The 72,089-nt window shown below is 43.1% G+C and overlaps 2 protein-coding genes across 2 annotated transcripts; one reads left to right on the top strand and one right to left on the bottom strand.

Annotated features, from left to right (window-relative positions):
- The first annotated feature begins 12,474 nt into the window (after positions 1-12,474).
- On the top strand, positions 12,475-56,236 carry LOC124152974 (coiled-coil domain-containing protein 1-like). Its single transcript, XM_046526065.2, has 2 exons — positions 12,475-13,324; positions 53,436-56,236. Exons 1-2 carry the CDS (start codon positions 12,838-12,840, stop codon positions 53,525-53,527), a joined length of 579 nt encoding a protein of 192 aa, XP_046382021.2. The 5' UTR covers positions 12,475-12,837; the 3' UTR covers positions 53,528-56,236.
- A 2,772-nt stretch (positions 56,237-59,008) lies between these two features.
- Positions 59,009-64,618, bottom strand: LOC124152972. The gene is made up of 3 exons (XM_046526064.2): positions 64,398-64,618; positions 63,071-63,248; positions 59,009-60,625 (listed from the first exon to the last, which is right to left on the bottom strand). Exons 1-3 carry the CDS (start codon positions 64,543-64,545, stop codon positions 60,157-60,159), a joined length of 795 nt encoding a protein of 264 aa, XP_046382020.2. The 5' UTR covers positions 64,546-64,618; the 3' UTR covers positions 59,009-60,156.
- Between the last annotated feature and the right edge of the window lie 7,471 nt (positions 64,619-72,089).

Raw genomic sequence — 72,089 nt, 5'->3', positions numbered from 1 at the left:
GACCGACAAATTTAAGCCCAACGTTTCTGCTCGTTTGACCCAGCAAGATTCGTTCAACACCACTCATTCTCTATGCTGAAACGTTTGTGTGATCTAACCCTATACGCAATAATCTATCTTCGAAAATAGCAAATGGGTTTTGTGAAAACATTTTACGTTGCAATAAATTTTCGAGTAGATTCAACGCAGGGAGTCTTTTGTTTCCATCTCGGCGACGTGGCTCGCCTTCAGCGAAAGGTCGATATGCAGAATAATTTTCTCAACGTGTATATTGTAATCCTCAACAATGCTGCTTAAGTCTCATTCACCGAGCACGTGTCTGCACAATGCCTTTTACATGTATGCGTGTATTCGCCTATTTTACAACTGTAATGTACTGTGTGTTTATTCTAATTTCATTTTAAAGTATCTTTTAAAGGCCGATCTTTGCCCCCTTCATACGTGAGAATATGTTTGATTTCGCGCCTCACAAAACCCCTATCAGACTTACATGGGCAAGTTTAGAATGCTTGATACTGGGTTGAACACGGCGTTCCTGTATAATGTGACAATGTCGCCTTAACATACAGTAACCTGTTACACTGAGTGAGTGAGTGAGTGGATATATTACCGCTGTTAAATTTTTAGTCAGCCACAAAACGACAGGTACGTGGCTTTTCACATGGTTAAAAAGATACAGTGAGAGACCTATTTGGCGACAAAGCTTATACAAATACCTTGTTTTCTATAGTGGGTAAACGTGTAGCAATAAAACAATTGTCCACATACGCATAAAGCTGCTGGATATAATATTTTATAACCTATTGTGTATATTCTAAATTCGATGTCACCCTGCACAGATCTTCATTTGCGACTTTGACAACGGCGATAGGAAGCACCAACTCCGACAGACGCCACGTTGTAGAGCGTTACAGCTTCCACCCTGCTCATGCTTAAACACGTGCAGTACAAAACACAAACCCCACAAACAACTTTAAATGTATAGTTTATACACGTTATGCCACGTAAGAACCCGACCAGAGCTGTTGTGTTGACGGCGGGCTGTTATCGGTGCCACAGCTGCCGAAAGCATCTATGAGTATGGTAAACCTGCAACGCAAGGCCCACTAAGTTTAATTGTGATTACCGGAGGCTGATAAGATTGGCGATGCCAAGTTAGCTATTCAATGAATGAATAATGAACTCTAATTACACGGGGTTACATGGAGGGAGGTTAAGGTGTGGATGCGGGCACAGATAAACAACGGGGCACCGGTGTAGCTTGAAGGGTTCTCGACACCACGAGTTTAGACGCCATGTTACACCAATATTACAGGTTGAGGTTAGTGAAACAAATACATAAGTGTTAAATGTACCGTCCTGTCTAATATGTACCTTATTACCGAGCAGTGATCACCGGCGCCGCAAATGGCGATGCGGGGTTGCATTATTAAGCATGCAAGGATCCGCTGTGAGCGGGTTCGGATCCCAGATTGGCCTGATTATGTCCCCTGGCATGTCAGCGCGCCCCGTGCTCACCATGAAACACTAATGTCACTCTGAATATGGACGCGATGTTGTCCGCGAACATTTAGGCAGGGTCGACGTTATTCGTTGTCTGTGAAATCACCGCATAGGATAGTTTCAGATAAAAGATCAGTTAGCTTCACCGACCTCGTGAACGTCTAAATCGACGTCACTTAGGACATTCTACCCACGTTAAACAAACACTACGCGCTGTGACTGAAATACAGCAACAGCGGCTATATACGCAACTATGTGGTTGTATATTGTCGATGGGCTGTTTTCAAACATGTGGATACCTGAAGCTCCACTGCAGTACTATCATAAAGATATATCTGGCCATGTCTACATGTGTATCTCCAGAAATTGAAGGTAATTCACTCGTGAGTTTCTTGTTCCCGAAGAGACATTAAGTCGTATGATGTTTCCAGAGACTCACGAAACAGCGCCAGGAAGCGACATACTCACCATCTACTTGTTCTGTCGGCGGGTCGGTCGGGTAGCCTTGTGGATAAAGCGTTGGCTCATCATGCCGAAGATCCGGGTTCGATTCCCGACATGGGTACAAAGTGTGAAGCCCATTTCTGGTGTCCCCCGAAGTGATATTGCTGGAATATTGCTAAAACGGCGTAAAATCAAACTCACTCATTCACTGTTCTGTCAGCGGGGAGACACTGCCAAATGTTTGTATCTGTACTCTCTGACAGAATAACGACACTCTACACACAAAACAACAACAGTCGTCAGTAGTAAGAGAGTAACGCGAGATGTACGAAGTGTATTAGCAGTTTAAGTTTCCTTAATAAGTTTACAAGAGATGGATAAACATTGAAATCAGGTGACAGGTTTTGTTTCTCCCTCAATCGTATGCCGTAGGAGAACTAAGTGTTCGGCCAAGCGCCCATCCCCGTCTGTAGTGCAATACTATGAGTGAGTGAGTGAGTGAGTTAAAATTTAAAGTCACATCGGTAATATGTCAGCCATATCATGACTTGTAGGACTATGAATACACAATGCTATTTAGAAAGTGGTCAAATGTAACAAATGTCATATTTGGGATAACAATTTCTTAGCAAAGTATAGATTCTTGTACTTTGTTTGGGTTGAGTCCCGACCAAATGGCATTGTGTGTTCATAGCTTGCGGCCATGGGAGCGGTGCCAATTTACACTTGTCAGAGGGGTACACAAAGTACGTGATCTAGACTACCAGTTGTCAGACTTTCATTTTTGTGGATGTCTCGGTGGCCTAGTGGGCTAGATCGCTGACTTTGTGTGCTGGCGATAAGATGCCTCACTCTGGCAGTGAGGGTTCGAATCCCGGGTGGGACTCAACCCTAAAAGTACTAGAATCTGTACTTTACTCAGAAAGTGTTATCCCAAATACAACATTTGTTGCAGTAATGGGCTGTATCGTAGCACCACCGTCTCATGCTGTCGGCGATATTCCTTGGGATATAAGAACACAAGACGTGGATAAAACAAGTACTCGTTATTAACAGCTGTCAAGATCATCTACTTATAATAAGTTACCTTTAAGGTTAAGGTAATATGATATTTTATAACCGCAATACAACATAAATAATTTTGCTGAGTTTCTTTTCAAGGATGTAAACATAGGCGTTGGGATCATGTCTCGCTGACGCACCAGAGAGTGCCGATAGAAAGGCATGGTCTAAATATGCAGCCCGTCTGTCAATACACACACGGTATAGAGGGGTAGGTTAGCCTAATGGTTAAGGTGTTTGCTGAGGACCCGGGTTCGATTTCCACCGTGGGAGGCATGTGAAAAGCCACGCACCTGTCGTGTAATGACTGACTATAAACTAAACAGCGGCGTAACAATTCACTCCCTCACTCACCCATTCACTGACTCACTCAGTGTAGCAGGTAACTGCATGTTAAAAGCTGTCGTGTTATGACTGACTATAAACTAAACAGCGGCGTAACAATTCACTCACTCACTCACCCACCCAGTGTAAAAGGTAACTGTATGTTAAAAGCTGTCGTGTTATGGCTGACTATAAACTAAACAGCGGCGTAACAATTGACTCACTCACTCACTCACTCAGTGTAACAGGTAACTGTATGTTAAAAGCTGTCGTGTTATGGCTGACTATAAACTAAACAGCGGCGTGACAATTGACTCACTCACTCACTCACTCACTCAGTGTAACAGGTAACTGTATGTTAAAAGCTGTCGTGTTATGGCTGACTATAAATTTAACAGCGGTACTATATCCATTCCCTATCTCACTCACTCACTCACTCACTCACTCACTCACTCAGTGTAACAGGTAACTGTATCTTAATAGCTGTTGTGAAGCCTGTCAAACTCGCTGTGCAGAGTTGCGTCCACTTCCGAGCCAGGATCTGCTGGTATTAAGTTCTAATCCCAGAGTCCCTCCAGCTATTATCCTTGGTTTGGCAGCACCGTGCGTGTTGGTTTCAGGGTCTACCACCTGCGTCACTTCATGCAGTCCTCCCACATTGAGGTGACATTGTCACATTATACAGGAACGCCGTGTTCAACTCAGTGTCAAGCATTCTAAACTTGCCCATGTAAGTCTGACACGGGTTTTGTGAGGGACGAATTCAAACATATTCTCACGTATAAAGGGGGCAAAGATCGGCCTCAATGAAAAGATACTTTAAAATAAAATTAAAATAAACACACAGTACATTACAGTTGTAAAATAGGCTAATACACGCATACATGTAAAAGGCATTGTGCAGACACGTGCTCGGTGAATGAGACTTAAGCAGCATTGTTGAGGATTACAATATACACGTTGAGAAAATTATTCTGCATATCGACCTTTCGCTGAAGGCGAGCCACGTCGCCGAGATGGAAACAAAAGACTCCCTGCGTTGAATCTACTCGAAAATTTATTGCAACCTAAAACGTTTTGACAAAACCCATTTGCTATTTTCGAAGATAGTTTATTGTGTATAGGGTTAGATCACGACGTTTCAGCATAGAGAATCAGTGGTGTTGAACGAATCTTGCTGGGTCAAACGAGCAGAAACGTTGGGCTTAAACTTGTGAGTCGGATCAGCGTTTTGGGGAAACAGCTGAATGAGTAGGATTTTACGCCGTTTTTCTCCCAGTACGTACAGGGCTGGGTACTCATATAGGGGGTCGAACCCGTGTTTTCGGCGTGACGAGCAATGCTTTAGCAACTGGGCTTTGCGTAATGTGAATATGGCACAACGCCGTATTTAATATACAAGTTTCGTAACTTCGTAACTTTCGTAAAAAAATGTTAGTATGAAACTGTTTATATATATTTTTGTATTTTCTGAACGATGTCAATATCGAACGTGTCACATTGACATCGCGTGTCGGGTGTTTCACGTTCGTTCGCTAGCACAGAGTGTTATGCTCCGCTCGTCAAGACCAAGGTTCGATTCCGACATGAGAGAGAATTGTGACGGCGGTACTGCGGCGTTACTGTCTAGGGAGACACTGGGAATTCTCTCTCTCTCTCTCTCTCTCTCTCTCTCTCTCTCTCTCTCTCTCTCTCTCTCTCTCACTCTCTCTCTCTCTTTGTATATATACTCAACACACAAACACTTGCCATATATATCACACGCTTGATGTAACTACAATGTGGAGTCGATATTTGTTCCAATTCAAGGTACAGTTATATACAGCCATGAAAAGGCCATCAGATTTTGAACGGTAAAATATAAGCCTCTGTAGATTGATGTGCAAAATGAGAAAATCCCTCTACATGAGGAGAAGATATTTTCTATTTCGTGTTGATAGTATTGCTCTCGACGGTCACCTAGTGCACTGTTGAATTTAAATTAAGATTTTTTACGAAGAATACTTTATTAAATTAAATGTTTATTTGGCTGGCGGAAGTAGACATGAACGTGAATGCCACGGGGGTTGTGGTAGGGGAGGGGGTGGGGTGGGGTTTGGGGTGGGTGGGTGGGGGGTGGGTGGGGGGTGTTATGGTCATATTGTTCCAGACTTCAACTGCTATGTTGAGTCAGCCAATGCGGTGTAATATTCTTGCGGGCAAAAGAAAGTATACACTCATGTTTGATTCTGGCTAAAAATGAAACAAACAAGAAATGGTTATTTGATCATGATGTATTTGGTGCTTTTTTGGCATCATAAATTGTGTTGTGGACCTTGAGGTTGCAGTGTTTCGGCGACTGTTTTCACCCTTGTAATGTTTTGATAACGTTTGTAATTTTTTGGTCAAATCAATTTTCAGTCGCATAGTTTCCTTTACCTGCCAGTTAAGTCTGATCCTTTCAGTTTAGTCTGATCCTTTCAGTTTAGTCTGACCCTGCCAGTTTAGTCTGATCCTTTCAGTTTAGTCTGATCCTTTCAGTTTAGTCTGATCCTGTCAGTTTAGTCTGATCCTTTCAGTTTAGTCTGATCCTTTCAGTTTAGTCTGATCCTTTCAGTTTAGTCTGATACTGCCAGTTTAGTCTGACCCTGCCAGTTTAGTCTGATCCTTTCAGTTTAGTCTGATCCTTTCAGTTTAGTCTGATCCTTTCAATTTAGTCTGATCCTTTCAGTTTAGTCGGGATCCTTTCAGTTTAGTCTCATCCTGCTAGTTTAGTTTGTACCTGCCAGTTTAGTCTGATCCTTTCAGTTTAATCTGATCCTTTCAGTTTAGTCTGATCCTGCCAGTTTAGTCTGATCCTTTCAGTCTAGTCTGATCCTTTCAGTTTAGTCTGATCCTGCTAGTTTAGCCTGATCCTGCCAGTTTAGTCTGGTCCTTTCATTTTAGTCTGATCCTTTCAGTTTAGTCTCATCCTGCCAGTTTAGTCTGTACCTGCCAGTTTAGTCTGATCCTTTCAGTTTAATCTGATCCTTTCAGTTTAGTCTGATCCTTTCAGTTTAATCTGATCCTGCCAGTTTAGTCTGATCCTTTCCCGACGTGTCGGTATTCATGAGTGTCGGGATATATGTCTCACCCACACTACACTTACTGTTCGTTTCATTGTTTGTGCACAAACACTTCATTGTGTTGTGCGTTCGCGTGGAAGAGGGGGGCATTTTCGTGGCTGTGAAAATGGAAGTTTATCTCACATGAAGTTTCGGTGATTTCCCGTCATAGCTCTATAAACAGTGTGCAATAAAACAGTTCCGTGTAAAAGCTTCGGGGTAATATAAAACCTCCTCCATCAAATTATTGACTCACATGTCACAGGCGAGTTTTTCATGTATGACGGGCACTTTAGGACAGCCAGTGGCACGAGGCATTTACACTCGTCCCCGGCGTGCAATGCTCAATTGCTATTTTTTATGATTTTATCCGGAGACAGTCGAGTATGACTTGGGTTAATGTATGAAGCACTACTGAGACAGAATGGGATGTAAATGAGTGAAATCCAAAGAACGGCCCCCTACTTCCGCGCATGAGTGGCCACTGACGATGTGTATTTATACAGGGGAAGGTTTCACACTGCGGAACAAAACGAGATATGGGCGCTTTTCAGTCGGTGCTAAGGAACATGTGTAGATCTTCCCAGTGTTTGGGTCTTCAAACACCGAGACGCCACCAGCCTGACGTTTTTCAGCGATATAGAAGTTCCTCATGCGTATGAACACATGACCACGACCCGCACCATATGAAACACTTATGTTTACAAATATAAATATAAATAAATATATATAGTTTGATTTTCAGGTCCAGTCTCGATTATTTACAGGCTGTCGTCATATAGCTGGAATAGTGTTGAGTAAGGCGTTAAGCAATCAACTACAGTGAGTGAGTGAGTGAGTTGGGTTTAACGCCCGCTCCGCATCTTCCCGAGGCAAGGGAGATAACTGACGATGGAAGTCCAGTTTACTCGTGGAAACTGGACTTTTACAATCAGTTAACTCCCTAATCACGGGAAGATGACCACTTCGATCATTGTAACCTTTGATAATTATCCCAGCAATGGAGTAGCGGTGACACAGGAGGTGAGATAAGGTGAAATATGGTTTGACATCCCGTTCAAAATTATCGCAGTGGCCTGCGTGCACACAAGCCTGGTATATAAGTATACATACTCTCAAACACATAGGTCTGGTATATAAGTATATATACTGTCAAACACATAAGTCTGGTATATAAGTATATATACTGTCAAACACACAAGTCCGGTATAAGTCTGGTATATAAGTAAATATACTGTCAAACACATAAGTCTGGTATATAAGTATATATACTGTCAAACACATAAGTCTGGTATATAAGTATGTATACTGTCAAACACATAAGTCTGGTATATAAGTATATATACTGTCAAACACACAAGTCTGGTATATAAGTATATATACTGTCAAACACACAAGTCTGGTATATAAGTATATATACTGTCAAACAGATAAGTCTGGCATAAGTCTGGTATATACGTATATATACTGTCAAACACATAAGTCTGGTATAAGTCTGGTTTATATAAGTATGTATACTGTCAAACACATAAGTCTGGTATATAAGTATATAAACTGTCAGTCACACAAGTCTGGTATATAAGTATATATACTGTCAAACACATAAGTCTGGTATATACGTATATATATACTGTCAAACACACAAGTCTGGTATAAAAGTATGTATACTGTCAAAGACATACGAAACATGAAAGTATCGCGCCACACTCAGTATGAAGTAGATATTTCCAAAGGCGTCAATCCCACCGTTCGTCTCTGTGTCCCGTGTTTGCCTATCGCTAGGTCTCTTATTTTTATTGGTCCCTTCGTTACACTGTCATTGTGTCAGCACGGATGGAGGTCATTGTTTCCGTGTATAGCCTCCATAAAGAGGCTAATGCTACACATCTCCTTTCTAAAGGCATGGGGACTTGAGGCCGCAGGTCGGTGCTTCGTGTATAGCGACAGTCGTACTTCAAACGCGGCCATTATACGACGTAAGTGGTTTATCGGAGATGTGTTCACGCGTTGTGCATTAAATTTGGTGACGAGGACAGACAGGCAAATATCCGATGAGACTGATAAAACATATTTATAGTCTCTTATTTCGCACGACTGTGAATATATTTGGAGAATGTAACTACAAGTGTGAGGTGTGAGTGAGTGAGTGAGTGAGTGAGTGAGTGGAGTGGGAGGGGAGTGGGAGTTGAGTGGTGAGCAGGGCAGGGCAGGGCAGAGCATAGCAGAGCATAGCAGGGCAGGGCAGGGCAGGGCAGGGCAGGGCAGGGCAGGGCAGGGCAGGGCATGGCAGGGCAGAGCAGGGCAGGGCAGAGCAGGGCAGGGCAGGGCAGGGCAGGGCAGGGCAGGGCAGGACAGGGCAGGGCAGGGCAGGGCCGAGCAGGGCAGGGCAGGGCAGGGCAGGGCCGAGCAGGGCAGAGTAGAGCATGGCAGGGCAGAGCTGTGCAGGGCAGGGCAGGGCAGGGCAGGGCAGGGCAGGGCAGGGCAGGGCAGAGCAGGGCAGGGCAGGGCAGGGCAGGGCCGAGCAGGGCAGGGCAGGGCAGGGCAGGGCAGGGCAGGGCAGAGCCGAGCAGGGCAGGGCAGGACAGGGCAGGGCAGAGCAGGGCAGAGCTGGGCAGAGCAGGGCAGGGCAGGGCCGAGCCGAGCAGGGCAGGGCAGAGCCGAGCAGGGCAGGGTAGGACAGGGCAGGGCAGAGCAGGGCAGAGCTGGGCAGGGCAGAGCAGGGCAGGGCCGAGCAGGGCAGGGCAGGGCAGGGCAGGGCAGAGCAGGGCAGAGCAGGGCAGAGCTGGGCAGGGCAGAGCTGGGCAGGGCAGAGCAGGGCAGGGCCGAGCAGGGCAGAGCAGGGCAGGGCAGAGCAGGGCAGAGCTGGGCAGGGCAGGGCAGGACAGGGCAGGGCCGAGCAGGGCAGAGCTGGGCAGAGCAGGGCAGGGCAGGGCAGGGCAGGGCAGGGCAGGGCAGGGCAGGGCAGGACCATAACGGGACCTGATCGTTGATGTTTACCACGGTGGTGAAACCCAAGCACGGTCCTGACAGACCAATACTTATAATCGATCTATCAGCAGATCCTGGAACTCTTATGGGAGGTAACTCTGTAAAATAGTAATCATAAATGAACTAGTGTTGATACAAAAATAAGTCCATTGTATATTCACCAAAGGGATCCAATTTTCGAATGTTACTGATTTCAAAAGGAATTATTCATTATTATGCAACAGACATGTGGTAAACAGAGATATGTTTGAAGTATCAAGGTAGACGTTCAGTACCAGCGACACTGTTAACGTTCGGTATAAAGGAGATCCGTGTGTGTTTTTAAAACACGAAACTACGAGCAGCAGATCCTGCTAATAAAGGGACGCAACTCTGCAGGGATGAATTGAGAATACACTGTCAGAGATAATTCTGTACTTAAACTGCCATTGGGTAAGCATAGCTTTCTTCATAGGGCAGATTATTATTATTATTATTATTATAATTATTATTGTTATTGCACTCGTGAAGATCCGGGTTAGAATAGGTCTTCAGCAACCCACGCTTACTTATGCTTGTCGTAAGAGGCGACTAACGGGATCGGGTAGTCAGCCTCTCTGACTTGGTTGATGCATGTATATCGATGCTCATGATGTCAATCACTGCATTGTCTGGTTTAGACTCGATTAGTTACAGACAGCCGTCATATAGCTGGAAAATTGCTGAGTGCGGCGTTTAACAACAAATAAACAAATATTATTAATATTATGCTGCTTATGGCTGCTTTTTCTAGTCCGGACTGATGTCGATTTATAGTGCTAGCTCACTGAGATACCATGCCGCAGTTTTAACATGAATACCCCACTCAGACACAGTATACTGACTCCGGGCCGACCATTCCTTGTTTTAGCCCCTTAATGCCGAGCGCCAGACAGGGTAACAACAAGTACCATCTTTTAACGTCTTTTGGTATGACGCAGCCGGGGATCGAACCCCGGACCTTCCGCTCTCCGGGCGGACGCTCTACCACTAGAACACGGAGGCGGTTACTGCTAAAAGACAGAGGGTACGAGGTTTCCCTTCAAACGGAAAACGTGTATTCAATCACGCACAATACCACGCTACTCTGTCAGTGTGTACAAATTACACGTTACCGGGCTAAACCATAATACAAACTGACACACACACACAGAATCGTTTCCAATGATGTTGCCACTGGTTGTAACGTATCTTCCGTCCATCACATCGGCTCCAAGCGAGCTCCGAGACGCAAGGAGGTAGATAGTTGATGGACGTCTTCATGACCAACCTACAACTAAGGGTAGCATGAAATTGACGACGACTTGTCAGCTGATAACTATCAATCAAACGCCCAATCAGTTTCTTAATAGCCTCTCAGCCTCATCTACTACTCCCGGGAGTTTCAATGTTGAGGTTCATGACTCGGACATGTTTGAAAGGAGCGTGTATATGAGCAGCACACACTTGCCTAGCAGTTGAAACATTAATTTTAATCCGTGTTCTCTGTTTCCTGCTGGCGATGTTTTAAATGTATATCTGTGACCTGTGTTTGTTTGTGTTGTGTTAAATAAACGTCACTTGTTGGGTTTTCCTGAGATATGCTCCTTGTGCGTTGGTAGAAGGCGATTAATTAGGCCATTTTTAACTATCTGATGTGGGGTTTGACTGTGTAACAAAAAAAGCCCTCAGATCTATCACTGTCGAGGAGAATTAGGAAAATGAAAAAAAACAACAGCAATTTTGAAACAGGTAATAGTGAAGTTCTTCAGATGTAAACCTAGGACTTAATGCCTTCCTATGTGTGTCGGTACACGTGTACCTAATAAAGCTAGCAATTCGAATTATTTTGGACTTACTTTGCAATGTCACTGGTGTTACTACCCCTTCCCAGGTACATTTAAAGTCTTTTGTAATTCTACGTTTTTATTACGGCAACTTCTACATATACTACTCCCTCAACGATTTCTACTGATACTATTCCCTCAACGACTTCTACTGACACTATTCCCTCAACGACTTCTCCTGATACCACTCCTTCAACAACTTCTACTGATACTACTCCCTCAACGACTTCTACTGATACCACTCCCTCAACGACTACTACTTCGACTAATACTTTCACTACTACTACTGCTACTTCTACTACTGCTGCTACTGCTACTGCTGCTACTACTACTACTACTACTACTACAGCTGCTGCTGCTGCTACTACTACTACTATTACAGCTGCTACTACTACTACTACTACTACTACTACTACGGTTACAGCTGCTACTGCTACTATGACTGCAGCTGCTACTACTAGTACTAGTTATTCTACTTATACTACTTCTACTACTACTGCAACTACTACTACTACTATTATTGCCACTACTACTTCTCAACTACTACTACTACTACTACTACTACTACTACTACTACTACTGCTACTCCTACTACTACATTACTACTTGTACTACTACCTCTAAGGGACCCATTCACCATTCAGAAGTTACGCGCCTTACCCGCGTCAGGATCCGGTAACCATGGGTTCGATCACAGATTTGTCCCGATCCTTGGTCAAGTAGCACCATAACGACTCTGGTGGGTCCACCTGAGCCCCCTGGCTCGTCCCACATCAAGATGACGTTCAAACGGCGTTATACCCATTTACTCCCCCCCCCCCCCCCCTCCCTCTCTCCTTCTACTGTTACTACTACAGATATTACTGGAGCGATGTCATTGTAAACAGTAAACAACTGATACAACCGCCCCCAAGATCATCACCCGTTCTACGATGGCTACTAAGCATCTACAAAGTCCCAATCAACTGGAAACCTGACGCTGTTCCCAATTAACAATGACGAGAAACGTACACATATTATATAATCCCGATCCTACAACCCGAGCTGACGATGCTTTCAATATACGGTAATGACATTCTATGTGCATTCCTACTGCACGGTAATATTTCGACGCAGCTTTCACGCCACAAAACCCCCGATCTTTGCAGATATTATGCATATGAACACATCTGCGACTGTTCGTTCCCCGGACCGCAACAAAATGCGCCCCAAATTCTTCGCTGTATAAACCACCCTCGATCAGGCGGTCAGGCTGTATGTTGTAGTCCTCCACTATAGGTCTCAGCAAAACATCGAGGTGGGATTTTCTTACTTACTCTATCGGATGAAAGCCGTTAACCACTAGATACACAAGTCGGCGTGTACCATGGTGTGAGGGAGTGTTTGGAACCGACGTCACGTTGATATAAAAACGTCTTGGTTATCGCACAAGGACACAATCAGCACGGGATTTGTATTGGTGATACAAAACAATTGAGTTTGTTTCGTGTGGGAAGGAGGATTCACATCCGGAGATTTCTTGTTCGGCTTTATCGGAACAACAACAACAACAACAACAACAACAACAACAACAAAATCAACCAACAGTCATGAAATTCTATAACTTGTGTTTTTGTGTCGCAGTTGTGTCATTGTGTTTAGTAGCCCACAGCTCCACGTCCGACGCGAATGGAACGATTTCTAACTCGACCATGGACTCGGAAGAGAAGTCGGACGATGATGATGTTGTTGTAGAGGCTGGGGAAGTGGTGACAGACACTGGGGACCTGACCCCCGAGGACGTGAGTGAACTGACCCCCGAGGACGAGGACATGGAGACGTTGAAGATCGAGGAGCTGGGAGGACTGATTGATGCCAAGGACATGGTGGACGATGAGGAGCAGACGATAGAGGACATGGAGGTCGAGGACATTCCAGAGGACAAGCAGGACCTCAGGTTCGAGCCCATTCCAATGCCTACGGACTTTGATAGCTATGACCGGAACGGGGATGGATTTATAGACATTACGGAACTGATTGAAGTGACGGGGGCGTTTGAGAACGTAGCGCAAGCATTCAAGGCCTGTGATAGTGATGGTAAGTTCCTTACTTGGCATTTTCGGTGATTGTCTTTCATGGTTTACTCATTTTTAATTCGTTCTTGAGTGAGTGAGTCTGGTTTTACGCCGCTTTTAGTAATATTCCAGCAATATCACGGCGTGGGACCCCAGAAATGTGCTTCACACATTGTACCCATGTCGGAAATCGAACCCGGGTCCTCGAGCGAACGCTTTAACCGCGAGGCTACCCTACCGCCCCTGTTTCGTTCTTGAATGCATGCAGACCGACAGAATGTACTGCACCATCAGACATACAGTAAACTACGGATATAACGAACACGCTTATAACGAACTGACGGATATAACGAAATTACTGTTTGGTCCCGACTACTTGCTGTAGTCATGCTGTATATGTACTTATAACAAACTACGGTGATAACGAACTTAAATTAGTAGTCCCTTTGAGTTCGTTATAACCGTAGTTTACTGTACTTAGACATTCGTGGCTCATTACGGGTGTGACTTTTTTAAATAGGCCTCTGTTCACCCAGCAGTAAAAATTGGTACCCGGTAGAATAAGATGGTAATGTGATTGTTAACATACTAGCGCCTGACAAGACAGCTTGGGTTGCATACTCCCTCGGGAGCTGAGAATGAAAATCGCTGATCCAGTGACTGGTAATGTTAGCGCTTTGAGCATGGCCCGCAATATAAGTACATATATTATCATTGTTATTATAACATAAGTATAAATTCACATTACGTGAGATTGTTGTAAATTGGGAGGACATTCCCTTGACGCAAGGGGAACACTGTATGTCCGTGCAATGCCGTGTCGGTAATAATCACTATTAGGTGTCTGTCAATCTCTGATCCATGTCGTTGGGCGGTCCGATAGCCTAGTGTGTGAAGCGTTCGCTCGTCACGCCGAAGACCCGGGTTCTATTCCCGGCATGGGTACAATGAGTGAAGCCCATTTCTGGTGTCCCCCGCCGTGATATTGCTGGAATATTGCTACAAGCAGCGTAAAACCAAACAATCCATGTCGTGATTGTGTTCAGCACAACAGAAGGTTCCGGATAATGTATCTGTGTAATGCGTTAAGACGTAGAATTCGCAAATGCATTTAAAAAAAAAAAATAAAAATAAAAAAAAAAAAAAAAAATTCAAATACACAACAATAATGTGCATAATCATAATGCTCATAATCTACACCCTAAAATATGTTCAAAGCACTAAATTATTATATGTGCAATTACAGTCCTTATAATGCTTACTCCAGATTTCATGTCAGTCATGCTTATTGATGACTCAGGCCTAAATACTTTGAATGCAAGATTGCACAAAGTGTGAAATACATAGGGCACTGGGTACAGTGTCTAGTCTACAGGATAACACTGGCGAACATGATGCGATAGTTACTGGGTATATGGGCCCTTCTGATAGTTTGTTATACATTCAAAATAAACACAAAACGTAAGGAAGAGAATGAATGAATATCAACTTCTTTATTATGAGGAACACGGTTCGGGGTATATGCTGACTCCTTCATCAGGTGATTAAACCCTCTGAAGTAGAGAGCGTATATATGTACCTGTAAGAACAACAAAAGTAATAAGATAACAAAGGTGGAAACTTAACAAGGGAAGCCAACAGGCGCCGATAGGTGTTAACAATGGACAATTGGAAGCCAACACTTAACAGTTAATTAGCGCTGATAGGTGACAGCGATGCCATTCAAAGACTGGATAGACAAAACGATACAAGTCTTCAAGTTGGTTAAGATTACAGCGGCAACACTGACGAGATTAGGAGTGTTTTGTTGTCCCCAGTGTCAATATCTAACTGCATGTACCCACATCGGGACAAACAGATAACTGCGAATCCTAGGCAACGGCTATGGTAGGGTTGCAGATAAAAGAACTTCAAAGATCAGATGACAAAACTAGCATTATTTCCCAACCAATGTTTACATTGCCTTGACGAACATATGTCTGTATACATAATTACTCCATGTGTGTTAGCATACAACTAGTGATATCTTAATAAATAGTCATTATCCTGGTATTAGAAGTGTATTAGGGATATGGTTTAACACCATTGCAGGGAGTTGACTCTGTTGTAATCTTCTAATCAGTCTGTTATAAACTGGCGTGTGTTGTCACAATCTGTTACGTTAGATAATGTGACAGTATGTTATGTTATATACTGAAATCTGTTATGTTATATACTGACAATCTGTTATGTTATATACTGTGAAAGCCTGTTAAGTTATATACTCTGACAATCTGTTACGTTATATACTCTGACAATCTGTTACGTTATATACTGTCACAGTCTGTTATGTTATATACTGTGAAAATTTGTTACTTTATATGCTGACAATCTGTTACGTTATATACTGTGACTATCTGTTATGTTATAAACTGTGGCAGTCTGTTATGTTATATACTATGACAACCTTTTACGTTAATGTGCTGCGTTTGGTTCGATATGCTTAGCTACTTTATAAACTGTCATGGGGCAATCTGTTACGGGGAGGCAATCTGTTACGGGGAGGCAATCTGTTATAGGGTCTGTCTGTTACGGGGAGGCAATCTGTTATGGGGTGCAATTTGTTCGTTGTAATGTATGTTACGGCACCGTGTTAATTTATACACCGTAGCAGTCCGTAACATTATACAAGGGGACAATCTGTTGTTCAATACTTCGCCGATGCATATAGCCGCAATGTAAGATAATACACACGCGTAATCTGAAGTTCACATGCCTCGTCAAGATCGACCAGGTCGGTATTGCAGAAGCACGCGATATGACACTTTGTATATTTCTTCACACCATGCAGCCCAAGTGTAAACATTTCTTGCCACACTCTATTGTTTACGTCACAGCTTGACAACATTCCGGGATTTTTGCTATGCATACACTGCCTCGGAGCTGTGAAGGTGAGGGGTGGCGTCGTAGGCCCCTAGAATAGGGGGATTTCACATTTCACGGACGGTCTGTATAAAAGGATCTCTTTCTTTCCCCCCACAGATATATTTATGATTTTTTTGTGGCAATTGTATATAGACGGGGACATGGAAGCTAAGATATTGAGGCAGCTGTTTGGCGAGCGCTTCAACACTTGCATATTGTTTTTCTCAATCCCTCTTCTTGGTGGAACTCAAACACCAACATCAGAGGAAGTTATATCCGTTGTTTGGTACTGTGTTATGTTTCCATGACATCTCTTTGATAGTGTAGGGTGATAAAACATGCAACATGTGTGGGTGCTTCTGAGGGGTGAGGTGCTTCTGAGGGGTGAGGTGCTTCTGAGGGTGAGGTGCTTCTGAGGGTGAGGTGCTTCTGAGAGGTGAGGTGCTTCCGAGGGGTAGGGTGGTTCTGAGGGGTTGGGTGGTTCTGAGGGTGAGGTGCTTCTGAGGGGTGAGGTGGTTCTGAGGGGTAGGGTGCTTCTGAGGGGTGGGGTGGTTCTGAGGGTGAGGTACTTCTGAGGGGTGAGGTGCTTCTGAGGGGTGAGGTGCTTCTGAGGGGTAGGGTGGTTCTGAGGGGTGGGGTGGTTCTGAGGGTGAGGTGCTTCTTAGGGTGAGGTGCTTCTGAGGGGTGAGGTGGTTCTGAGGGGTGGGGTGGTTCTGAGGGGTGGGGTGGTTCTGAGGGGTGGGGTGCTTCTGAGAGGTGAGGTGGTTCTGAGGGGTGAGGTGCTTCTGAGGAGTGAGGTGGTTCTGAGGAGTGAGGTGCTTCTGAGGGGTGATGTGCTTCTGAGGAGTGAGGTGGTTCTGAGGGGTGAGGTGCTTCTGAGGAGTGAGGTGGTTCTGAGGGGTGAGGTGCTCCTGAGGGGTGAGGTGGTTCTGAGGGGTGAGGTGCTTCTGAGGGGTGAGGTGGTTCTGAGGGGTAAGGTGCTTTGGAGGGGTGAGGTGGTTCTGAGGAGTGAGGTGCTTTGGAGGGGTGAAGTGCGTCGGAGAGGTGAGGTGCTTCTGAGGGGTGAGGTGGTTCTGAGGGGTGAGGTGCTTCGGTTGGGTAAGGAGATTAACTCACAGAAATACACACACGCATGTACACACAAACGGTCAGTAAACACACACACTGACTGCAAATACACACACACACACACACACACAAGCACGCACGCACGCATAAAAGCACTATCAACAAATACACACACACGTACACACACTGGCTGCAATTACGCTCGCAAACACAGTCCGCAAATACACATGCACGCACACGCACGTACGCAACACACACAATCATTTTGAGCAATACACACGCCCACAATGAGGGAATCGGGTGTGTACGCACGTGTACAGTGAGAAATACACACAGACACACAGATGGAATGTCGCACGCAAACAGTGACGAAAACTGACAGCAGACCGATACCATTAAATAAAACACATGATTCCACTCCCTCTCACCCTAGCTAAGTCCAGAGCGCCTGACCCCTCTCCCCCGTGGTAAGTACAGAGTGCCTGACCCCTCTCCCCGTGCTAAGTCCAGAGCGCCTGACCCCTCTCCCCCGTGGTAAGTCCAGAGCGCCTGACTCCTCTCCCCCGTGGTAAGTACAGAGCGCCTGACCCCTCTCCCCCGTGGTAAGTACAGAGCGCCTGACCCCTCTCCCCCGTGGTAAGTACAGAGTGCCTGACCCCTCTCCCCGTGCTAAGTCCAGAGCGCCTGACTCCTCTCCCCCGTGGTAATTACAGAGCGCCTGACCCCTCTCCCCCGTGGTAAGTCCAGAGTGGCTGACCCCTCTCCCCCGTGGTAAGTACAGAGCGCCTGACCCCTCTCCCCCGTGGTAAGTACAGAGCGCCTGACCCCTCTCCCCCGTGGTAAGTACAGAGCGCCTGACCCCTCTCCCCATGCTAAGTCCAGAGCGCCTGACTCCTCTCCCTCGTGGTAAGTACAGAGCGCCTGACCCCCTCCCCCGTGCTAAGTTCAGAGCGCCTGACCCCCTCACCCGTGCTAAGTTCAGAGTGCCTGACCATCATCAGGTAACAACCCCACCCCTATGAATGTAGTCCCAGCCCACCAACAAACTGACAGTGTTCTCCATGTCTCGTATTGTCCCGCGTGTCACTGTGCCGTACCCCCCAAAGCCTTGTGTCATTATACACGTAATACATCTGATCGGGCGATCGTCAGGCAGGGGAAAGGGGATAGCTTAATGGCTTCCGACATCTCAGACATATCCCGTGTCTGCCTTAATAAAACCATTTGATGATTAAGGGTTCGTCTGTGCGGGCCCTGGGGTATATGTTTATACGGGAGTTCTTGTGACAGTGTGTTCCCTAACTGGTGCGTCGATGTCCTGTGGTATTCTATATTAAACACAGGCAGTTATTTCGTCCAACAGAGTGATATAGCACGTGTCTGGTTGGACAGGATAATCCTGTTAGCGGACACGTAAGTATAAAGGTTCAGAAAAATAGCTCAAGTTTTTTTTAAGCTTGGTCATAAAATAGTAAATTCCAACGGACATGTAAAGCTGTGAATATGATAGCGTTTTAAGTACTAATGTTTGATTGGCAATCTAGAAGTTGGTAAGTTAGAAAACGTACAACTTTATGGATAATAACTTCTGTTTTATTGCATATAGCGCCGTGTCGATGTAGATTCTTATACATTATCCACCTGGAGTGACAACAACCAAGTGATTAGATGTATACAGTAAACTACGTTTATAACGAACACGCTTATAACGAACTGACGGATATAACGAATTTGTTGTAGATATGCTGTATGTATGCTTATAACGAACTACGGTTACTACGAACTAAAATTAGTGGTCCCCTCGAGTTCGTTATAACCGTAGTTTACTGTATATGCATGACATGTTGTAAGAAGCAGATTAACATTGACATCAACAGTTTATAGATAACAAGTAGCATACAGTTAATTGGATGAAGCCAGATGTACAGTAAGAATAACAAATAGCACACAGGTATTGGAGCACTCCGGTAATGAAGCCAGATGTACAGTAATGTAATACTTGATTAGATCTTCATAGCCAGGCGAGATGTAATACCTTTAAGTTGATCTCTGAATTTGAAAAAAAGTATTTAACAAAAACACTAAGGAAAAAGTCACGTGGTACTTTTAGTATCAGAAACAAAGTTATCTTATTTAAAAAAGCTCACACAAATATGAAACAATGTCCAAATGGAGCCCAGAACGATGCTTAATTTTAGGAGGCAATCGATCTAGGCTTGTCAAATTATTCTAGACTTGAGCCGGATTTAAAAAAAAATATTCTCTGGGGTCTGTGAGATATGGTAAAGGTATGTGATTCGCGCATTAATCTCACGGTTGAAAATTTAAAATTTGTTTGTGTTTAATTTCAAATTTTTTCAGTTAGAACAACAGGTCGTGAACTGTTAATAAAAATAAGCAAAATATAATTTCGGTCATTAGAAACTCTCCGTCACATTTACACCGGTTACATAGCACACAGGTGTAGACTGACGACATTTGAAATTGGTTCGATTTCGAGCCTACTGGAATGCAAATCGAATTTTTGGTGCATGCGATACACCGAACAAACTGCACCCAATTCCGGAAATAACAATGACGCATGTGCAGTGGACCCTCGTTAACCCGAAGACAACGTGCGGATAAATGGGGCTCAGGATCACGTGATGTATTTGTTCCCTAATGAGGTGACGTAATATGACTAAACGGTTTGAAAACAAACTTTCGTCATATAAATGAAAACTTCTCTGTATAAACCGTTGAATATATATATGAGGGAGTGAGTATGGTTTTACGCCGCTTTACAATATTCCAGCAATATCGCGGCGGGGACACCAGAAATGAGCTGCAAATATATGAGCCGGCTCCTATGCTTAAAGAGGCGTAGACTAGGGATAGTTGGCGGTCCTAGCAAGTCTGAACCAGGTCATGATAATAACTCAAGTGTAGGATCTAAATAATTACAACTGGTAATAAATACCAAAAAAGCAGTCTTAGTTTCCCACTCCTTCCCCGGGCCTACACTAAACCTGAGACGAGACCACAGAGTGTAGCCTCCCTTTAAACTCACAAACCCATAAAGATTTAACATAGAATTTTTTGCCATCTTTGATACAACCACATACAGTCGCGGACACTTATACCCAATTAGTGACTGTTGTATGCATGTATTTGAAGCTATATGCTTATCACGGAGACTCCAATTTCAAAGTAAACTCCCCGAACGGCTTCAATTTGAATTCGCTCGTTCAAAGGCCACCTCAACACGGTGTATGGCCGTCTTAATAGAAAACGTGCAACGATAGGAAACCGAGGATTAAGTAAACAAGGCGTGGCCTAACTACAATGTGTTTCAAGTTTAAGATTTGGAGTTGCACTTTAAACCTTCACTTTGGCGTGCTGGGACCTTTGAACATAATGTATTGGCTATTAGCATTATTCTTTCGCCAGGCAACGTGCAGCAGATTTAATTAAACTTCAGCCCTGTTTTTGTGTTGCCATCAAATCTGTATGTGGTTTGTTCTTCCCTTCCTTTGGGGCGGTCGGGTAGCCTAGTGGTTAAAGCGTTCGCTCGTTACGCCGAAGACCCGGGTTCGATTCCCGACATGGGTACAATGTGTGAAGCCCATTTCTGGTGTCCCCCGCCGTGATATTGCTGGAATATTGCTAAAAGCGGCGTAAAACCATACTCACTCACTCACTCTTCCCTACCTTTAACAATGCTGGTGCCTTATTGCAGACTTCACGGATTATGTAAACCAACTTCCGTTGATTCAAACCCGTGATTCGTGACGGGTTGGAACACTATCAACTAGACCATGTCACCCGCCTAATCTATCATGAGGGATTATTTAGCCTGAATGAAAAAATAACACTACTTACAATAAAATATAAATTACTAAGCTATAAAGGTGAAATATCCTGTTCGGGACAATCCCCATTCCCACGTTTGATATAGCCTATGTACAACGTGTGTGTCAGCCTTTTAGGGACGATTGCACTTTTCGGATGTAAGTTATACGTGACGTAGTTTCAGAAAGCTGTCAAGAATAGAATAGTTTTATTTATTTCGATATAGACGAGATATCTGCAGTTGCAATCTAGTTAGTGAAATGCCGGGCGGAAGTAGGAACTGCCATGCCGGCACCTGGCCGTGAGCGCAGCATATCTATAGTATAGTACTTCCGACCGGATTTCCTGTAACGGAGGTACGCTCCAACTACAACACCGGCATCTTATTACTAAGACCGATAAGAAACTGTATATCCACAACTGAATAAATCATGAGGTGGAACTACAAATAGATAAGATGACTTTAAACATATGTATTTTCTCTCCTAAAGTGGTGCTTGGAGCCTGCTGAACGTACACGTTCTGTGAGCAAAACTATCGTCGCAACAGCTCGTTCCCGCCTGTCAATTTCTTTGTTTGTTGTTTAACGCCACACTCAGCAATATTCTAGTCATATGACGGCGGTCTGTAAATAATCTAATCCAGTGATTGACATCATGAGCATCAACGCAATTGGGATACGATGACATGCATCAACCAAGTCAGCGCGCCTGACCATCCGATCCCGTAAGTCGCCTCTTACGACAAGCTTTGGCGCCTTCCGGCCTTCCAGAGAGTTAAAGAGTGAGGATTCCATACCTCATCTGAGATTCGAACCTGGCCCCTATTAGGTTATCTCACTGCCACGTTCTAAGAGTTTCAACATCAAGCATGTCATTATTTTACCCTCAATAAATATGTGAACAAATTCGCCTGGTAATTATAATTCGGATAAGTAGAACAATTAAGGCAATACTTGGGGTATTATTAATACGTTTTTGATAGATCAAACATGATGAGGATACTCAAATTTGATTTGACTTGATTTGAAATGAATATTTCCTTTCTGAACAACTGTAAATAAGTCATTGTATAAAACCACTTCCTGTTATTGGACCAACGAGCAATGACGTCATAACGGCAGGATCGGCGTGCAATCTGCACCATCTCGCTGGACGCTTGAAGCTGAAATGAATAAATACACCAACTTGAGTGCATGTGGACACACGAACTGACCCGCTGACCGGTCATAGTGACCTCCATGGACACAAAACAATCTCAGATGAATTACAATAATAAATACTCACCGGTGGTGTGTATATAGAGTCTCTCTGTAGAACAGTGTCGTTTATGACACACAGTATATACGTAGCCTCCCTAGACCAGTGTCGTTCACGACACAGACGGTATATACGTAGCCTCCCTAGACCAGTGTCGTTCACGACACAGACGGTATATACGTAAACTCCCTAGAACAGTGTTGTTCACGACACAGACGGTATATACGTAGTCGTTCTGTAGAACAGTGTTGTTCACGACACAAGACAGTATATACGTAGTCGTTCTGTAGAACAGTGTTGTTCACGACACAAGACAGTATATACGTAGCCTCCCTAGACCAGTGTCGTTCACGACACAGACGGTATATACGTAAACTCCCTAGAACAGTGTTGTTCACGACACAGACGGTATATACGTAGTCTCCCTAGAACAGTGTTGTTCACGACACAGACGGTATATACGTAGTCGTTCTGTAGAACAGTGTTGTTCACGACACAGATGGTATATACGTAGTCGTTCTGTAGAACAGTGTTGTTCACGACACAGACGGCATATACGTAGCCTCCCTAGAACAGTGTTGTTCACGACACAGACGGTATATACGTAGTCGTTCTGTAGAACAGTGTTGTTCACGACACAGACGGCATATACGTAGTCTCCCTAGAACAGTGTTGTTCACGACACAGATGGTATATACGTAGCCTCCCTAAAACAGTGTGGTTCACGACACAGATGGTATATACGTAGCCTCCCTAGAACAGTGTTGTTCACGACACAGACGGTATATACGTAGTCGTTCTGTAGAACAGTGTTGTTCACGACACAGATGGTATATACGTAGTCGTTCTGTAGAACAGTGTTGTTCACGACACAGACGGTATATACGTAGCCTCCCTAGAACAGTGTTGTTCACGACACAGACGGTATATACGTAGTCGTTCTGTAGAACAGTGTTGTTCACGACACAGACGGTATATACGTAGCCTCCCTAGAACAGTGTTGTTCACGTCACAGACGGTATATACGTAGTCGTTCTGTAGAACAGTGTTGTTCACGACACAGACGGTATATACGTAGCCTCCCTAGAACAGTGTTGTTCACGACACAGACGGTATATACGTAGTCGTTCTGTAGAACAGTGTTGATCACGACACAGACGGTATATACATAGTCGTTCTGTAGAACAGTGTTGTTCGCGACACAGACGGTATATACATAGTCGTTCTGTAGAACAGTGTTGTTCACGACAGAGACGGTATATACACAGACGGTATATACGTAGTCGTTCTGTAGAACAGTGTTGTTCACGACACAGATGGTATATACGTAGTCGTTCTGTAGAACAGTGTTGTTCACGACACAGACGGCATATACGTAGCCTCCCTAGAACAGTGTTGTTCACGACACAGACGGTATATACGTAGTCGTTCTGTAGAACAGTGTTGTTCACGACACAAGACAGTATATACGTAGCCTCCCTAGAACAGTGTTGTTCACGACACAGATGGTATATACGTAGCCTCCCTAGAACAGTGTTGTTCACGACACAGATGGTATATACGTAGTCGTTCTGTAGAACAGTATCATTCACGACACAGACGATATATACGTAGTCGTTCTGTAGAACAGTGTTGTTCACGACACAGACGGTATATACGTAGTCGTTCTGTAGAACAGTGTTGATCACGACACAGACGGTATATAAGTAGTCGTTCTCTAGAACAGTGTTGTTCACGACAAAGACGGTATATACGTAGTCGTTCTGTAGAACAGTGTTGTTCACGACAAAGACGGTATATACACAGACGGTATATACGTAGTCGTTCTGTAGAACAGTGTTGATCACGACACAGACGGTATATACATAGTCGTTCTGTAGAACAGTGTTGTTCGCGACACAGACGGTATATACATAGTCGTTCTGTAGAACAGTGTTGTTCACGACAGAGACGGTATATACACAGACGGTATATACGTAGTCGTTCTGTAGAACAGTGTCGTTCACGACACAGACGGTATATACGTAGTCGTTCTGTAGAACAGTGTTGTTCACGACACAAGACAGTATATACGTAGCCTCCCTAGAACAGTGTTGTTCACGACACAGATGGTATATACGTAGCCTCCCTAGAACAGTGTTGTTCACGACACAGATGGTATATACGTAGTCGTTCTGTAGAACAGTATCATTCACGACACAGACGATATATACGTAGTCGTTCTGTAGAACAGTGTTGTTCACGACACAGACGGTATATACGTAGTCGTTCTGTAGAACAGTGTTGATCACGACACAGACGGTATATACGTAGTCGTTCTCTAGAACAGTGTTGTTCACGACAAAGACGGTATATACACAGACGGTATATACGTAGTCGTTCTGTAGAACAGTGTTGTTCACGACACAGACGGTATATTCACAGACGGTATATACGTAGTCGTTCTGTAGAACAGTGTTGTTCACGACAGAGACGGTATATACACAGACGGTATATACCTAGTCGTTCTGTAGAACAGTGTTGTTCACGACACAGACAGTATATACGTAGTTGCTTCTTAGGACAGTGCGGCTAACGACAAAAACGATGCGCAACTATACTTAAATAGTTATAACGCCGAAGCTTGTTTTATGGGCTATTGACCCAGTGTTAGATAATGAGAAAAAAAACACACCCCAAAAAGATTACGGTGTGCTTTAATTTTTTGTCGACAGCAAAAAAATGTTTGATGAAGATGAAAGAGTTAATTAACTGGCTCATCTTTACGACATAGTGACTGGAAAATATTCCCGTTTAAAAAAAAAGTCCATAAAAACTTGCCTCCTCTTCACGAACCGAACAATGCAAATTTCTTTAGCAACGCTGATAATTACAAGTGATGGGGTCGTAATTTGTCTACCAGGTGTGTGTCGGTATACTTAGTAGGCACTGAAATTACAGCGGGAAATAAACAGATGAACAGCACTGGACGGTATATACTCAGTTTCAATCTCCCGTGAAACCGGTATTCGTTTAAGCTGCTACTCTGCGTTACCCCGCTGACAATGGTATGTTTCATGTAGAAGACTTGAAGCCGCTCACACTTCCTTTTAAAATCATAGACACGCATTTGTATTATATGACCTCTTCCGGTCAGTCTAAACAAATTCCCTAAATACTTGGTAAATTTTGATTCACTAACAAAAAATACCACGTTGTACAGCTTATTATAAAACTCACCGCCCCGTTCCACAAAGCGATCTTAGCGCTACGATCATCGTAAGCCTATGTTAAAGTATGGGAGTTACGATCATCTTAGTGCTAATATCGCTTTGTGGAACGGGGCCCTGGTAGGTAAATATATCTGATTTTATTTACTCACAGGGCCGCCTCCGTGGTCTAGAGGTAGAGCGTCCGCCCGGAGAGCGGAAGGTCCGGGGTTCGATCCCCGGCCGCGTCATACCGTTAAAAGATGGTACTTGTTGTTACCCTGTCTGGCGCTCGGCATTAAGGGGCTAAAACAAGGACTGGTCGGCTCGGAGTCAGTATACTGTGTCTGAGTGGGGTATTCATGTTAAACTGCGGCATGGTATCTCAGTGTGCTATCACTATAAATCGGCATCAGTCCGGATTAGTACAAGCAGCCACACAAACACACACACGTACATGCACGTCGCTATATAAGTGCAATAATCTTGGACGCGATGTTAAACCCCATTTCACCTCACCTCATTTACTCACAGTTTATAATGCGCAGTTACCAAGATTTAGTTTATTGTATTTGGCGAGTCGCTGCATTAAAACAATAGGTAACTTTATTAAAACCCATAATATGTTTTAAATTTACAAGACGATTAGTTTTCGTGTATAAAGAGACATAAGTGTATCATCCACCTATTACCCAATACAGCAATGACAGCGCCGACTCCGTACATTAAGAAATAATTTCTGAACACAAAGCACACGAAAACTTCACTCTAAGGAAATTTGACAATAAAAATAACCTCAAAAAGGAAAGTTATTAACATATCACATTAGGTAAAGTAATTATTTTCATGTGTTTTAAAAAAATATAGATTTCCATTAATTTTGTTACATAATGATCGTGCATACATATCAACATTTTACATGAAGAAATAAGATTGCCAAACAGTGCCAGTGATTATCATAGTGCCAATATAATTATTTTTCTAAAAATAATACAGATATTACAATCAAACATCAGGTGCAGTATTATTTGAAATACAAAGTTAGTAAATCAAATAGAATAATGAATACCAAATCTTTTCTCAGTTCAACAAATATTGCAGTAAAGCGTCAATATCACATCATATCCAGCCATTATGTCAGAAAATAAAGTTGCTGATGTGTAACAGCATTTAAAAAGTTTATACAAAATGACTTTATAATGTCCTTCAAATTTATCACATCAGATCTTATTATGCAAACAATCTGGTAATTTCACAATATGTAAAATAAATAAATGGGGTGCAATCATCGAACATACTGTGCTGTATCATCGAAAATATATTTTTGTGTACGACATTCACAGACTGTGGCACGATTAGTGTCAAAACATTTGTATTCTTCAAAACAAATTGGGGGGGGGGGGGGGGGGTCATTTGAGCCTGGGGAGTTATCTGAGCCTATGTCAGGGGAGTCGTTTGGGCCTGGGGAATTATCTGAGCCTATGTCAGGGGAGTCGTTTGGGCCTGGGGAGTCATCTGAGCCTATGTCAGGGGAGTCGTTTGGGCCTGGGGAGTCATCTGAGCCTATGTCAGGGGAGTCGTTTGGGCCTGAGGGGAGTCATCTGAGCCTATGTCAGGGTAGTCGTTTGAGCCTGGGGAATTATCTGAGCCTATGTCAGGAGAGTCGTTTGGGCCTGGGGAGTCATCTGAGCCTATGTCAGGGTAGTCGTTTGGGCCTGAGGGGAGTCATCTGAGCCTATGTCAGGGGAGTCGTTTGGGCCTGAGGGGAGTCATCTGAGCCTATGTCAGGGTAGTCGTTTGGGCCTGGGGAATTATCTGAGCCTATGTCAGGGGAGTCGTTTGGGCCTAAGGGAGTCATCTGAACCTAGGCTCAAATAACTCTAGACTTGCCTGAGCCTGGGTCGTCGTTTGAGCCCCCTACACCGGCGCCGTTGTCTCAAACATAGATATGTCGTCATCGTGGAGTATCTTCCACCCGGTTTAATAACAACAACATGTCAGAAGCATCATTTTGGTCAGTTTAACCGAACGAAACCACGTGTCGAAGACACCTACTGGCCCGAAAGACAACCAAGACAAGTACAATCGACACTGGTCACGTGGAACACAAACTGACCAGCCAAATATTTGCGCCATGTCCAATGGACTCTCTTGCATCCAGTATGGTCCGACTTAATTCAGTTTGGTAATCTCGAAGTAGAAGTAACCACAGCAAGTTGGAAATTACTGGACAATTTATTTCGAAGACTTGACTTGATATCAATAGATACATAGCCAGAACCTCTCGATCAATTAAAGATAAGGAATCCGATATATTTGCAAACAGACGTCAACGTAATGTCTGTGAGGAATCTCTGTGAAGAACATATTGGTTTGTTTGTTGTTTAACGCCGCACTCAGCAATATTACAGCCATATGACGGCGGTCTGTAAGTAATCGAGTCTAGGCAACACAAGCCAGTGATTGAAATCATGAACATCGATACGCAATATGGATACGATGTCATGCATCAACCAAGACAAGCGACCCTGACCACCCGATCCCGTTAGTCGCCTCTTTCAACTACCATGATCGCCTTTTAGGGGAAGCATGGGTTGCTGAAGACCTATTCTACCCCGGATCTTGACGGTTCGAGACAACACAGCAAGCTTTATAACAACCCATTCAAAGTAAACATATCTGACAGCAGAAGTGCAGTAGACACGTGTTGCGGCCATGTAAACCCACAACTCAAGGTCAATGACTTGTACGAAGATTTTCCCCAGCACGTCTCGGATGCCGGAAGTCCTCGTAGCACCAACTTCCGCTCTGTCGGACACAGTGTGACTTGTCGCAAGCTTCCAACTAAACCAGTCACGACATGTCGATAGCATCTGATTTGAAAACGCGTCACGTTAATTAGCAAAAGGAAGGATGTCAACTAAAGCTGAGTATTTTCGTCAGAGGAATTTATTTGTTTGCGTCCTTCTCCGCGTAGATATGACCTTTTTATAAGATGCTTGGGAAAAGGGGGATTTTATTCCGTATTCCTCCGCGAAACAGCGAGCATGCACTGCGTAAACTACAGGTCATATTTCTATTACATCACAGGGGTCTAAGTGGTAGCATCGTAGAGTGCGAGAAGGTTCCAGCCGCTATTCTGCTTCCGAGTATTTAATTTAAAACGTGCACTTCATCCCTGCATCGCCACTGCGGAATATTTGCATTTAACTTAATCAAATTCAATCTACATTATAAAAATCATGTATAGCTAGCTATGTTTATATCCGAAAAAATGAAGAGAGAAATTTATTGTGAAATAAAAGATTGTGCAGACTACATGTGGTCCAGTGGACTTGTTGTGCTGCTAGCTAGGATTTAAAGGAAGATGTTCTCTATCAGCAACACATATACTCCTTTAGCAGAGGTATATGAGGTATATGTCAGAGGCGGATACAGCTTTTTTGAAAAGGTGGGGGGTGGGGTGGGGGTGGGGGTGGGGTGGGGGTGGGGGTGGGGGGGGGGGTGCACAACTAAGATCTATTTATTGTCTTTGGTGGTAATTTAAACAGAAATAAAGATTTTTTTCGAAATAAAAAAAGGGTGGGTGGGTGCACAACTAAGATCTATTTATTGTCTTTGGTGGTAATTTACACAGAAATAAAGATTTTTTTCGAAATAAAAAAGGGTGGGGGGGGGGGGGTGGGTGGGGTGGGGGGGGTGGTGGTGGGGGGGGGGGGGGGGGGGGGGTCCGCACCCCCGCACTGTATCCGCCCATGTATGTAGTAGCATTATAGTTCTTGTGAACATCGGAAATATAGTTAAGGTCAAGGGTGGATACAGCATTTTTTAAAGACAGGTGTCCAAGGTGTGTGTGTTTGAGTCTGTGTGCGTGCGAGCGTGCGTGCGTGCGTGCGTGCGTGCCTGTGTGTTGTTATTTACAACACACTGCATTTGATTTTCAAGGGGGGGGGGGGGGATGTCAGGATCCGCCTATTATAGTTGGGACTTATCTCGCTACAAGTGTTATTGCTACCTATCCACGATTATCAATGTCCGTTATAAACATTGTTCTACTCTGCAACAACTCTGCTATTACGGCTACGGCTATTAAAGATTACTCCAGACAGCTTCTACTTTACTGCAGCTACACCGCTACAAAATACTTATATATTTTATTTATTATTTATTTGTGATAAAAACGTGTTTATTTCAAGAAATACACATTAACATTTTGCCATTTTAAGATCCATGTTGACGTCAGTTAACTGAAATAGTTCCCACTTTATACGTGTGAATTTTCCGCAACATTACCTGATTTATTCACACTACCGCCCTCCGCCAAGCTTGCACAAGGCATGTATGTCACTCTAACCCTTCACCGTCCTCACTCCAACTCTCCCCGGTACAGCCTATCTGATCACACCACAGCAACCGGCAACACAATCCCGTGCACATGATCCACACTTATCTCGCCCACCCCAGGTGTCGTGGTGTTATCACCTGCCAGGTGCAACTGCACGCGACCCAGAGTGGGGAACATGTCCAGGTGAGATAGGTCAAAATCACAAAGCTATAAGCGCCGCCATGATTCCTCAACTTTACTCCACAGGAAGATGAACCCTGTCAATAATAGATGAACCCTCTCAATAATAGATGAACCCTGTCAATGCAAGCACTTAAGATGAAACCATTTGCTGCTGAACTGCCTTTAAGAAATAAAGTTGGCTGTTTCCCAATGTGTAGTGTAATAAAGTATAATGTTGTAACTAGTTCAAGGCAAAACTTATACATTTTTAATCTAGGGGGTAGAGTAAATTTATTTTCTTAAGTGAAGCAACTTAGAATGTTGGTTCACATCGACATGATGTTATCAGAATGTCAATATGTTTGTGCATAGAATTCTGATTTTTCGAGTGAAGTCAAGCTGTTTTTCATCTTTGTTTACAAATTCGCCGACTCCAAAAATTGACATGTGAAAAATTAAAATAAAATAAGCACTTTAAAATGTAAAACAAAAACTGTATTAACTGTCGCTGTCAATATAAATAAACTATTTAAAATACTACAATTCAAACTTGGTGAACATTTATCTTACAAACACAACGAATTAAGACGAATCGCAAGAGGATATAATGCAATAAATGTTTAATCTATAGCTTACGTGAATGTTATGCTGTTTTGTCCAAAAAGCTATTTTTCAAGATTTAAATAGTACCTTATTGTATTTGTAAGATATACGTCTTGTTTTATAATAGGAAAGAGATGGTCTGCCGTAATACTATCCTTGAGGTCATCCATCATAAACGATCTTATATCTACAACCACACGAGTTCGTGTTTTGTTTCTAAACCAATTTTCAGACAGTGCGACAATTATTTTGGATTTAACCCGTAAAATCAAATAAGTGCTAAGAGATTCACTCTTTCTGTTGCAAAAAGTACAAAAATCATCTCCATTGTTTTGCTATTTTATCAAGAAAGAAGTTTGTTGCTAATATTTGATTGATCATTATTCGTAGTATCATTTATCAGTGTAATACATTTATTTAAACAATCGTCCCGTGTAAGTATACCTCTTCTATTTTCCTACTTTGTATGGAGGTTATCAAGAGGTTGACGCAGTGTCCAGTAAACGTGTATATATATTTTTACAATCTACAGATTCAAGGATATCATTTCGAAGACAGCAATGATTTACCTGTTCACGTCATTATTGTGACGTACATTAACTTTTAACAATTGTATCCAGTATTTAGGTATATATTGTTTGTTTTAAAGAAAAGTAAATATGTTTCATTCAAATCGAATTATGAAAATCCAAAAAACCTGAAGATCTGGGTTAGAATTGGTCTTCAGCACCCATGCTCGTCGTAAGAGGCACCTAACGGGATTGCGTGGTCAGACTGGCTGACTTGGTTGATGCATCTCATCCTGTCCCAGTTGCGTGGATCGATGCCATTTACTGGATGGTATGGCCCGGACTCGATTATTTTCAGGCCCGTCATATAGCTGGAAGATGGCGTTAAATAGAAACAAGTCCACCAAAAGCTTGTTAAATTCCGGTATTAGACACAATATCCCTAACATACATTGTATTTTAAACCTAATCTATACCATGATTACTGATACTATAACAGTCCTAGTTCGTTGTATGAAACAAAGTTTAATATCGGTATCATCTTAAACATTCTTGAACCGTGTTAGTGTTTATAAAACTGTATGTTTTCGCCCTACCGGATGTTTGGGCCAAAGCCCCGTCATCCAAAATAGAAAGAAAAGAAATCTGGCATTGGTTGGAGTAGAGCACCTTAGCGCGTGATATCCTAATGTGGGAGGATTTCACCAACTGATACGGACCGAAGATGAAACCTACGGATGCTGGTGGACCAAGGGTCGTAGACGGAGCGAACTTAGAAGTCAAACACACGCTCAGTAAATTGGATCCTATCTTGTCTTTAAACAGATAGATCTAGCTTCATTATTCAAATAAATAAAATATTGCCTTAAAAGTCATACAGTAGGTGAAACGATGACCTCAAGGTGTTCGGGATAGGACTTCAGTGTGTCAGTGTGTCGACAACTCTGGTTTCTATGTATACTTGGTAATTTAAACCATGGTTTCAATGTATACTTGGTAATTTAAACCATGGTTTCAATGTATACTTGGTCATTTAAACCATTATTTCAATGTATACTTGATCATTTAAACCATTATTTCAATGTATACTTGGTCATTTAAACCGTTATTTCAATGTATACTTGGTCATTTAAACCATTATTTCAATGTATACTTGGTCATTTAAACCATTATTTCAATGTATACTTGGTCATTTAAACCATTATTGCAATGTATACTTTGTAATTTAAACCACGGTTTCAATGTATACTTGGCCATTTAAACCATTATTTCAATGTATAATTGATCATTTAAACCATTATTTCAGTGTATACTTGGTCATTTAAACCATTATTTCAATGTATACTTGGTCATTTAAACCATTATTTCAATGTATACTTGGTCATTTAAACCATTATTTCAATGTATACTTGGTCATTTAAACCATTATTGCAATGTATACTTTGTAATTTAAACCACGGTTTCAATGTATACTTGGCCATTTAAACCATTATTTCAATGTATACTTGGTCATTTAAACCACGGCTTCAATGTATACTTGGTCATTTAAACCACGGTTTCAATGCATACTTGGTCATTTAAACCATTATTTCAATGTATACTTGGTCATTTAAACCATTATTTCAATGTATACTTGGTAATTTAAACCACGGTTTCAATGTATACTTGGTAATTTAAACCACGGTTTCAATGTATGCTTAATAATTTAAACCGTGGTTTCAATGTATAGTTGGTAATGTAAACCATGGTTCAAATTTATGCATGGTAATTTAAGCCATAGTTTCAATATATACTTAGAACGCAAAGTATGTACGTTAATATGAATCATGGCCTGAACGTAAATACGGCACTTCAAAATGTGGCTTCAAAGTATACATAGAGTTTATACCATGGTTTCAAGGGTTTTGAAATAGGTACATTTCAGCTTCACTTCTCCATAGTTTTGAGTTCATATACAGAATCATTTCATAAATACGAGACGCCATCACGACAGTGCTGTTACCACATACCATAGCAAGAACATACTGTTGCAGTTCCTTTGTAAACAGATGCATGTGATTTTCAAATGGTTGCTTCACCATATTGGTATGAAAAGTATGGAATCCAGTTTTTATAACATGCACCAAGTGAATCCCATTGTTTTCAGTAACGGAATGTGTCGTGAGAATGTAGCCAAACTGACGAATAATATGGAAAGTGGTTATTTTCTTTGGGCAATCTTTTACGCCTACAGTGGAACAACAAAGATAAGTAGGCAGCAGATGAAAAAATATAATATACATTTTGTTTTAATGGTTTTACAGCAACGAAAAAATAAACAGAACCCTGATCCCGGCGTGTGTTCTGCACATGTAATTATTTAGAAATATTTTGCATAGCTGAACTTGCATGTGTGGATAATATTGGTGAATGCACGCAGAACAGGCGATACTTTCTTCAACAGTAATATAACATTAAAAACAGAATCTATTGTTTCTGACGTTTCTCATAGTTTGAGGTATGTTGGGTGTCAAGCCATCCTACCAATCGAGAATTGGGTTGATTATGGACATAATTCGTCACTAAGATCATTACGTATTCCTGTTGAAGGCTAATGGGCTGTAAAGAACGTTGCTAATCAGACAGATGTCTTTGATGGCGATTACCGTTGTGTTGGCTCCCAAGTTGATCATAACGAACCAGGATTCTTCGATTTCTTTTCAATGCTGAATACGAATTGGAGCCATTTCCCTTTGAGGCTTCCGTTAAGCACGAAATAACTTATTGCTTTGGTTCTGGAACTTGTTTCCTTCTTAACCTGTTTTGTTGGAACTGCTGAGTCTGCTGTTTTGTACTTGTCACGTTAATTATCGAGTATTGTGTAGCAGGAAGCAGTTCCTGGAATATTTAGGGGCGGCGGTGTAGGCTAGCGGTCGCTTGTCCCGAAGATGACCAAGGTTCGATTCAGCGAATGGGTACAACCCAACTCACTCACTCATGGACTTTATTATGTTAATCTTAAGTTACTCTCCATTCTTTGAATGTGACGGAGGCAGGGCCCATTATTTTTTAAGGAAAAGCGTACCAAGATAATCCTTTACTTAAAACACAACCGTATATTTGGTTGCAAAATATTATCTTGTGTGAAAATATTTAAAGAATAAACAAAACTCCTTGTTACCTCTATTTATTCTGTGAGACGCCTTTGCGTGATGCTCGCGGAATATTTTCTCTGTCGCAGTACGTCTACATGGTTCCGTTTACCTTGTTTTGTTCGAACACATGTTGCCATCACTATTTAATAGTGATTAATAAACAGATGCTTCAGATATTATCCGAATGGTACAATGGATGTTACAATGATAGCAGATATTTCTTATATTAAGGGAAATAGTTCAATAACCACCCATGGAACACGAGCATATTAAACCCTTGTGGCGCCTTCGACGACAGGAATTACGTTCGTTCGTGTTAACTGCAATGTCTAACCCGGCTTACAATACCTCCCTGGCACCCGTGTTTGAGAGCTTCGGGACAGGATCCGAAAACCGGGCTCCGTGACGTAGCCGATTACGTGTCACCGTGACTTAATGACGAGGACCGATACTCATGCTTTCAGTCACTGGTTTGTCTGGTCCAGACTCGGTAATTTACAGGATGCCTTTATATAGTCTCCGTGCCCTACCTGGACATGGCAGAGACCGTATCACTGCGGTCAAACCTGCCCTTAAAACACGCTTTGATACCACACAACACTAAATCAATACATCAAATTGCAATGTCGGAGCTACCAAGTAGCAAAAAAGCAAGTGCTTACACTTTCAAATCGTTACAAAATTAAAATAAAATAACATAATTTTAAGAACGTACTTTAGTGTGTTCTTTTTTCAGTGGTTTGTTATAGTTACATGATCTTTTGTTAATTTACAGGTTGACCCGCCTACCAGTGTCAAAATTGTCATTGATGAGTTTTTTGTATGTTTTTTGCTTGTTACACATTCTTTCCCCTTATCGCGAACACCCGGTGTCAAAAATGATTTTAAGTGGTCCATTCATATAATTTTCACAGCTATTTTGCCCTTCACGCCAAATCGAATCTGATTCGGTGGATAATCTAGAGTGGTTACACTCTTGCATTGACGATTTATATTGTATGACGATATTTGGGTTTGATCACAATAATCACACTGTTTTGTACTTAAAATGTGTCGTGTTCAAGGATATTGCTAGATATCCAATATTTGTTGTACGGGGGCAGTCGGGTAGCCTAGTAGTTAGAGCGTTCGCTCGTCACGCCGAAGACCCGGGTTCGATTCCCGACATGGGCACAACGTGTGAAGCCCATTTCTGGTGTCCCCCGCCGTGATATCGCTGGAATATTGCTAAAAGCGGCGTAAAACCATACTCATTCACTATATGTTGCACGGGCCTGCTTGTGTTTTGTTTGATAAACGTTATGAGTGTTTAAGAGAAATAAGTACTGCAACATAACGGGATATTTCAACAGGTACTGGTCAAGCTGTCATTTACTTTGTTGTTAAAGTACAATTACTATATGTGTAATATGCGCAACTGTAACATGACAATGCAACATAAATATTAAAGTTAAAAAACATAAAAAAATGATTGCTTACATTTTACTTCCCCCAAGCTACGCCATTGAAGAGCAATTCTTTTGTCAAAACACGAAATATATTCGCCCCTCTCGAAATAAACTCTCCCCCCCCTCTCGCCCCAGAATATTTCCTCCCCCGGTCGTTTTATAAAAACTTGGCATGCAGTTCAATAGTTGAGGGCATTGCCTAAAAGTCGGACCGATTTTTTTTTAGCCGAGCGGTCCTAACCGCGCCAATGGAAATACTACATCATAAATGAACTGTTTCGATTTGCGCGGTTTTACCAACCGCTAGCCCCTAGCGGTTTGCAGTTGGTGAAACCGCGCCAAACCGCGCACTATGGAAACTAAGTCGCCGAACTTATAAGCATAGTTTTTGCATGGCATTTCAACCGCCTCCCTAAACGTGCCCAAAAACCGCGAGGCAAACCTTACAACAGTAACCGTACATGTATTTGTTACATTAAGTCATTTCATTCAAATCTGTTTGGTATGATTATGTCTTATAATTATTTTCGGATGGAAGGTACAATTACCAAATAAAATATGCTGAAATATCAATTCATTATGACCATATTTCATAATCTATTTTTTAAAAATAACCCTCCTTACATTAAAGATAACAATTTAAAGAATAAAGTACTTAAAGACATTGCAACAAACCGAATAATCAGGGGGGAGACTTTATACTGAGGGGGGCGCGAAACATATCCGCCCGGGGGAGATTTTATTTCAGAACAGATTCTCCGGGGGAGAATCTGTACCGGTATAAAATCTCCGGGGGGAGAATTTGTACGGGGAAGAGTTTATACCGGGACAACGGCACTGCGCGGCTTATTTGTTCTCAAAGCCCGTATCCATTGCATTCAGTAGCGGTTCCCGACAGCTTCCACCGCCACAGAAATAATGCCGTGATAACCGAGCAATGATTTCAGTAAGCAGTTATTCACAATGTACAACGTTCGCCATTGTCTGAGGTAGCTGACACAGTAGGTCAGTTAACGGCTGAATGTCGTGACAGAGCCTGTACTTATCCTCAAACACAGCGGTTTAACACAAGTACTTGCTCACAGACTATAACACTGTGGCGATTACTGTCGGGGACGTGCTTTATATTTACGGCAATAGAAATAATGGCGAGATGGGGTTCTGAGTAGATGTAGGGATGTATCACACACATGGCGGTGTATATCAAGATGACATTGGATCTTGTCCAAAAAACCCATCTCAAACACGTGCTATTAATCAGCGTACAAATGATGACAAGAGATATATATTATTGTATGTGATGTTTTCAGCTGCTTATAACGCAAACATTTTGAAATATATCCCCTTTTTATATTCTGGATCTAAATCCTCACATTTTGAATACGACGGATCATGGCGACTTGAGGAACTTCCACGCGCATGGACATATCAAGACGATAAATTTAGAATCTGGCCCGTGTGACGTGTGATATCAGATATATCAACACTCAGAGTTACACGTCTTCGATGGTCTTGATAAATTTAAGGCAAAAAGATACTCGGTTGAAATTCTATTTATCATTCAAAATCATTCTTGTAAACTTTTTTTTCAGTTTCTAAACAATAATGAATAAACTGCAAGTGATTTCCGTGGCATTTCATTGGCTAAACATGCAAATTGTGTGCTACTGTTTCCTGATTGGCTGATAGCAGAATGGGCGGGGCTTGTGTTATATTATTGCGCTTACTGTTGTCTGCGGCATTCGTCGCCACTCGCCTCTTTCCGTAACCTGCAAGAAGACTCGTCCCCCTATGGATGGATGTCATGTGCGAAAATACGACAAACCAATCAGAATGCGCGTATGATTTCAAGTGCTTCGTCAAAGAATCCCTCAGAAATATTTTTTTGATTTTACATATGTCTTGCATCTAAAAATATACCCATGACACAGTTAAATATGTTCAATCATAGAGTATAATTTCCGCATGTCCCGATGTGTTTTAAATTGCATCTGAAATATATATATTATATGGGGCAATATATGTGAACCATTACGCAACGAGTTGACAATTGTTTTAGGCATGCCCGTTTGCGCTAAGACGGAACCTAGTTGCAAAAATGGCCACGAGAGGAGCACGAGTCGCTATTCGGCTTGTCCCGGAATAACACGAGTTGGTCACGAATGTTGTCTGCAGGTGAGGTGAGGTGAGGTGAGGTGAAATTGGGTTTAACGTCGCGTCCAAGATTATTGCACTTATATAGCGACGTGCATGCACGTGTGTGTGTGTGGCTGCTTGTACTAGTCCGGACTGATGCCGATATATAGTGCTAGCTCACTGAGATACCATGCCGCAGTTTAACATGAATACCCCACTCAGACACAGTATACTGACTCCGAGGCGACCAGTCCTTGTTTTAGCCCCTTAATGCCGAGCGCCAGACAGGGTAACAACAAGTACCATCTTTTAACGTCTTTTTGGTATGACGCGGCCGGGGATCGAACGCCGGACCTTCCGCTCTCCGGGCGGACGCTCTACCACTAGACCGCGGAGGCGGTTGTTGTCTGCAGGTATTGTGTATGCGTAATTTTAATAAAGAGGTCTGTGAAGTTATTACTGTCGACGAATTTATCTATACGAATTATCTTTAATATGTCTTTTGTGTTTATGGAGTTAGAAACGTTAACACCGGTGTGCACATTTTATACTTCCATAAAATCAAAAACTTAGAATAATTTCTTAAATATGAGGTTACTTCGCGATCAGTTGCAAAGAACAATGAAAAATAAATCGTGTTTTTTTTTTCACGATAAAACATTGTGCTATCGCGCTGTCATGTCTGGAGATTCGAACATACGCTCGCAACTTGACGTCGTAAATGAGATAATGTTATTTTTGAGATGGTAGTGTGTTTTTCATCTCAGGTGTAGTCGAGTAACGCAAATAAACGCAATGGCCGAACACATCCAGCAGAGAGCGTGATAGGACAATCTGTGATGGGAGAAATGGTACAGATTATGGCCGTCAATTATCCATTTGGCGTATTTTCCCTTTGTACTGTTAAATGTAACCCACCTGTTCATTATGTGGTCTTATCCGACATTGCCTGCATCGGATTGTATTCAGGGATTCATCATTATTTAAATACTGGTAAATATTTGTTAAAGCTTGTAAATTTAAACATCTTTAAAGAGGTTGTAAATAATGTTGATATCTGGTGTAAGAAATGAACGACGAGGTGGAGTTGTTTATCGTAATTTAAAACACTATACGCCCCTTGTTGTTTATTCTCCTGCAATGTTTTGTTGTACGATAAACAACTCCCCTCGTTGTTTATTTCTTACATAATCAGTGTCTTGAGTGTATATAAAGTACAGCTAGCCAGTTTCAGAGAGATCAGTGATGTCATCTGAGTGTGACGTCATGGCAACCGATGACGTCACTGTCGTCTGCAAAACTTTGAGATGCAATTTCATAATAGCTCTCTCTGTGTCGCTCTCTCTTTTCCTCCTCTCTATTTCACACACACATGCACACACACGCACGCACGTGGGCGATATATTCGGCATTAGTACGGACTACTACAAGCAGTCACACACAGTATATATAAGCGCAATGGTCTTGGACGCGACGTTAAACCCCATTTCACCTCACCTCTTTGGACTATCCTCATTTAAGTCTACCCGTGAAGATCTGGGGTAGAATAGGTCTTCAGCAACCCATGCTTGCCGTAAAAGGCGATTATACTTGTCCTAAGAGGCGACTAACGGGATCGGGTGGTCAGGCTCGCTGACTTGGTTGATGCATGTCATCGAACCCAATTATGATGTCCCATTATGTCAATCACTGGTCCAGACTCGATTATTTACAGACCGCCGTCATATAGTTGGAATATTGCTGAGTGCGGCGTTAAACAACAAGCAAAATCATGCACTTAGTAGTTCGGATTCCCAAAGTGTGTGCACACGCACGCACGCACGCACATACATTTGGGAATCGAACCCGGGTCTTCGGCGTGACGAGCGAACGCTTTAACCACTAGGCTACCCGACCGCCCCCGTACCAACATGAGGAATTGAACCCGCGGGTGAGGCGTGACGAGCGAACGCGTTGGCCACAAGGCTACCCCACCGCCCCTGCCTTTCTAGAAGAATTGTAAAGGGTATAAGACTACGGGTACAGCGTGTCGCGATTGTAACAGCATAGTTCATATTCCTCTAAATATGTTACTAGTTTTAAAAAAAAGAGTAGATTGTAGAATTTCATGATGGGAATTTCTACCCGCAACTGCTCGACAATGTACTAAGGTTGAAATTGTTATGTTTTTCTTGTAAAGCAAAAAGACCAAACGCACTAACGGAATCGGTTTCAGTGAACTGGTTGCTTCACTTAATGTTTATACTAAGAGCAAGGAAGTGCCGAGTCGAATCGTTCTGGCACGTGGCATCAAGAAGATGGTCTCCCCTCGTGACCTCGTCACTGGTACATTACTTGTCGATATCACGTCACTGCACTCTTTCACTGTGGCATGTCATCACCTGTTGTGCTTTGTTCTAGCGCTTCTGTCGACAGGGGCGATCAGATTCACAAACAAACAGGGAAATGACTTTCACACAGACACATACACATCCGAACGGCTAATCATTCCTTGGCTTACATTCTTTCCCTCGTCTATCATTAATCCTGCTAAGATTACCTCTCTTTCTTTCCAAGAAAAATGATAAAAAGTCAATATGGCTGTTTGATCCTTGTCCTGAAGCGCGCAATTGCCTGTGATGCCGGTAGTGTTATGTACCGCAGATGCACAGATTTAACTTTTCCGTTCAATCACTCTTTTCACGTTTTTTTTATAGGAAAATAAATAAAATGGTGATCGTATTAAAAAAAGTGTAAACTTTACAATATATACTGAGCCGCAAAAGAAACGCACACGCATTTATCTGTAACTGTCTTGTTTCAGGAAGCGTCGAACGTCAAACGTCAAACAACTGATAAATTAGTTCTATATTTAACCAGGATACCGTCTTGTCTATTAAACGTTTATTCTTTCATTCCGGTTCGCAGATTTCTCAAAAGCAGCCTAAACATAGTCAGTTTAAAAACAAACAAGATTACGATCTCCCTCGCCATTACATTGAAGTTTCTGGTGGCTGGGAACCTAGCCTTGGCTGTTCCAGAAGTACTCTGTCCAGATGGACTGCTTTATCATGCTAATGAGAGAGGTTCACGTGTGGTCCAAGGTGGGTCTCAAGTACCCGCTGTCAGTCGACTAAAATGATTTTGTTTGTTGTTTAACGCCGCACTCAGTAATATTCCAACTATATGACGGCGGTCTGTAAATAATCGAGTCTGGACCAGTGATTGACATAATGGGACATCATAATTGGGTTCGATGAACTGCATCAACCAAGTCAGCGAGCCTGACCACCCGATCCCATAGTCGCCTTTTACGGCAAGCATGGGTTGCTGAAGAACTATTTTACCCCGGATCTTCACTGTTAGACTTAAATGAGGATAGTCCAAAGAGGTGAGATGGGGTTTAACGTCGCGTCCAAGACCATTGCACTTATGTATTCTGTGTGTGACTGCTTGTACTAGTCCGTACTAAAGCCGAACGTATCGCCCACTGATATATCATACCGCAGTTTAACATGGCTACCCCACTCAGACACAGTATACTGACTCCGAGCTGTCCAGTCCTTGTTTTAGTCCCTTAATGTCGAGCGTCAGGTAGGGAACAACAAGTACCATATTTTGACGTGTTTTTGAATGACGCGGCTGGGGATCGAACCGTGTGCTCTCCGGGCGGACGCTCTACCACTAGACCACGGAGGCGGTCGGATAGTCCAAAGACGTACATGCATGATCTAGACGTGCATACATGATCAGACGCGCCGAGATACGGCGTGGCGCCATAGGGTCGCCATGGCTGCAGTACTGCGTCACGTATAGAGGAACTCCCGTGCTGAAATTGTTTTAATTGGCGCTGACAATTTCCGATGCAATATGGCTTCCACGTGCATACAGAATCAGCCTTACCGAATGACGCTTAATGACTGATTGGGGCGAGTTACTTCCCGTTAACCAGCCCTGATCGAGCCTTTTAGAACATGTTGGATTGGAACATTGCGCCACTATCTTACATCTTGTATTTGTTGTTTCGGTGCATCTCGTGGAATGAGGATTTGATGACACGTGATATCCAGATGGGGGAGGTCGTTACTGTCGGAGGTCGATGGCGGCGGTAGATTCGGTCGGAGGTCGATGGCGGCGGTAGATTCGGTCGGAGGTCGATGGCGGCGGTAGATTCGGTCGAAGGTCGATGGCGGCGGTAGATTCGGTCGGAGGTCGATGGCGGCGGTAGATTCGGTCGAAGGTCGATGGCGGAGGTGGATTCGGTCGGAGGTCGATAGCGGAGGTCGTGACTGTCGGAGGTCGATAGCGAAGGTACATGGCGGAGGTAGATACGGTCGGAGGTCCATGGTAAAGGTCGATGGCGGATGTCGATACTGTCGGGGGCTGCTGTACATTTTGATTCAGTCGCGGTAATCAAGAAATGGTTTACCAACTTCTCACTGAAATGATCCTGGTGTCGTTTCAAGGCCGAGTCCATTTTGTTTTGTTTGGTGTGAGCCCTTCCTTTCAGTTGAACTCATCAAACGCAAAAGAAGCATACCCAAACCATTCTCATCCCGATCTTAGCTCCAGGCGATACTCATAACCACTTCAGCTCTGACATTACGAGATGTGGGGGTTCTTTAATACTAATAAAAAGTTTGCTTTATACAATTATCGTCACTTTAAGTAGCACCACAGAAACTGGAGTATAAAGGAAGACAGCTGACTTTGATTTTCAACATTTTCTTTCAATGCGACGTTTTGGTACAAATTCCAGTACCTTCATCAAGCGAATGATCTTAACTGGCCATGTTTTATAGTTGAGATTAATATACTTAGGAATTATAAAGAATGAGTGAGTGAGTTGGGTTTAACGCCGCTTTTAACAGTATTCCAGTTATATCGCGGTGTGTCAGCTTAATGTGGGAGGAAAGCCCGAAGTGATGCAGGTCTCAGACGTTTACCACTTCGGTGAAACCCACGAGCACGGGTATGGTGCTGACAAACCTAGAAACATAATCGGGGCGAACCGGGATTCGAACCCACAATCATAGGTTTCTGGCGTCCCCAAGGGAAGCAACTCTTTACAGTGAATCGCGGCGCCTTAGACGAATGGGCCACCCGTGCCCCCGAATATAAAAGAACTTAAACAACGTACAATATGATTCCTTTTCGGGCAGGTATTTCCATGTCCACGGTCATGTGACAGAGGCGACATCCACACAACGAAACCCCTCTGTCTGGATGTTTCCCTAACATTAAAAGTTCAATATTGTCCAAGATACCTGCTAAGCATTAGTTGGATAAACAGTAACTTTTCCAATGTTTGGCAAATATGTCAATAAACTGGAATCGACACACTTTACGCCCTCTTAGGGGCTTGAGGGGCGGTCGGGTAGCCTAGTGGTTAAAGCGTTCGCTCGTCACGCCGATGACCTGGGTTCGATTCTCGACATGGGTACAATGTGTAAAGCCCATTTCTGGTGTCCCCCGCCGTGATATTGCTGGAATATTGCTAAAAGCGGCGTAAAACCATACTCACTCACTCACTCAGGGGCTTGATAATTACAAGTCATTTATATACTGCTTATCAGATATTTGACAGTCTAACTCATCGTCGCTTCAAAAGATCAGTTGATTGAACAACCACACTTCAGTCTTACCCAGCTCCCGACAGTAACACAGTCTTGTAAACCGAGCCGGCTGTATCGTCCCCATCTCGGACAACGGTCATTGTCTGTCCGTCAGGGTACAAACTGTACGGTAATCCGCTTGTTTCCGTCCGTGTTCACATGGATGATTCAGGGTAACTGGTATACTGACAATCACTCAAGTGAGAAACTATAGGCTTTAGCGGCGCAGCTTGATATGTAAAAGGACAGTTTTAGTTTCAATACATCCAGTCAACTGAGCGACGATTACAGGGAGGAGGTAGATGAACCGGAGACTGACATGCCTGACACGATCCGTGTGAAATCAATATTGTGTTATTATCCACCCCCAGTTGATATCACCATCTAGAGGAAACAAGGTCTTGAATAAACAAATTGTGTATGGAACCTACTTTGATATTTGTAAGGGTCCCTGTTGAGATTATATGGTCCTAGATGGGTCTCATGGTTTATAAATGGGCCGGGTGGATGCTCTGAATGTGGGGTATGTGTAGATGTTAGGTGGGTGGCCATTATGACCACCAAACGTTTGATGTTTCTGGTCCCCGTCTGCGTCATTTTCAACCCTCCACGTCGACATTTTTTGTTTAATCTCTCTATTTTTAACCAAGGGCAGGTAACTATCAGATGAGTCCTTACATTGATCAGATGAGTCGTTACATTGATCAGATGAGTCGTTACATTGATCAGATGAGTCGTTACATTGATCAGATGAGTCGTTACATTTATCAGATGAGTCGTTACATTCATCAGATAAGTCGTTTCATTCATCAGATGAGTCGTAACATTGATCAGATGAGTCGTTACATTCATCAGATGAGTCGTTACATTCATCAGATGAGTCGTCACAATCATCAGATGAGTCGTTACATTCATCAGATGAGTCGTTACATTCATCAGATGAGTCGTCACAATCAGGAGATAAGGAAGGTACTGATACACGACACCGCTATCTTTCAGGATTCTGCCGACACCATATAGTTATTTCGAGTTAAAGGAGTTCAATTTTCTTTTATCAAATGCTTTTTGTGTGACATGGTAAATATCTGGGACCTGCGCCTCGCCGGGCCTTCCCCCCACTCGCCGTGATATCCCTGGGATACTGTTTATAGTGGCGTTAAACCTCACTCACTCACTCACTCAGGAAAATATGTTGTTGTAGCGGAATAAAGGTCAGTGAATGGAAACATACCACGCCTGTCTGTAACACACCTGGCTCTCCTTATAGCTCTCGCATATGTTGAACAATTCAGATAACTGGACAAGAAGACCTCTGAAACGTTTCAATGAGTATAAAGAAGGTCACATTATTATGATTTTCTGACCCCTGGACAAGAAGACCTCTGAAACGTTTCAATGAGTATAAAGAAGGTAACATTATTATGATTTTCTGACCCCTGGACAAGAAGACCTCTGAAACATTTCAATGAGTATAAAGAAGGTACATTATTATGATTTTCTGACCCCTGGACAAGAAGACCTCTGAAACGTTTCAATGAGTATAAAGAAGGTAACATTATTATGATTTTCTGACCCCTGGACAAGATGACCTCTGAAACGTTTCAATGATCATAAAGAAGGTAACATTATTATGATTTTCTGACCCCTGGACAAGAAGACCTCTGAAACTTTTCAATGAGTATAAAGAAGGTAACATTATATTGATTTTCTGACCCCTGGACAAGAAGACCTCTGAAACGTTTCAATGAGTAAAGAGAAGGTAACATTATCATGATTTTCTGACCCCTGGACAAGAAGACCTCTGAAACGTTTCAATGAGTAGAAAGAGGTAACATTATTATTATTTCTGACCCCTGGACAAGAAGACCTCTGAAACGTTTCAATGAGTAGAAAGAAGGTAACATTATTATTATTTCTGACCCCTGGACAAGAAGACCCCTGAAACGTTTCAATGAGTATAAAGAAGGTAACATTATTATGATTTTCTGACCCCTGGACAAGAAGACCTCTGAAACGTTTCAATGAGTAAAGAGAAGGTAACATTATCATGATTTTCTGACCCCTGGACAAGAAGACCTCTGAAACGTTTCAATGAGTAGAAAGAAGGTAACATTATTATTATTTCTGACCCCTGGACAAGAAGACCTCTGAAACGTTTCAATGAGTAGAAAGAAGGTAGCATTATTATGATTTTCTAACCCCTGGACAAGAAGACCTCTGAAACGTTTCAATGAGTAGAAAGAAGGTAACATTATTATTATTTCTGACCCCTGGACAAGAAGACCTCTGAAACGTTTCAATGAGTAGAAAGAAGGTAACATTATTATTATTTCTGACCCCTGGACAAGAAGACCTCTGAAACGTTTCAATGAGTAGAAAGAAGGTAGCATTATTATGATTTTCTAACCCCTGGACAAGAAGACCTCTGAAACGTTTCAATGAGTATAAAGAAGGTAACATTATTATGATTTTCTGACCCCTGGACAAGAAGACCTCTGAAACGTTTCAATGAGTAAAGAGAAGGTAACATTATCATGATTTTCTGACCCCTGGACAAGAAGACCTCTGAAACGTTTCAATGAGTAGAAAGAAGGTAACATTATTATTATTTCTGACCCCTGGACAAGAAGACCTCTGAAACGTTTCAATGATCATAAAGAAGGTAACATTATTATGATTTTCTGACCCCTGGACAAGAAGACCTCTGAAACTTTTCAATGAGTATAAAGAAGGTAACATTATTATGATTTTCTGACCCCTGGACAAGAAGACCTCTGAAACGTTTCAATGAGTAAAGAGAAGGTAACATTATCATGATTTTCTGACCCCTGGACAAGAAGACCTCTAAAACGTTTCAATGAGTATAAAGAAGGTAACATTATTATGATTTTCTGACCCCTGGACAAGAAGACCTCTGAAACGTTTCAATGAGTATAAAGAAGGTAACATCATTATGATTTTCTGACCCCTGGACAAGAAGACCTCTAAAACGTTTCAATGAGTATAAAGAAGGTAACATTATTATGATTTTCTGACCCCTGGACAAGAAGACCTCTGAAACGTTTCAATGAGTATAAAGAAGGTAACATCATTATGATTTTCTGACCCCTGTATCCATAACGACCACAGCAGCCTCTCCATCCACCCCCATCGCCATCATCCTCTTCATGTGTTAGTGTAGCGTGGAGTTCATCTCCCGTAGTCAGTCAGGTCTCCAAGCATATCAAACTAGCTGGAGCCAGGACAATGGTAGCCCTATAGTCATTTCAACCAATTTATTCCCCCTCATCATACAGCTCCCCTGCCAACTTTCAACAAGAGATAAATACACCTTTCAATCACGCGTCCTGGACGCGACGGGGCTCCCTGGTATGGAGGTATAGAATGTGCCCACACCACGATGTAAATAGCTCACATATTTGTGATAACAACAACTATGTTTTTTGTTTAAACCAAATGTTTTGGAATCAATTCGAATCAAAGGAACAGTTAATTTGTGTACGCAGAACTTGTTCACGAGGAATTGCTGCTTCTGGTATAGAAGGAGATAGTTCTCTTGAAACACTTGAAGATTTGGCTCATAAACTTATTGTTTCGGAGACTGAACGCTCAGCGATAACTGAGATGTACGTGTCTACTCGTGCATTAAGACTCGCCGTGTTTGTGATGGAAGAAATTGTGTGGCGTTATGGTTACTACAGAGTCAGCATCTCGTGTAATACACTCCTAATTCAATCTGTAGCTGTGACTGAACGGGGACATCGAGCTCTGGGCTCAGTGATACTTAATGCCCTGAGAACGTCACGCTAATGATAAAATTGTTATTATTTTTAAACTATTTAACAACAACCTAACTGTTGTAGGCTTAAGATTTGCTATTTGTATTGATTTATTTAAATTCTACACCATAATGTATATAAACATTTAGCATGTGCACTTTCAAATTCCCACAAGGACGCATTAGTCTTTGTGGTTGGCTTTTTATCCCCCCGGCATATAATGCGGGGGGACATAGCGATCAGCCAGTCTGTCTGTCCGTCCGTCTGTCCGTCCGTAATCATTTCCTTTTCAGGGACAGAACTCGAAAACAATTCAGTGTATTTGATCGAGACTTGGCATATCCACCAGTCACATACTGAAGTTGTGCCTTTTGCTATTTAGGAATTTTAGAATTTTTTATTTTTTACGTTTCCATGGTAACAAGATGGACTTAGGTTCTATAAGGGTGGTGTTCGTTTCCGGAGCGTAACTCAAAAACCGTGAAATACTTTCTTACAAAACTTTGCATGTCTACCAGGCACATACTGAACTGGTGCCTTTTACTATTTAGGGATATTATAAATTTATATTTTTTATGTTTCCATGGTAACAAGTTGGACTTAGGTTCTATGGGGTAGAGTTCGTTTATGGAGCATAACTCAAAACCCATTCAAAACCTTCTAACAAACTTTGCATGTCTATCAGACTCATGCTGAACTGGTGCCTTTTGCTATTTAGGAATTTTAGAAATTTTTATTTTTTACGTTTCCATGGTAACAAGATGGACTTAGGTTCTATAAGGGTGGTGTTCGTTTCCGGAGCGTAACTCAAAAACCGTTAAATACTTTTTTACAAAACTTTGCATGTCTACCAGGCACATACTGAACTGGTGCCTTTTGCTATTAAGGATTTTTAGAAATTTTTATTTTTTACGTTTCCATGGCAACAAGTTGGATTTAAGTTTTCATATAGGGTGGGTTCACTTATGGAGTATAACAAATTAAGTGTTAAATATTTCCTTGCCAAACATTGCATAACTATATACAAAGTACATACTGAACTGGTGCCATTTGTTATTAAGGTTTTTTAGAAATGTTTATTTTAGAATGTCCATTGCAGCTATTTTGACATGGGCTAAGAGAAATGTTTGGTCAGTTACCTGGTTTGGGACCATAACGTGTTAAAATGGGCTGGGGATATAGATGACTTCGTTGACTATAGGCTTGTTTAGTTATTGTTTCTTGTAATTTGTCATTTGTTTGCATAAAAAAAACCCACAGAAACACACATGTTTTACTTTCCATTTCATATGGATGCGACCATGGTGGATCTTTTGTTGGTAAACAATGTATGCTTCTTAAAGAACATTCAACTGTTGCCTCATTACATACAGAATTGCACATTTACTTGTGGTTACTTTACAGACAGTTGCCGGGGGGATATGTCATCTTTCTGATGACTCTTGTTGATATCTAAGATGGCTGCCATCATGGCGTCCAAAAATTGGACTCAATGGAATTCTGGTTCTTCAGTATGTGATGAACAAAATAAAACAAAATAATATAACTTGAGCAAAAATGCCTGCAAATCCGTTTTGCCCCATAATATGATCTTGCTGCTGCAACTTACCTACCGAGATTCTGTAGGAGTTGCTGTACGAGATTCTGTAGGAGATATTGTACGAGATTCTGTAGGAGTTGCTGTACGAGATTATGTAGGAGATATTGTACGAGATTCTGTAGGAGTTGCTGTACGATATTCTGTAGAAGATATTGTACGATATTCTGTAGGAGTTGCTGTACGAGATTCTGTAGGAGATATTGTACGAGATTCTGTAGGAGTTGCTGTACGAGATTCTGTAGAAGATATTGTACGAGATTCTGTAGGAGTTGCTGTACGAGATTCTGTAGGAGATATTGTACGAGATTCTGTAGGAGTTGCTGTACGAGATTCTGTAGAAGATATTGTACGAGATTCTGTAGGAGTTGCTGTACGAGATTCTGTAGAAGATATTGTACGAAATTCTGTAGGAGTTGCTGTACGAGATTCTGTAGGAGATATTGTACGAGATTCTGTAGGAGTTGCTGTACGAGATTCTGTAGAAGATATTGTACGAAATTCTGTAGGAGTTGCTGTACGAGATTATGTAGGAGATATTGTACGAGATTCTGTAGGAGTTGCTGTACGAGATTCTGTAGAAGATATTGTACGAGATTCTGTAGGAGTTGCTGTACGAGAGTCTGTAGAAGATATTGTACGAGATTCTGTAGGAGTTGCTGTACGAGAGTCTGTAGAAGATATTGTACGAGATTCTGTAGGAGTTGCTGTACGAGAGTCTGTAGAAGATATTGTACGAGATTCTGTAGGAGTTGCTGTACGAGATTCTGTAGGAGTTGCTGTACGAGATTCTGTAGGAGTTGCTGTACGAGATTCTGTAGAAGATATTGTACGAGATTCTGTAGGAGTTGCTGTACGAGAGTCTGTAGAAGATATTGTACGAGATTCTGTAGGAGTTGTTGAACGAGAGTCTGTAGGAGATATTGTACGAGATTCTGTAGGAGTTGCTGTACGAGAGTCTGTAGAAGATATTGTACGAGATTCTGTAGGAGTTGCTGTACGAGATTCTGTAGAAGATAGTGTACGAGATTCTGTAGGAGTTGCTGTACGAGAGTCTGTAGAAGATATTGTACGAGATTCTGTAGGGGATGCTATACGAGAGTCTGTAGAAGATATTGTACGAGATTCTATAGGAGTTGCTGTACGAGAGTCTGTAGAAGATATTGTACGAGATTCTGTAGGAGTTGATGTACGAGATTCTGTAGGAGTTGCTGTACGAGAGTCTGTAGGAGTTGTTGTACGATATTCTGTAGGAGTTGCTGTACGATATTCTCTAGGGAATGTTGTACAAGATTCTGTAGGAGTTGCTGTACGATATTCTGTAGGAGTTGTTGTACGATATTCTGTAGGAGTTGCTGTACGATATTCTCTAGGAGTTGCTGTACGGGATTCTGTAGGGAATGTTGTACAAGATGCTGTATTAGTTGCTGTACGATATGCTGTACGAGATGTTATAGGAGTTGCTGTAGGAGATGTTGTACGAGGTGTTTTACGAATTAATGTGCGAGTTTCTGTACGAGATGTTGTAGGGGTTGCTGGAGGAGATGCTGTAGGAATTGCTGCGCGAGATGTTGTATGAGTTTCTGTATGAGATCCCAGTTGCGACAAAGTATTCTGATATTCTGTCTCAATACCTTCGTATGAGATTCTGTATGAGTTGCTGTACGAGGTCACAGTCGCGACAAAGTATTCTGATATTCTGTCTCTCTACCTTCGTATGAGATGTTGTATAAGTTGCTGTACGAGATCACAGTCGCGACAAAGGATTCTGATATTCTGTCTCTCTACCTTCGTATGAGATGTTGCATGAGATGCTGTACGAGGTCACAGTTGCGACAAAGTATTCTGATATTCTGCCTCTCTACCTTCGTATGAGACGCTGTATGAGATGCTGTACGAGGTCACAGTCGCGACAAAGTATTCTGATATTCTGTCTCTCTACCTTCGTATGAGACGCTGTATGAGATGCTGTACGAGGTCACAGTTGCGACAAAGTATTCTGATGTTCTGTCTCTCTACCTTCGTATGAGACGCTGTATGAGATGCTGTACGAGGTCACAGTCGCGACAAAGTATTCTGATATTCTGTCTCTCTACCTTCGTATGAGATTCTGTATGAGTTGCTGTACGAGATCACAGTCGCGACAAAGTATTCTGATATTCTGTCTCACTACCTTCGTATGAGATTCTGTATGAGTTGCTGTACGAGATCACAGTCGCGACAAAGTATTCTGATATTCTGTCTCTCTACCTTCGTATGAGATTCTGCATGAGTTGCTGTACGAGATCACAGTCGCGACAAAGTATTCTGATATTCTGTCTCTCTACCTTCGTATGAGATTCTGTATGAGTTGCTGTACGAGATCACAGTCGCGACAAAGGATTCTGATATTCTGTCTCACTACCTTCGTATGAGATGCTGTATGAGTTGCTGTACGAGGTCACAGTCGCGACAAAGTATTCTGATATTCTGTCTCACTACCTTCGTATGAGATGCTGTATGAGTTGCTGTACGAGATCACAGTCGCGACAAAGTATTCTGATATTCTGTCTCACTACCTTCGTATGAGATGCTGTATGAGTTGCTGTACGAGGTCACAGTCGCGACAAAGTATTCTGATAATCTGTCTCACTACCTACGTATGAGATTCTGTATGACTTGTTGTACGAGATAATAGTCGCGACAAAGCATTCTGATATTCTGTCTCTCTGAGATACGTCCTACAGTTCGCTCACGACTACACTATTCTGCTGGGTTTTCTCTTCGTGTTATCGTTTTTCTATTCGTCTTGTTAACATACTGTATATTCCACCGTTGACTGTTAGTCATGTTATTTATTCTCTGACACAACACGGCCGAGAGAGATGAAACTTTTTGAATATATGTTTGATTAATTGATTGTTTTTTTTAACGCCGCACTCAGCAATATTCCAGCTATATGACAGCGGTCTCTAAATTCTCGAGCCTGGACCAGACAATCTAGTGACTGACATCACGAGCATCGATCTACGCAATTAGGATACGATGACATGCATCAACCAAGTCAGCGAGCCTAACCACCCGATCCTGTTAGACGCTTCATACGACACGCATGGGTTGCTGAAGACCTATTCTCTACCCGGATCTTCACGTGTCTCAATGGCTATTAGTCATTAGTTATTAATAGACTATATATTCAACCATCAACTATTAGACGTGTTATTACACTATATACTCAACCACTGACTATTTGTCATGTTAATCAGAGACCATATAACGACCATATATCGATATATTGTATCCGAGTTAATACACTATATATTCAACCATTGAATATCAATCAGCATACCAGTAAATCAACCATTCATCATCACACAAGTGTAAACATGAGAAGTACAATAAGGAGGAGCGATAGGTGACGCGAGAACAGAATCTAAGGAAGCAACCCTCTTTAACAACGATCCGGCACCAAACGTTTTGACATCAAATAAACAACTGTTGTTTTATGCGCAACGTTTGCCGTTTATGACATCGCGGGTCAATGGGAGCGACATGATTCATAGGAAGTGCCAAAGGGAGACATTCTTAGGGCATTTTCTCAGATACTTGCTTCAAAAACTGCCCAGCAATACAAAACCTGACGATGAGCGTACCTCCTGCAATCATCAAAGAGATTATTACTTCCCCATCATAGGTGAAATGTTGTGTAATAGATAATGTTTACCAACTGCTAACAATCTGTGTAATTTGAAATACATTCGCTTAAGCGTTTCGCACATTTGCGTTAAACAAATCACATTTCTTGCTGAAAACATCAATCAATTCTTTCAACGTTGCCCGAGTTTACGCATACATAAACACACTTTCGTCTTGTTGATGTGTTTGTGTTGTAAACGATAGGTTTTGCGATGTGAGGCTCTGGGGTAAAAAGAGGGGGAATTTGTGTTATGCATGAAAGATATATAAATACGCTGATGAACATGTTTTAAAATGCATGACTTACAAATAGTTCGAGCGTGGTGTTCAAACATGAATATATTGTAACATGCACCATACACGGTAAATCATAGGTAAAGTCAGTACAAAGTATCTGGGTACACTTGAAGGTTCGTCAACTGTTGAGTTGAATGTCCGTGTGTGTGTGTGTGTGCGTACGTGCGTGCGTCCGCGTGTGTGTGTTAGTGTGTGTGTGTTTTGTGTGTGTTTTGTGTGTGTTAGTGTGTGTGTGTGTGTTAGTGTGTGTGTATTCACCCACAACACACACCTTTTTAGAACATCCAGTAAACAAATGTGTTCACCCAAGGGGGACGTTGTCCATTTGTTTTTTTCTCCCCAAACTCTTTGCGACCCATTCACAACCACTTGCGCCCCAATTGTATATATCATATTAGAGCAATGTGTGATGCCGATTGTCGCATTGTATTGTACAACAAATTTATAGCGATTTTATGGTTTAAAAAACCCAGTTGTGTCTTATTTGGGAAGTATCAGTGGACTATTGCTAAATTCGGCGTAGACACTCCTCGTTCATGACTTATTAAAATATTTCTGTACAACACTGATATCGGTCTAATGTTAAAATGAACGTCTGTTTCAGGTAATGAGCGAATCGACCGGACTGAGTTCAGGGACGCGCCGTGGGACTTGTCGGGGAAACCACCGGAAGTTGTGATCGAAGACATCAACTGACCTTGACATTGTGTACTTTCGTCAGATAAGGATCACGTGACGATCTCAGTGAGCGACACAATATGTGGGCGGGAATTGCGACGACATTGCACGTGCACACGTGCTCTGGAGAGTGTGTCATGAGTGTATTGTGGACTATTTAAAGATTGAGTTTTTTACGTTCATAAACTGTTTGATGCAGACATTTTGCACAACAAACCCCGCAATAAGAAACACAGACGCAGCACAGTTGTAAAGACAGTGTTTGACTGTGGAGGGGCCTGTTTGATCGCTGTACATACACGTCAAACCTCGGATCTAAACTAGGCTGTGTCAAACATTTCGTGATAGCCTGTTTTCGTCTGTGCCTGCTTTTTTGGTTTTAATTCGTCACGTAACACTGATAGATCGCAACGGGTCTATTTTCAAATGGGTTGCATGCTCATATTGTCTTTTATTCAAGAACATAAATGTTTGTCAATATCGGCGTGTTTGAACATGTAGAGTCAAAGAAAGGGTAATTTTATCTGATTCGAAATTAAATTAACTACCAAACTAAGTTACATAACCATCAATGACCCAGTTGCCTCTTTCAATTTGAAATGCACCAGCGTGACGATTGACGTCAGCGCAACAATAGAAAACTGTGAGCAGGCCACGTGTCTCTGACTGACGATAGCGGCGGTGTGGAGATAGTTAGGCCGTCTGTATGTTTTGTGTTCTCCCCGTCTACACCACTCCGTTATAACCGTCCCTCTCAACGATAACGAAGTTTTTTTCCCCACTCAATCGTTCGCCTGAGTTGAGAGTATCCTATCTGTTTCAGAAAAAGGTCTTTGCTGTATTTTCTTCTATCTTTTAAATTCTCAACACCGATAGACCGGCAACGGTGACCGCAAGGGTAATTCCTGTTTCTCTGAAAATGTCGCAACGAATCACAGGCACAACCGTCAGTTTAATGAAACTGCGTGTTACACAGAATCTGTTGTCTTAGTATATACAGTGAAATCTCGTTTGTCCGGACCCCGCTATTCTGAACTCTCGTTTGTCCGGACCCCCGTTATTCTGACCAATCGCAATCCGGACGATTGAAGTTGGCAACGTGACTATACAACACAGGGGCGTCATTACGTATACCCAGGACACATCACATGTACTTTGACCGGTTGCTTTGAAAGTAAAACCCTGTCAATCCGGACGGTGCGTAATTATTGAAACCGTCCGGATTAACAAGTGTCCGGATTAAGGTCACTCAGTAAGGTCATACACCCGGGGGGCGTGGTTTCCGGACTAACAGGGTGTCGTCATGGTGATATGAAGATGTAGATGGAGTACATAAGGTAGCTTGATCCTGATAATGGCGTTATGTATCTATGTAACTGTATCGTCTACAGGTTTGGGCGAACTATTTCTGAAGCTGCTGATATAAAGGTAATTTAATTTCTATTTTGACCTAATCATAACAACGTAATCTGAGGAAGACTTGAAAATACATATATACTCACAGCCCAGGGTCGGTGGGTAAGCAGACATTAACAGCTGATTGGTAGTTTCGTCGGAGCGGTGGGGTAGTCCAACGGTTAAAGCATTAGCTCGTCACGCCGAATCCCCGGTTTTGGTTCCAGCATGGGTACAATAGTGTCCCCAGACTGTCACGTGACTGGCATAATGCTAAAAGTAACGCAACACCTCTGTAACTGAGCTCCATGTTTTGACAAGATCGTCTTTGTTTGTCATACATTGTTTTTCCTTCACATTTTATACGAGTACATGGCGAACTATTGAAGGTCAAACCTCGGGACATTCAAGTCATTCATTGTTTCCCGCTCGTTCAAATTTTGTTGTATATCGATCAAACAGTTATCGATTGCCCAAATTACACACAACCATGGTGCATACTTGTTTCTTAAAAAGGTACATATTTCATATTAATTTCTTGATGGTAATGCGCTAAATAAACAATGGATGACACATGTACACCTTTATGAAAAAAACAGCTTTAAATGGACAATAAACATTAAATTAAGTTATGTGGCAATACACTTGCGATAGAGTACTGTTGATAATACTCACCTCCAAAAGAAACGCGAATACCATACATGGTTGATATTTGAAGACTTTCCAATATTCAAGAGATATTATGGTTCGATGCACAAACAAACATACTGGTATATTCTGTGAACCGACGCTCCTGAAGGCGTCACGTGTGACGTCATAGATCCATGCCTCGAGATGCACCATTTGTCTCGTTCAGAATTAGCGTGTACAGTTTGGAAATCACAGCATATAGTAATAAAAAATAAGGTTTTGGTTTGTTGTTTAACGCCGCACTCAGCAATATTCCAGCTACATGACGATCGAATCTGGACCAGACAATCCAGTGAGTGACATCATGAGCATCGATCCAAGCAACTGGGATCGCTGAGGACACTCTGTCGTAACACTTGACTGATTATTACTTTTGTCGTTAAAAGATTGGTACACGTTGGAAACACCTCTTCTTAACGTACATACTTCTCTATATGTTTCTATGGTTCGCATTTCTTTCGGCGGTGAGTATAGTATAAAATGTTATTTGCAAGTGGTATCCATGTTTGTAAGTAATTAAGATATCTAGAAGGTACATCTGACTACATCAAGACAGGGGCGCCATGGAACAGTCTCTCTTGAAGGTGTGAGGCCTGTAGTGTTAAAAGGAATAAACATGATTTGTAGTAATCTTCCTTGTTTGCTGTGCGGTCATGTTGTTATTAACATAACAGTGGCCATCTTGCCGAGGCAAGGGAGGTAACTTTCCGCACTTGCCGAACTAGGCTCGACCGTAGCGCCAACAGTTGCTGTTATGAGTTATGTCCCTTCTATTGACCAATCAGATTCCACCTCTCGCATCAGTTGCATTTGCAGGCCCGTGAAGATCCGGGGTAGAACGGGTCTTCAGCAACCAATGCTTGCCGTAAAAGGTGACTTACGGGATCGGGTAGTCAGGCTCGCAGACTTGGTAGATACATGTCATCGATCCCAATTGCGTGGATCGATGCTCATGTTGTCAACCACTTGACTGTCTGGCCAGACTCGACTATAGCTGGAATATTGCTGAGTGCGACGTTAAACATAAAACAAACAAACAAACTTGCATTGCTTCAATTAAAATGGCGTCACCCAGTGAAGACGATCTCATCTATATTGTCATCAAAAAGGGTTTTACTTCGCAAAATGCATCAAATCACGTGAGCACCTTGATTAAAAAAGATGAAATACATTTGGAAAATATCTGTTGACGATTAGTTTGACACTACACATGATTTGCAAATCCTACAATCGACCGAAATCTGCACGGCAGTTTACGAACCGGGTGTCGATTTCATAACGCGATTTTGATTGGACTATGCATAAACTCGTTAGTCCAGCCAAAATAATTCAAGCCTAGTTCGGCAAGGGTGGAAACTGGACTTTTACAGTCAGTTAACTACCTTGCCTTTGGAAGATGAACAGGAGCGGAGTTAGTCGACTTCACTGTAGCAGTCAACATCGCTGGCATTAGCAATGTCATACGCCTGCACCAGTCTGTCGGTTCGAGTGAGTGAGGGACTTGTGGTTTAACGCTGCTTGACCGTATTTACTCACACCATAGCCTCAGTTGGGAAGAAATACCAAAGTAATCCATGTCAAAGACGTTCTCCGCGTTGATTTCATAATCGGGGAGACACTAGGATTCTAAAACGCACCAATCTATAGTATAAATGTATGTTACAGGCAATGTGTGGGGGCACAGGTGGCCCAGTCGTCTAAGGCGCCGCGATTCGCTGCGCAGGGTTGCGTCCCTTGGGGACGCCAGAAACCTATGATTGTGGGTTCGAATCCCGGTTCGCCCCGATTATGTTTCTAGATTTGTCAGCACCATACCCGTGCTCGTGGGTTTCACCGAAGTGGTAAACGTCTGTGACCTGCAACACTTCGGGCTTTCTTCCCACATTAAGCTGACACGCCGCGATATAACAGGAATACTGTTAAAAGCGGCGTTAAACTAAACTCACTCACTACAGGCAATGTGTAAAACGAATTACATTTTCACTAAGGCAATTTATAAAATGCCCAAATAGTTCAGTTATTGTGCCATTATTTTGCAATTTATTATGTTATGATAACGAATTCCAAACATTTTTATACTCTTTTTCATCACCCAGTGGCTGAAAATGATCGGCAATCTAACTGAAAAATATTTGTAAACTAACTGAAATAGTTTTGCGTTTGTAAATTGCCCAAGTGAAAATTTCATTCATTTCACACATTGACTGTAACATAAGTACGTTGTGTATTGTATTGTTTTGTGTAGTTGTTATAGGGGTGAATAGTTTTGTGAACACAGATATAACTTGTAGAATGCAAGAACTGAATTCTATCTGTTGTATATTCATTTAACAATATTTAAGAAATATACGAGTGGTAGATGTTATTTTCTCAAATGCATTATCAACATAATGTGATAAAATGTACAAAACTCTAAACATATTTACCCGTATTTTAAAAATAACTCCCTGAATGGAATCCGACCTCGGAAATGTCGGACAAGTCTTTGGGGGGTGGGGGTGGAAATAATTTGGCCTTTCCCGCATTTTCTCATAATTTGAGGGCGGTCGGGTAGCCTAGTGGTTAAAGCGTTCGCTCGTCACGCCGAAGACCCGGGTTCGATTCCCGACATGGGTACAATGTGTGAAGCCCATTTCTGGTGTCCCCCGCCGTGATATTGCTGGAATATTGCTAAAAGCGGCGTAAAACCATACTCACTCACTCACTCATAATTTGAACGTCGATTATCTGCACCTTATCTCCCAATACCGATTGTCATATCTCTCCCAAGTTTGACGTTTTTTAACGCCGGACACAGTAATATTCCAGCTATATGACGGCGGTCTGTAAATAATCCGAGTCTGGACCAATCAATCCAGTGATTGACATCATGAGCATCGATCTTCGCAATTGGGATCGACGACATGCATCGAGCTTGACCACCCGATCCCGTTAGTCGCCCCTTACGACAAGCATGGGTTGCTGAAGACCTATTCTCCACCGGATCTTCATGGGTTTCAGCACAAGTAAAACAAACAGAATCCCAAATGGTACAGGATCAGCTGGAAAACAAAAAGGTGTAACTATTGGCACAAACAACCTGGTACAAAATATATTATTTATTCAAATTAGTTCTGTGTATATACACGTGTAACACCCGCCATTCACATTGTTAATTACACAACATAATCACACCGAGATACATATTTCCAATGGAAGTCTGCTATTCACGTCTCCGTCCCACATTACCAAGGACGTTGCCAACACTTGGAGGGGGCACGGGTGGCCCAGTCGTCTAAGGCGCCGCGATTCGCTGTGCAGAGTTGCGTCCCTTGGGAACGCCAGAAACCTATGATTGTGGGTTCGAATCCCGGTTCGCCCCGATTATGTTTCTAGGTTTGTCAGCACCATACCCGTGCTCGTGGGTTTCACCGAAGTGGTAAACGTCTGAGACCTGCATCACTTCGGGCTTTCCTCCCACATTAAGCTGACACGCCGCGATATAACTGGAATACTGTTAAAAGCGGTTTTAAACCCAACTCACTCACTCACGAAAACACTCCACAAACTGGCCGTCTGGACTCCTTAAATCGTTTATATATGGACACATACAAAACAAGTGTCATCGCCACCAAGCTGATACTTCAGGGGAACGAAAAGAAAGATTAGATAATAACGCCATATTCCAACACACAACCTGGGCAATAATGTATTATTGAGAGCGCTGCATGACGCACGCATCTACAAGGAAAATAGGAAAATGAAATGTCACTGTATGTTCCGGAGTTAATAGTACCCGCAGTGTCACTGGCAGAAGAATGTAACCCTATATTTTGTACGACAGAGGTCCGTTTGTGTAACCATATTGGCGACTGAAGGATCAAGGATTCTATCACATCACAGAATAGGAGAGGGGGTTCTTCACAAAGCGATCGCACGGTACTGCGACTATCATTCATCGATGAACATATGCGAGTTACGGCAATCGCAGCACGATGCTCGCTCTGCGAAACCCACCATGTTCCACAAAGCGATCTTAGCGCTGAGACGACCATAAGTCCCATACTTCTACATCCACTTACGTCAATCGTAGCACTAAGCTCGCTTTGTGAAGCGGACCCCAGGACTGCTACGCCGCATGATCGAGAGGCTGTGCCACAGCATCTGGAGGCTATCCTCAGTCCACCACCGTTGACCCATCATCTGTTCCGAACATACATGTGCACACGTTTTGAATACACACAAAATAACAACCTATATCATTCAAATCTCCATCCCTGTCGTTCATCCGGATAACGTCTACCGACGGCTGCCATTTTAACTATCCTGAATCATCCAATCTCGATCCCGACTGTACATCCGGGTACTATGAATCGACGACCGCCATATTGAAAAGTATGACCTCAACCTTCACTGACAGACCAATATGAAGACTCTGTCATCCAAACCTCTTTCCGGGCGTAAATCCGGGTATCTTTAGGCGATGACCATCTAAACGTACATGATCCAAACGTCTCTCCCGAAACACATCCGGGTACCGCGTATCGATAGCCGCCATGTTGACCTGTGTGTGTGAAGCTCCCTCATGAGGTCTGGTACAGGTCTATGACAGGTTTGACATCAAGCGTCTGCTCGGCGCTGTAAACTGCAACAGTTGGAGTGTGGAACTCCATCTCCGCTTCAGTCACGACCTGGCAAACCCTCATCTTCACCCGACTCTGTAAATGTTTCGGCAGACTACGGACGCTTTGACCCATGCTGAAGAAAAAGGACTCAACGTCGTCCATCTCCTGGGGAGCTGCCAGCATTGGCTTATGGTACACCTTCGTTGGCCTGTCCTCCGTGGGTTCATCCGGGTCGTGGAATGAACAAGATGGCCGCGTGCTGGTCTGATTACTTGGTCTGCCTCTTTTCCGACTTGCCACCCGGATTGTCTCCCTTTCCTCTTCCCCATCCTGCGCATCCCCGTGCTCATCCTGCCCTCCGTCATCCTTGAAGTCGTTGGTTGTTATTTCGAACTCTGTGTCATCAGTTATGGCGTCGTCAGCTTTCCTAAACAGAAAATCATAAAAAAAAAACATATGTAGATAAAAAAATACAGCAACATAGTGAACATGTCGGACACTCACATTAAATGACATGCACGTATTTTTTAAACCGATAGTGTATCCCTTCATGTGAAACTACCTTAGCTCTGAAAGCCTTTACTGGCGATCGGAGATACCTTTCAAGGATTAAAAACTATCATGTTGACAGAGCTCCAGATAACTTTTTGAGCAATTGAGTTTTTACTCCAGAGTTTCTATTTTAATTGGGTTATTACATTTTTCATTGGGTAACCAATATGTTTTCACTCATCTATTCATCGCTCTATTGGGTTGTTCCCAAAATTAGTGAACATTTTAAGAATTAAAAAAATGAAATAATGTTTTAGATGTATATAACTGTTCGAAATATATAGGCTTGACTCGGAAAGTAAATTAGCTCGTAAAGTAAATTGTGTTTCGGAAATAAGCTCCTTTGTACCCATGTTGAAAAAGCTTCATTGGGTATTTACGCGTGCTGTTTTTATACATTTGAGTTTTTCATTTAATGCATGCGTATGTGTACGCAAGTTAATTGAAAGTAATTGGGTTTTGAATATTTTTTTATATTTTATCTGTAGCTCTGTGTTGGCAATCGAACCCAGGTCTTCAGCGCTACGAGCAAACGCTTGAACTACTAGGCTACCCTATCGCCCCTTTGAAGCCACGAGGGAGTAAATTTTAATTATAACTTGGGATCCAATCAAACTCCCAATCAGCACATCCATCCACTAGACCATTGCCGTAAACAAAATTAACATTCATGTAAAATATTACAGCATTTCGTAAAACAGTTCCTGAAATGTGATACACCGTTTTTTCGCAACATCTCCAATAATTGCTGGCGGTTGAATGAGTGTGTTTAATATCATCGTTACAAAGCTTCAGCTAGATAACTGTGATATTCTTAAAATGTTCCTATTCAATTTCATTAAAACGCTTACTTCTTGAGCTAAATGCCCTGATTAAATCTCAACGCAGTCTTGTGTAACACATCCTGCTCCTAAGCGGTGATGGAATCTGACAAGATAATGCTGGGTCATTTTCCTGATTATAGAATTACTTTTTTCTTTATAATTTAAAAAAAGAACTGAATGTGTTTGTTTGATGTCATAAACAAATTCAAGTCACACTCTGGTCCTACATATCTTCAACACACATAAAGCCCGGGGTAGAATAGGTCTTCAGCAACCCATACTTGCCGTAAAAGGCGACTATGCTTGTCGTAAGAGGCGACTAACGGGATCGGGTGGTCAGGCTCGCTGACTTGGTTGATGCATGTCATCGTATCCCAATTGCGTGGATCGATGCTCATGATGTCAATCACTGGATTGTCTGGTCCAGACTCGATTATTTACAGATCGCCGTCATATAGCTGGAATATTGCTGAGTGCGGCGTTAAACAACAATCGATCAATCAAACAGTCAATCAAACAGTCAATCACACAGTTTCAGTTCTCTGGGCCTTGTTGTTTCTGAGAAAAAGAATCTTACATATCTAACCAACTTTTTAAATGATTTTTACTGCCACAAACAAATCTCCTTCCCTGTTTAAAGGGACTACAGTGTGGACAGACAGGCGACAGGTGTTGATAACAGGGACGGAGACATGTATGGATAAGAACAGTTTAATTCTACTCCAACTTGAGGGAACAGAGTGGCAAACTAGTCTAGAACATCGAAAATGGAGGTGGAGTGTTACGTCCCCTAGTCGTGTCAGGATCCGCCGGTGGCAAATTCGAATCTCCACAGTATGAGCATTGGTGTTTCAGTAACCCTTCTCGACATGCGCTTCCCTGGGCTTCCCTCCAGGTGACGGTGATATAAACTGAGTGAGTCGACTTTGGTCGACTCACTATCTTGGGTCGACTCACTAGTTCGGGTCTACTCACTATCTTTGATCGACTCACTATCTTGGATCTAATCGTTAGCTTGGATCTACTCACTATCTTGGGTCGACTTACTATCTTGGGTCGACTCACTATCTTGGGTCTACTCACTATCTTTGATCGACTCACTATCTTGGATCTACTCACTATCTTGGGTCGACTCACTATCTTGGATCTACTCACTATCTTGGGTCGACTTACTATCTTGGGTCTACTCACTAGCTTGGGTCTACCTACTATCTTTGATCGACTCACTATCTTGGATCTAATCGTTAGCTTGGATCTACTCACTATCTTGGGTCGACTTACTATCTTGGGTCGACTCACTAGCTTGGGTCTACTCACTATCTTTGATCGACTCACTAGCTTGGATCTACTCACTATCTTGGGTCGACTCACTAGCTTGGATCTACTCACTATCATAGGTCGACTCACTAGCTTGGATCTACTCACTATCTTGGGTCGACTCACTAGCTTGGATCTACTCACTATCTTGGGTCGACTCATTAGTTGGGTCTACTCACTCGGGGTCCCGGAGGTTGAGGTAGGGGACAAGGAACGCCATCTCGTCAGTGTATCGCCATCGGTTAACCCGAGTCTGTCGCACAAACTTGGTGCCGACTCTCCTGAACTGGGGTTTCTTCCTGCGACTCTTCACGAAGGTGTCTCGGAGGTTTTTCCAGCGAGCTCGACAAGCGTCGACTGCAACATAAACATCACTGAATTTGTTTGTTTGTACAGTAAACTACGTTTATAACGAACACGCTTATAACGAAATTATTTTCTAGCCCCTCACATTTATTTTATATATGCTGTATATATGCTTATAACAAACTGCGGTTATTACGAACGAAAATTAGTTGTCCCTTTGAGTTCGATATATGACAGTAGTGTGTGCTGCTGAACGCCACGCTCAACAATATTCCAGTTATACGTCGGACGGCCTGTAAAAAATTGACTAGACAACTCAGTGCTTGACATTTATGAACCAGGATCTCCGTAGACGAGGTCGTTGTCGGTGCACAATGCCACCCAATCAACCAGGACGCTGGAGTTTAAGTTTAACCTGGAACATTCCCGGAAAAAAATAAAATTGTAATGACCAACGTGCAGGCGAGAAGGAAATATAAATGTGTTTTGTTGGGTTTGATGTATATCTGAATCAATAATCAATACAGTCCCACAACTAAACGAATGTATAACTGCTATTTAGAGTACGAGTAAACGGCTTGAAAAGTGTATCAGTGTTATTTCAAGAAATCGAGTTATGAACAATTTATTATACAGAAAAATACACATTCAGTTCTTCACCAAAACATAAAACATTTTACACGAAACAATGGCTAACTCGCTGCACACGACCCGGCTATTACTGGAGGGGATTCCCCGCTGAGGACACGCAAACACAGGTCACGTGACTGCCGTGCCCGCAATCCCCGTGATTAGCCCCGACCTGCTCCTAGCATGCTTTTGATCGATAGGCGTTGCTACGTCTTTCCAAGTCCATGTGAAATTCATTCACAGGTTTCCTCGAGACATGCGTCATTTCGGGGTTAACCTTTGAGTTGTTTGGAAAATGCAACTCGCTGTAATGCAGTTTGGACTGTAGACGTGTCTACTATTACGCAGCTCGCCGTGGCTTCCTACATTGCCCGCTCGCCAAGCCCCCAGTCTCAATTATAGCGTAACCAACATGGTAACAACATCATCTTGATGTTAAGGGGAAAATATATTGGGTCATGCAGACATGCTGTGTTTAAAAGCACGTGGGACACAGCAATGTTTTCACTGACGCAAACAAACAAGTAGTGCGTGTTGCTTTGGGTCGCTGTGACCCAGTTAGCCTCTCACCTTCCAGGTTTAGATTGGCCGCGATCTCCGTCCATAGTTTTTCCTTGGCGTCGATATCGTTGTAGCCCCAGGAGTTTTTATCGTAGAATACTGGATGGTCCATGATTGCTCGGATCAGGGCCACATCAAGCTGCCTTGGGTTGCCCATGGCGAACGGTTAATGTTTTGCCGCAGCCCGCTCCGAGATCGCGTGTCTCCTGTATTCCGCCTCGTCAACCGCGCACGCGCCGCGGACTGATTATTAAATGGATGAAAAAATAGGTCATTGCGCGGAAGTATTTAAGCGCGAGTGTCAAGGGGCTGCTAGTATCAGCTGTGGGGGGTGTTTCTATTGCGGCAGGTATGGTTTATGATAAATACATTAATTAATTATTTACAAAATACATATTTGTTGACCAATCATTGACCATATATGAATATGTTTACCTTCAAGCGAACCTAAGACTTTCCCGGCAAATAGCGACCGTTATTGACAACGGTCGTTTGAATAGTAAATATCTGGCACTGGCAAATGTTTTAAAGTGATTGTTAGTTTAAAATTGTTTTGTTCAGTCCACACCGAAAACATGACCCGACACGGTGGAAAGTAACGTGGGAAACACAAAATACAAATCACCCCGGTTCTCTGTGTGTCAGAAAAAAGATGGCAAAAGTCATGCATGTGTATAGCAATATTCCAACATATCACGGCGGGTGATACCAGAAATGGGCTTCACACATCAGATCCCGCTATCCTACAGCTGACGTCACACAATACCTGCATGATCCCGCTATCCGACAGCTGACGTCACACAATACCTGCGAGATCCCGCTATCCGACAGCTGACGTCACACAATACCTGCGAGATCCCACTGTCCTACAGCTGGCTGACGTCACACAATACCTGCGAGATCCCACTGTCCTACAGCTGACATCACACACTACCTGCATGATGCCGCTATCCTACAGCTGACGTCACACAATACCTGCATGATGCCGCTATCCTACAGCTGACGTCACACACTACCTGCATGATGCCGTTATCCTACAGCTGACGTCACACAATACCTGCGAGATCCCATTGTCCTACAGCTGACGTCACATAATACCTGCATGACCCCGCTATCCTACAGCTGACGTCACACAATACCTGCGAGATCCCACTATCCTACAGCTTACGTCACACACTACCTGCATGATGCCGCTATCCTACAGCTGACGTCACACAATACATGCGAGGTCCCACTATCCTACAGCTGACGTCACACACTACCTGCATGATGCCGCTATCCTACAGCTGACGTCACACACTACCTGCATGATGCCGCTATCCTACAGCTGACGTCACACAATACCTGCGAGATCCCATTGTCCTACAGCTGACGTCACATAATACCTGCATGACCCCGCTATCCTACAGCTGACGTCACACACTACCTGCATGATGCCGTTATCCTACAGCTGACGTCACACAATACATGCGAGATCCCACTATCCTACAGCTGACGTCACACACTACCTGCATGATGCCGCTATCCTACAGCTGACGTCACACACTACCTGCGAGATCCCACTGTCCTACAGCTGACGTCACACACTACCTGCGAGATCCCACTATCCTACAGCTGACGTCACACAATACCTGTGAGATCCCACTGTCCTACAGCTGACGTCACACAATACCTTCATAATCCCGCTATCCTACAGCTGACGTCAAACAATCCCTGCATGATCCCGCTATCCTACAGCTGACGTCACACAATCCCTGCATGATCCTGCTATCCTACAGCTGACGTCACACACTACCTGCGAGATCCCACTGTCCTACAGCTGACGTCACACACTACCTGCGAGATCCCACTATCCTACAGCTGGCGTCACACAATACCTGTGAGGTCCCACTGTCCTACAGCTGACGTCACACAATACCTTCATAATCCCGCTATCCTACAGCTGACGTCAAACAATCCCTGCATGATCCCGCTATCCTACAGCTGACGTCACACAATACCTGCATGATCCCGCTATCCTACAGCTGACGTCACACACTACCTGCGAGATCCCACTGTCCTACAGCTGACGTCACACACTACCTGCGAGATCCCACTATCCTACAGCTGGCGTCACACAATACCTGTGAGATCCCACTGTCCTACAGCTGACGTCACACAATACCTTCATAATCCCGCTATCCTACAGCTGACGTCACACAATACCTGCATGACCCCGCTATCCTACAGCTGACGTCACACAATACCTGCATGACCCCGCTATCGGACAGTTGTGGTGAAATGCCAGAGATATTACAGGAAATGGCGGTTTCTTATGTGATTGTTGAGACATTTGTTTGTAAGGTCATACGCCAGGGATAACGTTATAATGATGAAGTCTGCACTTGTTAACCGTCTCTGTGTCACAGTTTCACGATTATATACCACATGCTTTATCAGTAATGTAAGACCAACATGGTTCGTGAAGACACTTTTCCAACAGTTGCCCAAGCGCCACTAGCGCCAGTCCGTCATCCTGTAGTAGGGTGCTCTATCGTCGCTCGAGACGGGTCTGCCGTCCATCTCATTAAACAGGCAACTGGAACCCAGAGGATAGATTTCTCAAGGTTAATGATGCAGTAAAGTGGATGCTCTCTCAACGCTTTGTGGTGTTAAATCACATCCTTTGAACTTGGACGCGCGAGTGTTACACACACGCCGACAGGTGGCGCTAACATCACGGTAACCGTGAAGGCATTTGATAGTCCAACCATGATTCATTTTTTATTTAGTAAAACCAAAAACTGTCTGTCAGTGTAGGTAATTATTGACAGTGAAGTGCAGTCGGATGTACCAGGTGACCGTCGGATAGAAGTCGAGCTGTCCGTAGTTCGATACAAGCGAAGTGTCAATATTAAACCACAGCGAAGTACAGTCGGATGTACCAACTGACCGTCGGGTAGACGTCGAGCTGTCCGTAGTTCGATACAAGCGGAGTGTCAATATTAAACCACAGCGAAGTACAGTCGGATGTACCAGGTGACCGTCGGGTAGAAGTCGAGCTGTCCGTAGTTCGATACAAGCGAAGTGTCAATATTAAACCACCGCGAAGTACAGTCGGATGTACCAGGTGACTGTTGGGTAGAAGTCGAGCTTTCCGAAGTTCGATACAAGCGAAGTGTCAATATTAAACCACAGCGAAGTACAGTCGGATGTACCAGGTGACCGTCGGATAGAAGTCGAGCTGTCCGTAGTTGGATACAAAAGAAATGCCAATATTAAACCACAGCGAAGAACAGTCAGATGTACCAGGTGACCGTCGGATAGAAGTCGAGCTGTCCGTAGTTCGATACAAGCGAAGTGTCAATATTAAACCACAGCGAAGTACAGTCGGATGTACCAGGTGACCGTCGGGTAGAAGTTGAGCTGTCCATAGTTCGATACAAGCGAAGTGTCAATATTTAACCACAGCGAAGTACAGTCGAATGTACCAGGTGACTGTCGGATAGAAATCGAGCTGTCCGTAGTTCGATACAAGCGAAGTGTCAATATTAAATCACAGCGAAGTACAGTCGGATGTACCAGGTGACCGTCGGGTAGAAGTCGAACTGTCCGTAGTTCGATACAAGCGAAGTGTCAATATTAAACCACAGAGAAGTACAGTCGGATGTACCAGGTGACCGTCGGGTAGAAGTTGAGCTGTCCGAAGTTCGATACAAGCGAAGTGTCAATATTAAACCACAGCGAAGTACAGTCGGATGTACCAGGTGACCGTCGGATAGAAGTCGAGCTGTCCGTAGTTGGATACAAAAGAAATGCCAATATTAAACCACAGCGAAGAACAGTCAGATGTACCAGGTGACCGTCGGATAGAAGTCGAGCTGTCCGTAGTTCGATACAAGCGAAGTGTCAATATCAAACCACAGCGAAGTACAGTCGGATGTACCAGATGACCGTCGGGTAGAAGTTGAGCTGTCCGAAGTTCGATACAAGCGAAGTGTCAATATTAAACCACAGCGAAGTACAGTCGGATGTACGAGGTGACCGTCGGGTAGAAGTCGAGCTGTCCGTAGTTCGATACAAGCGAAGTGTCAATATTAAACCACAGCGAAGTACAGTCGGATGTACCAGGTGACCGTCGGATAGAAGTCGAGCTGTCCATAGTTCGATACAAGCGAAGTGTCAATATTAAACCACAGCGAAGTACAGTCGGATGTACCAGGTGACCGTCGGGTAGAAGTCGAGCTGTCCGTAGTTCGATACAAGCGAAGTGTCAATATTAAACCACAGAGAAGTACAGTCGGATGTACCAACTGACCGTCGGATAGAAGTCGAGCTGTCCATAGTTCGATACAAGCGAAGTGTCAATATTAAACCACAGCGAAGTACAGTCGTATGTACTAGGTGACCGTCGGGTAGAAGTCGAGCTGTCCGTAGTTCGATACAAGCGAAGTGTCAATATTAAACCACAGCGAAGTACAGTCGTATGTGCTAGGTGACCGTCGGGTAAAAGTCGAGCTGTCCGTAGTTCGATACAAGCGAAGTGTCAATATTAAACCACAGCGAAGTACAGTCGGATGTACCAGGTGACCGTCGGATAGAAGTTGAGCTGTCCGTAGTTGGATACAAGCGAAGTATCAATATTAAACCACAGCGAAGAACAGTCGGATGTACTAGGTGACCGTCGGGTAGAAGTCGAGCTGTCCGAAGTTCGATACAAGCGAAGTGTCAATATTAAACCACAGCGAAGTACAGTCGAATGTACCAGGTGACCGTCGGGTAGAAGTCGAGCTGTCCGTAGTTCGATACAAGCGAAGTGTCAATATTAAACCACAGCGAAGTACAGTCGGATGTACCAGGTGACCGCCGGGTAGAAGTCGAGCTGTCCGTAGTTCGATACAAGTGAAGTATCAATATTAAACCACAGTGAAGTACAGTCGGATGTACCAGGTGACCGTCGGATAGAAGTCGAGCCTTCCGTAGTTCGATACAAGTGAAGTATCAATATTAAACCACAGTGAAGTACAGTCGGATGTACCAGGTGACCGTCGGATAGAAGTCGAGCCTTCCGTAGTTCGATACAAGCGAAGTGTCAATATTAAACCACAGCGAAGTACAGTCGGATGTACCAGGTGACCGTAGTTCGATACAAGCGAAGTGTCAATATTAAACCACAGCGAAGTACAGTCGGATGTACCAGGTGACCGTCGGGTAAAAGTCGAGCTGTCCGTAGTTCGATACAAGCTAAGAGTCAATATTAAACCACAGCGAAGTACAGTCGGATGTACCAGGTGACCGTAGTTCGATACAAGCGAAGTGTCAATATTAAACCACAGTCGGATGTACCAGGTGACCGTCGGGGAGATAGAGAGTCTCCCCACAGATGTAGGGGCTTGCTCTTCTTCCTCATGTTAAAACTAGACATACATCGGTAAGAAAGCCTTCATTCCACAGGTCGACAGAGAGGTTAAGACAAACAACAAGCCATAACAACGTGCTATAGTGCTGTCATCACATCCACCTTATTTACGATCTCGGTTGTTTGCAAATACATTGGAGGTTAAAGTAGAGAAACAGACAATGAGATAACGCGTCTTCACGGGGCACAGAGCTAGTCTGTCTTTCATGTATGCTTTTTGTGAGCCAAAATAGAAAACAGTTTCTATTTCATCTCCAAATGCCACATTCGTTAGTCATTTTTACACTGTAGCATGTTTTTATACAATGTGTATAAGCCTCTCCCTGTTTTATGACGATTTCCTGTTCATGTAGATAGCTGTCGATCAATTGTATATATACTTTTAAGGCATGGGCATATGCTACAGCTGCGTCAGCTGCGACTGGGGTCCATGAAAAGCAGAGAAAACGTCCAGAGGAACGCAGACAAATACTTTCTGTATTAATAATGCATGTTTGACTATTTCTGAGGGGGACAGGGTGATCCAGGGTGTGGAGCATCACATTTAGCTGTGTCGTGCAGAGTTGCGTCCCTTAGGCGTGCCAGGATCAGAAGATAGGTTTGAATCCCAAATGCGCCCTGATTCGGACTCCCGGTCTGTATCTCGCTGTGAGTTGCATTCAGTAGCCGTGCCAGGATCCAGGATCGTGGGTTCGAATCCCAGTTTTACTCTGATTATGTTCCCTTGTGTGACAGAATCCCACTCATTGGTTTCACCAGTCGTAAACGCCCCCAAACCTTGTCGCTATGGCTTCCTTCCCAAATCAAGCAGATGTAACTGACGTAACTGAAATATTGTTAAACGCGGCATTACACTCAACTCACTCATTCGTTCACTCACTCACTCACTCTTATTCATTCGCCCTCTCACTCACTCGCCACGGACTCACTCAATCACCCACCAACATACCTACTCATTCACTTTCTCACTCACTCATTCACTCGCTCACTTAACCCACCCACTAACTTATTCACTCAACAATTTACTCACTGACACATTCACTGACTCATTACCTCGCGCACTCATTCAACCTCATTCACTCGCTCGCTCACTCACTCACTCGCTCGACCCTTGAAGATCATGGGTAGAATAGGTCTTCAGCAACCCATGCTTGCCGTAAAAGGTGACCATGCTTGTCGTAAGAGGCGACTAACGGGATCAGGTGGTCAGGCTCGCCGACTTGGTTGATGCATGTCATCGTATCCCAATTGCGTGGATCGATGCTCATGATGTCAATCACTGGATTGTCCGGTCCAGACTCGATTATTTACAGACCGCCGTCATATTGCTGGAATATTGCTGAGTGCGGCGTTAAACAACAACAAACAAACAAACTTACTCGCTCACTCACTCATTTACTCGCTCACTCACTCATTCACTCACTCACTCACTCACTCACTTCCTCGCTCACTCACTCATTCTCATTCAACCCACTCACTCATTCACTCGCTCACTCACTCATTCACTCGCTCACTCACTCACTCACTCACTTACTCGCTCACTCACTCATTCTCATTCAACCCACTGAGTCATTCACTCGCTCACTCACTCATTCACTCGCTCACTCACTGTCTGAAACAATGAAATACGTAACATGAAGTGAGCCGCGTTACGCCTGTCTGGTCCACCTGTCTGGTCCACCTGTCTGGTCCACCTGTCTGGTCCACCTGTACAATCAACACGCCACGGTCCGGGGCACCGACGTGTTACATATTTGTGGGATTTGTGTATTCATTGATCACGAACCAATCACCTTATCAATGATCTAACGTCCTTTTATTTACCATTACCAGACAGAAAGGGGGACGAAGGGGGACGAAGAACGTATCGCTATGTGCTCGCTCGTTTTGTTTTTTAAAAATGGTTCCTCCAGCTTGAAACACATATTAATCACACACAATTAAATGGAAAAACGACCGCCTCCGTGGTCTTGTGGTAGAGCGTCCGCCCGGAGAGCGGAAGGTCCGGGGTTCGATCCCCGGCCGCGTCATACCAAAAGACGTTAAAAGATGGTACTTGTTGTTACCCTGTCTGGCGCTCGGCATTAAGGGGCTAAAACAAGGACTGGTCGGCTCGGAGTCAGTATACTGTGTCTGAGTGGGGTATTCATGTTAAACTGCGGCATGGTATCTCAGTGAGCTAGCACTATAAATCGGCATCAGTCCGGACTAGTACAAGCAGCCACACAAACACACACACGTACATGCACGTCGCTATATAAGTGCAATAATCTTGGACGCGACGTTAAACCCCATTTCACCTC

The sequence above is a fragment of the Haliotis rufescens genome, unplaced genomic scaffold, assembly GCF_023055435.1.
Source record: "Haliotis rufescens isolate VD_foot unplaced genomic scaffold, xgHalRufe1.0.p SCAF_16, whole genome shotgun sequence".
Taxonomy (NCBI): Eukaryota; Metazoa; Mollusca; class Gastropoda; order Lepetellida; family Haliotidae; genus Haliotis; species Haliotis rufescens.
Note: the sequence above shows the minus strand (reverse complement) of the source record. Positions and strands in the feature narration are given on the sequence as shown.

What these genes read in the sequence shown, in the direction of transcription:
- LOC124152972 (XM_046526064.2), bottom strand. Translation starts at nt 64,545, where the DNA reads ATGGGCAACCCAAGGCAGCTTGATGTGGCCCTGATCCGAGCAATCATG. An exon ending in GGCCAATCTAAACCTGGAAG is followed by an intron (nt 63,249 to 64,397) that starts GTGAGAGGCTAA and finishes TTTATGTTGCAG; the next exon opens with TCGACGCTTGTCGAGCTCGC. An exon ending in CTCAACCTCCGGGACCCCGA is followed by an intron (nt 60,626 to 63,070) that starts GTGAGTAGACCC and finishes TTTTCTGTTTAG; the next exon opens with GAAAGCTGACGACGCCATAA.
- LOC124152974 (XM_046526065.2), top strand. Translation starts at nt 12,838, where the DNA reads ATGAAATTCTATAACTTGTGTTTTTGTGTCGCAGTTGTGTCATTGTGT. An exon ending in CAAGGCCTGTGATAGTGATG is followed by an intron (nt 13,325 to 53,435) that starts GTAAGTTCCTTA and finishes CGTCTGTTTCAG; the next exon opens with GTAATGAGCGAATCGACCGG.